The sequence below is a fragment of the Thunnus maccoyii genome, chromosome 2, assembly GCF_910596095.1.
Source record: "Thunnus maccoyii chromosome 2, fThuMac1.1, whole genome shotgun sequence".
NCBI classification, from domain to species: Eukaryota; Metazoa; Chordata; class Actinopteri; order Scombriformes; family Scombridae; genus Thunnus; species Thunnus maccoyii.
The window spans coordinates 5214933-5269918 of record NC_056534.1 but is presented as its reverse complement, the minus strand read 5'-3'; the positions used below and the strand labels follow the sequence as shown (position 1 = coordinate 5269918).

The following is a 54986-nucleotide window of genomic DNA, read 5'->3' as shown; positions in this document are numbered from 1 at the left end:
TTGAAACCTACCTTTAGTGACAAAAAACAAGCTTTTTTAAAATTAGCTAGTTCTGTCACATTTGCTGACATTTTGGAAGTGATGTCATGGGTACACAGATTCACACATTGTCACATGACTGCACCAGGATGTTCAGTAGATGTCACTTAGGGACTTCATGAGTTAAAATCAAGGATAAAAGTTGTATAAGGAATTTTCCAGAACATTGAAAGGGTTGGTGGGTTCTTATGGGTTAAGAAGAGAAGATATTATATGGGAACCTCGAATCATCTGCGCTAAATTTTGTGCCAATCCATGAAGTTGATGTTGGGATTTTTCACAAGATAAGTGAAAAATTGGCCCGCTGGGGGCACTGGAGGAAAAGTCACAGGATAACCAAAGTTATAATGATTCATCCTCTGGGGAACATGAAGGTCTGCACAAAATTTCATGGGAATCCATCTGATAGTTGCTGAGATATTTCAGTCTGGACCAAAGTGGTGAACCTCTGCCATCCCTCGCGTCATGCTTTTATTATTGCTACAATAAAAGTTAAATCTTTAATTTCTATCGGTTAACACAGTGAAAACATCTCTGTACTGTCCAACACATGTTTCTGTTCTTTGAAGTTATTTTCACTCACGGTGAAGAAAGTCTTTTCAGCGGGAGTTCACTTTGAGGACAAGCCGAAGCTGTTTTTACTATAAATCAGCTAACGTCAGCTCAAAGCTGCAAGAAAATAAAGGAAACTTTCTGCCAGACGTTAGTTCAGACGTACAGTATGACATTCCTTCCGAAATGAAACAGCTACTGTTTGACAAGAGTGTCATGTTCCTCCTCGACTCACACTGACATGCTCTCCGCTCATTTTCCACTCAACTGCTGCGCGCGTTCAAGTCACTCAAGTTTTTAGAGAAGAGTTTCCAGCTATTTTATATACACGCTGTAGGTAAAACTGTTGCCAGTGTGTGTGTGTTATGTGATATTATACTCAGGCAGGCACTCTTTTCAACTCAGTCACAGAGGCTGCTCCTAGAGGGAGGGGTTTAACCTATGACCTCATTGTCTAGTTTGACTGACAGCAGCGAAGACAGAGAGGAGATGATGTCACTCTTCCCACGAGGCTTTGTGGAAGGAGAGGTAAACTGAGCCGTGTGCACGTACCTGTATGTGTGTATATGTGTGTGTGTGTGTGTGTGTGTGTGTGTGTGTGTGTGTGTGTGTGTGTGTGTGTGTGGGGGGAGGGGGTGTCATGTTCCTGTACTACTGTAAAGGGTGGAGCAGAGTGTGACCTTGTCCTGTCCTGTCCTGTATAAAAGGAAAAGAGAGAGTGGAGGTTGTGGTTTGGGTGTGTGAACCAAATCTACACTTCACTTGTGCAAATTTGGCCACAGATACTTTCAAGAGGAGTTATTTGTTCCGATAACAGATTCCCTCGTTTCAGGAATTTTCTAGTATTCAGTGTCCATATCTTGAAAGAAAATTGAAAATGCTGGTTTCGACCCAAATGCACAAGTTTGCGTAGTGAGTTATTCGTCTTATTTTGCACAATATACAGTAAACATAACCAAACATGGTGACCTTTGATGAGGCTACTACATTGTTCATGTTAAAATGACGACAGAAAAAGTGGCAACCCTTGTTTTTTTTTAAGCTTTCTACCATAAAATGTTTGTTCAGAGCCTGCTGCAGATGTGTAGCATCAAGGTCTCTGCGTGGTACCCACACTACATCTCTTCTGCAGGTGTGTGTGCACGATCCCGGGAGTTGCGGGAGTCGCTATCGCTTCCCAACATTGTTGTGGACACTGTGGACAAAACATTGTAGAAGAAAAAAAGCAGGAAATACCGCATGTGGCAGTTCAGTTCTTTGTTAAAACTGTCGGTGGCTTTATGTCTCTGTTGCACAGTTTGCTCGTCTCTACCTCTTCTTTATAACCACGTTGGTTATCTGGTGTTGTCTGATTGCCGGTATGTTTTGGAGGGATGCCGCAGAGGAAGTGATTGCGCCACAGGTACCACACGAGCCAATCGTCGACAAGGAGGCATGTTCGGTGGTCGCAGTCTAACGTAATAGTGAAAGTTTGCGAATGCGCACACGTTTGTCGCATGCCCCACACAAGAAGCATGCGACTGATGTAGCATATACTATAAGCACCAAGGATGGGTTCTGATAACTGGTTCTGTTTTGGATCCAGTTCGTGGTTGGCAAAATCAATCAGCACTAGAAAACACAGGTTGTAGGTAACAGCTTCTCTTTTGTATTGTAGCTAAGTGTCGCTGTCACAACTTCAATTTAATTCAATTTACTTTAATGAACACAGAGCTAAGATGGTGGAAATGTTGAAAGGTAAATCTAAGAAGATACAATAAGAATTTTGAAAGGATTCGATTTGATAAGAGGATTTGAATTTGATAAAATGCTATCAAACCTCCATCCCTAATAAGCACCGTACGATACTACAGACTACACTGGAATTTAAACTCTTACAATATCAGTTTTCTAACATCGTATCTCATCCTCTCTGAAGTCCCGGTAGACTCGGAGGGTAGAATTACATAACACTGGTTATTCAGACATGCACATAAGTAACTTCTCCTTTCTTCTCTACAGTGAAATTGGCAAAGTCATAATTTTGACCTCCTGTTACTGCTGAAATTCCACTGGACACGTGCAGCGGAGGTCGGTGTATTCGGTTGACACCAACACACACTGAACACTAGCCTTAAAACCTTGTGGATGATGAAAATAACTCCCTTGTTCTGCACAATGTTACACAAGAAGGCAGATTGCTGCACTAGAGTCAAGAAAATTACACTTAGGTGTGTAAAACATTCTCATAATCTCATACGATTGCACAAAAGTAAAATTTTTGGAGGTCTTGCTGTCTGAAGATGGAGGAGGTGGTGGTTCTACGGGATTGAAGGAAAAGCAGAGGCAGGGGATTGGCTGGGACTAAGGGAGGGAAGGATGGATGGAGACGGATCATGGCGGGGGGTCCAGGATCACTCCCTGGATGTGTGTGAAATTACCCTGACAGTTAGACCGCACAGGCAAAAAACGAGCATCAGGAAGGAGGCAGACGTGGAGCGAGCAATGACCTGCGCGTTACCACACACGACAAGCATGTACGAGGTGTAAAAAAAAAAGAGTCTTAAAATACCAGCTGCAAAGTGGTAAACGCTCATAAGATTTGTTATTGGGTAATGAGCAAGAGAGGGAAAGACACACAGGGGGGAAGAGATGAGCACGGAGACACAAACACAGCCCTGATGAGGCGTGGTTAATTGAGTTTTGTGCAGCATGGCGGGGTCAAGGGTCAGCTGAGCGACAGACTCCCCTCGAGTGGCGACTCTTCCAAACAATAGCTCATTAAAGCAGAACGCGTCTCACTCACACACACACACACACACACACACACACACAGCCTCAGTGGGCAGTGAGGCAGTTGATCCGCTCAGCTCCTTCTCCACCGTTAGATCTGACATGGAAGGGAGGGAGGGGGGGGCAGCTCAGTAAGATGATGAGATGATTGTGTGGTTAGAGAGAAAGAAACGTATAAGCCATACAGTAAATAGTCAAATCCCCTCTGGGTTGGTACAGAAAAGGACTGACGATGTTTGAATGTGTCAGTATTATCAGATCCAGGTAAATCCAGGTATTAGTCACAAACAGGACTGGGTAATTAATCGAAAAGTAACTGAAAGTGACATTATGACTGGATAACCAACCTCATATCAATGTGTTTGATAAATTAAGGCTGTGTACCTGCAGTTTAAAGTGATTAATCAGACGTGTCCAGTTAAGACAAAATGACTCAAGTGTTGGAGAAAGAGGTGATGAGAACAAGCCGGTACAGAAAAAAAGAAATGTTTTTGTCGGTCATATGGGCACACCTTGGCTTCATTCAACGTGATACAGGACAGAGTAAAGCTAAACGAAAATAAAGTGGGAAAATAGCGAAGTAGCAGAGCTTCTTGGGAGTGTGCAGTGTGCAGAAGAGAGAGAGAAAGACGTGGTGAGACTGAGCTCAAGATAGTCTGTTGCACAAGCTTTTGTTAAAATAATGTCACTGCAAGAGATCCGGTTAATAAGATAATGAGATAACAAGTCAGAAAAGTTTTATTCAAATCTGTAAAATGACTTATTTTGACATTCGCATTGTACGTTAAAGTTTACGTGCACAGTAGTTTTCCAGTTATGAGCCTTTTCCTGTCTATATGTTCCTGTTTATATGTTTTATTGTTCACATCCCTCTGTTATGATTGAATAACATGAGTCAGTTCTTAATCAAAACAAGCTCCAGATTTATAAAAAATAATCAAATATGATACAAAGCATGGACAGAATTGTAACATATAATAAAATATAACAGAAAATATGATACATAATATGTATCATAATATGCCTTCAATGGCTTCCATCCATATCTGGTTTTAAAAAGCCTCTGAAAAGCTGAAACACAAACACACACAGAGAGTGCAGCAGGATACAATTGAGCACACATGTGGCCAATCAATGCAAATGGCTATTGTTAATCTGCTGATCAATTCAGCATCTGTGCTGGATGCAGAGACCAGTGAGGTATGAAGACACACAGGAATAATAAAAAAAGACACGCACATCCCAGTACCAAGTAGAATGGGTGCTGGATCAAAAAAATACCTCCCAGAGGTTAAAAAGACAAAGATACGCAAACCAAATAGCTTTACAGGACATTTCTGCTGCATGACGTTTCGAGCACGAGGCGCTTCCTCAGACTGATTCTGATACATACAGAGCTGCCATCTTAAATACCCATATTTAACAAAACACACCAGGTGTAGAGTGCCATCAATAATGTAGCAACCTTACAATATTTTACATATACATGAAATTTTACAGATTTTTGTAAATACAATACAAAAGATACAAAAAAGAACTATACATGTACCCCCAATGGTTTGTACTCCAATAAAGGACTAAATAGACTAAAATTTGGTGTGCGGCTTTTTCTCTTTTTCAACTGTGCGAGGTATGAAGACACGCACACATGCTAAACATGAACAAAATCCTTCTTTCCACACAACCACAGACAGAGAGAGAGAGAGACAGGCAGAGCAGTAATATACAGTTTCAGATGGTCTCAATAAACAAGAATGAAACACTTTTCTGCTCCATCACCTGTTTACTAAACAGAATTGCAATCCAATCCCATCTGTAACCTTCATCAAATCAGGTTTCTCTGATCTGAACTACGGTAGATTTGTTTTGTCAAGGTCCAAACTGCCTGATTAAAACAGAGCCAGCTCTAATGAATAAATGCGCCAAGAACCAGCTTGTTTTAACAAACAGAGTTTAGAGACTGAAATCAAATCAGAGTCCAGTTCTTGTAAGTTTAACTCAACATGATAGATCTTTACACCAGTCAAAAACAAATGAAGAAATGTAAAAATAAGAGCTTCAGTTTAGACTTTAGTTTGCTCGCAGTTTGTTTTTATTATTTATGGTGTTTCTGAGTGCTAACCGCTGTCTACCACATGTCAACAACACCATGTCACTGATGCAAACCACTTAAAGCCAGACTCAACCAGTTGCAGCTTCAGAAATTTCACACCAGCACTTCCAGTCCAACTTGCGTCAACCTGCTGGTGCAATTTAACCAGCCTGGTCACCAGAATAAAACGTTGGCATTGTACGTTTCTGCAAACCACAGAAATGTTGAATATCTACGTTTCAACACGTGTAATACGTAGCATATTAACATTTCAACAAAAAGTATCATATCAACATTTCTAAACTGATGTAGTTCACATGCAATCTATATGAAATGACTGTCCTATTAGGAGGAGGAGGAGGGTTGGTGGATGGTTTGTAAGTTTCTTGGCAACAAGTTGGAAATCAGCAGAGAGCACGGTTCAAGACCACCTAGAAACCACTGCCCGCTTCCCGTTTCAACTGACAAAAGCGGGTGTTTTTAGCGAGACGTCAGGACATTTGCAGCCGTTTTTAATTTAATTTTAACCCAAACCATGATCTTTTCCTAACCCTAACCAAGTGGTCTTTGTGCCTAAACCTAACCAGACCTTAACCACAGCGTTATCACACCATAAAACATCATTATTCAACAGATAGAAATGTAAATATGCTACGTTTGTAGAAATGTTGATATGATACGTATTACACGTGTTGAAACGTATATATTCAACGTTTCTGTGGTTTGCGGGTCCGCTGCATGTTGCACCTCCCTCCCTCTCCCCATCCTTCCAGTCCCTACAGTGTCTTTCAATTATAGGCAAAACTCCCAAAAAATACTCTTAAAAAAAAGTGCCACAAATATTTTAATGTTACGACAAGGTCAGATCTTTCTAACCTCTGACATTTTGTTGTTTTACAGCATGAAACTAAACTGTAACAGTATACAGCAATGCTAGCTGCTCTGTGAGGCTGCACTTAGGCAAAGGGTTGCTTTGAGCTAAATGCTAACATAAGCATGCTAACATCACAGTGATAATGTTGATACGCTAATGTTTAGCATGTTCACCATCTCAGTTAAGCGTGTTAGCATTCTAACATTTATTTGTTGGCGGTAAACTCAGTACCTCAGTACAGCTGAGGCTGAAGAATTGATCAGATTCCTCATATATGTTATCAGTCGATCTATAATATTGTCATCCTGTTTTTCATACTGTAATTGTGCTGTCTGGTCTATTGTGTAAACACATATCGCACGTCTGTCCATCCTGAAAGAGGGATCTCTCCTCTGTTTCTTACTTTTTTCCCCCGTGAAATGATTTATTTGGGGAGTTTTGCCCTATTTGAATCGAGGGTCTAAGGATAGAGAATGTTGTATGCTGTACAGATTGTAAAGCCCCCTGAGGCAAATTTGTGATTTATGATATTGGGCTGTACAAATAACATTTACTTGACTTGATAGGAATGTCTACGGTTTTTAACCAAATTCCTGCACAAATACCTGGAAAAATTACAATTTTAATCTGATAATGCTAGACTTTATGGCGGTGATAGATGAAAATTCCTGATAATTCCTGAAGAGGACACGAATGTCTGTACCAAATTTCATGGCAATCCATTCAATAGTTGTTGAGACATTTCAGTCAAAACCACAAATGTCAACCTCATGATGGTGCTAAAGTCAAAGTCTGTGGGCGTCATCCTTTGGGAACATGAATGCTGTTTTAAGAAAAGAAAGAAACACAGCTGTAAAACTCATTACCTGTAGGTAACGACATTGACATGTCTATGTCTGCAGGTCAAAACTGCTGCTTTGGTTACCTCGGTATAGGAGGCGCAGGTTTCAACTACACATTGTACTTCTCTTGGAAAATGACTTATCCATGATCCTGAACACATTTTCAGGACCTTGGTTTCATTATTTTCGCACCAACCTGCATTAAAATAATCGTGTTTGCACCTCTTCAAACAACCCAAAGGAGGGAAATCAGTGCATCGACATTTAAGTGAACTCTAAACATCTCAAATCGAAAGCAAAAGAATCACATTGTTTATAGCTTTTTAGAGCAGTTTTGTCCAAAACGTCTTTCTTTGTTTGGTCATATGAGAATAGAGCAATCAGTACAAGATGTTTGATGAGCGTGAGGTTTCTTGAGACCTTTCCAACCAGCCCTGGAGTGCTTTACTTGGACCAAGATTTGACCATGACCAATATCCCACCCAGATATTTGGTATATGGACCTAACAGCGGCAGCAAATGTTGCTCAGTAAAAAGTCATTTCCTGACCAGGCAAGAAAATTACTGTTTTCAAGCAGTTTTTATTGATAAATGACAGCTTACCTAAATTCTACTCTGGCGTGAAATATTACCAAGTTCCAACTAGACTCCACTGCAGATGTAAAAGCAGTCTTAGTTTTCACATGTCTCCTCCATTTCCCTCTCTCTTTCTCCTGTCTACAACACCACTTTCATGTTATTATTCTTTACTTTTTCACCTCCATCCTCACCCTTTCTGTTCCTTCAAGTCTACCTGCCCAGTTCTTCCTCTGAACAATCTTCCTCCCTTCTTTGCCATCTCCTCCTTTCTCCTATTCATTCTCCTCACTCCCTCGTTCTCCCCAGATGCAGCACAGTGGATGTGAGTAATATTAGAGACCACACACACACACACACACACACCCACTCAGGTCTAATGACACTTCATTAGCGGCATCTTTCCCGCTGAGGGACTGCGGGGGAAATGGTAAGATGATTATAAGAGATGGACAGAGAGAAAGAAAGACAAAGGGAGAAGCTGAGGTGACAGTCATTGGTAGTGAAACTGAGAAACGAGGTGTGTGTGTGTGTGTGTGTGTAGGACAGAGACAGTGAGGGAAGGACTGGGAAGTGATCACGAAATGAAAGAAAATAATCCAGTTACTAAGGGTCAGTTTATTTGAATCACAGAAATATATATTCCCAATTACATCTATTGGTTTCTAGATAGATGAATAGTTTTGGTTTTAAGATTTAAAGATACTTATGGGATTAATTTTGGTGGAATTGCAAACCATCCAACAATAATGCCCACCTGAAATAATCAGTCCGCCAATACAACAAACAGTTACGATGTGATATGCAACTACATCATTTGCATCATAAATCACAGCTTTAGCATGACTGTATTTCCTGTTTTTTTGGAGTACATTTCTTATTTTTGGTTTACGATTATTCTTATTTTTCTCAGATTTTCTTTTCACTTCTGAGCTCCATCTTTACAGTAATTGGAGTAATGTTCAAATGGCGGGGATTATGTGTGGTGTAGCTCTGCTGCTCATCTATGGTTCCCATAAACTTCCCGTCATATCCTGCCAGAAACTTTGGGAAGTGACCACAGAACCCTGATGCTATTAGCATTCAGGCAGTAGCCTTCCCTATTAGTAGAAATTAAAATTATTTCCTCTGTCAGTTCTCATCACTCACCTATATCTAATCTCATCTATATATCTAAGTTAATACATCTATAGTACTCCAAGTTACTGACATTTATTGTGAGCAAACGCTAGCGAGCTTGTTAGCTTACTTGCTATCCTGTTAGCTGCAGTGCATCCATGCAGTGGTCTTAACTTAATTGCCTAGAAGGTTATATGTCATCTGTAGTAAAGTTTCATAAATGTGTGATTAAAACCAACATGGGAAATTTTTATTTCAACATTTAGGGAGTGTTACTCTGGGAATGCCAGCAGCATCAGGGTTCTGTGGTCACTTCTCAAAGTGCCTGGCAGAATATGAGCAGTGGAGCCACACCACATTGAATCAACAACCCATTTGAGAAAATCTGAGATATACCATAAAAAAACTGAGAATTGCAAAAACTAAAATAAGAAACACAAACCAAAAGACAGGCAACACAGTCATACTGAAGCCTTCTTTACATTGAAACTGTCATTTTTTGTAATGAATTTTGGGTTCCAGTTATTGTTGGTTATTGGAAGGTTTGTGTTCCACATTTGTTTGCTTTTTTTTTATTAAACAGACAAAATTAATCCCATAGATACAGCCACCTCTTCAATATAATGGATGGAATTTAATTTGTGGTGCTTTACAACACTGACAAACTAAATTTGAAAAACTCAACAGCAGCATGTCTTTGAAGAAACCATGTCCAGGTTCCTCAGGATAATCCATAGACCTCGCTTTGGATAATTTCCAAGTTCCTGATGAAAAATGCTCACAGTGAAGTCTGTGGATTATCCTCCGTAACCTGGAGACTGTTTCGGGATGATATGTTACTGCTGAGTTTTTCTAAAGGGTGAAGTCTTTGCCACTTTGTGTACAGTGTTGTCATTGTACAGACTGGCAAAACTTCTTCTGCATTTACAGTTCTTGACAGTCATATTCTGAATTAAACATAGTAGGTTATATTTAGGCAATTCAAAGGAAAATATACCTGCATTTCTGTTAATCACACTGTGGAGTCTTGCAGGTCCCCACAAGGCAAAAACAAAAATTTTAGGGTTAAGGAGGTTTTGGTTAAGGTTAGGTTTAGTCTCCAGGGAATTACTGTATGTCAACGCAATGTCCTCATTAGTGAAAGTAACAAAAACATGTTTAAATATGTGTTTAGCATCCAAGTGTATATGTGGCACATTACCTAGTTTCCTACTTTCTACCCACCGTGTCAAGCGCTAATACTAATCCTCCTCACAGTCATTTAGTCGCGTCATTGGCAGCTACACACACACACAAAGACGCAAAAAACCCCCTCCCATATACAGTATATAAATGCAGACACACATGTGTAGGATATACACACACAAAACACATGAAAGCATGAAAATACTCTCCAAGACAAGAGCACACAAGTAAATTGATGTGTTTTTCTCAGTAATTCATGCCCAATTTCTATAATGATGCATTCAGGATCAGAATGAACACGCATACAGTGTGAGTGTGTGTTTTTGCACTCTGCAGTGTACGACTGCTGTAGGTACGTAGCTCTGGGTCTAATGGGTTGAGTCATTTGTGTTCAATCTGTCTCCCTCTCCTACTCTCTCCCTTCAGAAAGACACAGATAAAACATCTGGGTGTGAAACAGACCTCGACCTGCTCTTTCTCACACTTACTCCTGAACGTGCAAACACATGCTGACATTCGGGTTTGTTTAAAGATTCCCACTTACTGATTTTATGTTGGGTTCGTTCAGGGTCAGGTTAAACACGTCAGTGACAAACTTTCAAGCTGCCAAGGTGGGAAAAAAGTGACACCTGTAGCAAAGTTTGGCCTCTTATAAGCACAGTGAACATTACCATATTGGTATGTATGCTGGGTGCTCTAAAATAATGCTGTAAATTAAAAAAAAAAAAAAAAGTGACATCCAGATGAGATAAGCACTAGTTCAGACTTCACGCTATCTGCAAAAAGACAGGTCCCATACTTAGTTTACATTTACCATATTGCAATGGTTCCCAACCTGGGGATGGGACCCCTAAGTGTTCACAAGATAAACCAGAGGGGTCACGAGACGAACAGACAGAGAAAAAGAAAATCATTTTCTGCTACGCAAAACTGCATTTGTTTTTACCATGATTTTCACAATAAGATACTGCTTCTTTTCAAGGTATTACATGTTAAAAGCTTTGGGGACCTCCGCTATAATGTATTTTATTAACATTTTATTTAATGTTTAAGGTACCCGAATTATAAAATATAAAAATGATGATGAAAATCTGATGTTTTTTGACCAATTTCTTGTTTGATCAGTCATTACGTAAGAGAAATTTGAGGCCTTAAAAATATTACGTGCAAACAATGAAGAAGTAGTAGTTTAACTTAGTTTGAAGGACTATTGTGCACTATCCACAATCAATCTGCATTTTCTCTGCAGTTTTTCTTCATATTTTATTACTGAGCTTTCCATGTCACAAGAGAACCTTCTTTAATGTAAACCGCAGTAAAGAGTTTATTGTTAGAGCAATAAACAATACGACTTTTGGATGAGTGGGGATATAAAATCTGAGTGAAAATGAAAATAAGGTCTGGATCAAAAGACAGGAGCTATAGATTACAGTACTAGAGGAGGGTTCTCCAGTACCTGTGCATACACATCTTTCCATTTCACCAACTTTCTCTGTCTCTCTTTCGTTCACCCTCTTTCACACATACATTTTTCCTCTTTTCTCTGCTCAAATAACCATGCTCATCAGGGCCCAATGGGGCATCCATTTTTCAGTGTTGCCATGACGATCCAACAAGGAGGGGGGTGTTTAGCTTGACTGGTGCAGTCACCTTGATAAATGACCCTCTTATTGCCGGCTGTCTCCCAGGGAATACTGTACACACACTTTGTCTTTCTTTATCTTTCACACTCACACTCACACACACACTCCTCTCACCCCCAGTGGCTAGCTGTCCAGCTGACATACGCACACACACTCAGATCACTTTACATGTTAATTGGGCGACAAGCCCTTTAACAAATAGCTATTTAATGAGTCACTCCTCCTCACTGCAGGGCAGGGCCTGAGTCCGTGTCTACAAGACGGTAGACTGTTAGAGCTCTGGGAACAGGAAACCATTCAAAGGTGAAAAGGTCACACTTGCTATGTTTACATGCACGGAGTGACCGGTCAATGGTCATACTCTGGTGTAGGGCTTATTGTTTTTAAAGGGTCAGTTCACACCAATTACAAAAAGACATTTTTACCCATTTGACCCCTGGCGGTATCTAGCCATGCATATTGAGATCTGGAGAACTGTCTCTTAATATTTCTGTCATCATCCCGATACAATGTAGTTAAGTGGAATTTCAACTACAGCTGTCGAAGCTCTGAAAAACAAAGCAGCAAGGAGTTTTTCCAAACCCAGTGTTACTCTTGATTATTGATAGACCTGACTATAAACAGTTTACACTGGAACTACTTTCCATAGAAGGAATAGTCCCTATGAAGACTTTTGACAGCATGTTCTGAAGATTATCCTAAACACCATGGATATTGTGGAAAGATTTGTTGCCCTTTAGATTTTTTAAATGTATTTTTTAATGCTTTGAGGAAACAGTATTCCATCCCCCCCCATTGTATTGAGACGGAGGCAAAAAATCTCTGGACAGAAACAACCGGCATGACTAGATACCACAGGTGGTCCATGTCTTAATCTGCCTTTCTGAACCAGAACCTGCAACTTTTATGCTCACACCATACGAATCAGTTGACCGGCCATGACTCACACACTGAATGTAAGCACATAACCCTCTGGACTTGTTTTGTGCAGTGATAATTCCAATAAAGTCTTCGACAATGTTGACAAAAAGAAAGAAAGGCAGCTTTACTTTACGCAGTTCTACTATGAATGGAAAGTAAGATGGAAAATAAAGAACATGGAGCCACAGATGTCTAGAAGATGCATATAAAATGATCTGTCCGTCCTGCTATAAAGTTCAGATTTATATCACAGAAGTCTCAAGTCAAGCTACAGTTTTAGCCACAACGTGTAAAATACTACTTAAATAATATTATACAAGCCCACTAAAGTTTAAAACGAATATTTTGACAGCATAATGTGGGAAATCGGACCATGGAACAGCACACGCTGCAGGCAGTTGCCCAATATTTCTGCCATGCTGGAAATCCAACCAATCATCAGACAACCATCTGACAGAAATTCATCCCAATTCTAAAATTAAGCCCAGTTAACCCAAATTGTTTAATCCTTACAGTCTCTACCCGGCTTAAGACTTCTGACACCAGTATTATGTTCAGTTTCTCCACCCTGTCAATTATTGTTACTGTGTCGACCAAAGGGAACCTTCAGCTGAGGAACAGTTACCATCTCAGCGATGTAAAAAGACGAATGGGCAAGTGGTTCTGCAGGCTCAGAATTTTTTCCAGGCCATTTCTCTTTGACTGGGAGCCCAAGCTCTCATCCCCGATCATAAAGCTATCAGCCTCAGAGGGGGAAAACATCCTCCACGCTACAGTAAACCGGAGAGGAGGACGGATAATGTATCTCTGCTGGCACCCCTGACAATCATCAATTATTCACACACAGGCACTCTAGAACCTGAAATAAACACACACACACTCGCAATGTACAAACACATACATGTTCATCCTGCACTGGGAGCTCCATACCGTCTATACAGTGCGGTACATTCACTTAGAGAGGTGCAGAAACAAGTAAAGTGCTTCCTTACTTATATATATACTCAGTGCAAACGATGCATTTCATATTCTTCTTTATATTTTTAGATTAGACTACTGTAATTAATCTCCAGTACAAGGTTTTAAGATATCTGTGATGTGGCTTGCATATCTGTGCCCATTTTTTTTTTTTTTGATTGCATCTTCCTTCACTTTGTGAATAATTGGCAAAAAAGTAGATATAGTCATAGGAAACCCCGCTGGCTTCTTTCTAGAGCTGCACCAACCATCACATATGGAGAAATCCAGCATAGAACAGGCAGGGAGAGTAATTTATACACCAATAGAGGCATCAAAAGTGCCCTGAGATAACTTTTTTTATGATTTGGCGCTATATAAATAAAACTGAATTTCAGCAGACCACAATTCAGTGCAGCAACATTACATTAGATTAATGAGTGTTACTTCGGTTATCATCAAAAAGTATTTTCGGACACGTAGGAAACCATGTAGATGAGGTGGGTTGGAAATAAAAAATTAGTTGCAATATGTAGATTATGCAAAGTAATTTTCCTTTAACTGCTGTTACATGTGTTAATACGATCCAAGTGCTAGTTCTGTTATAGGAGTTGGTTAGCGGTTGGTTGTGATTCCTCAAAGTTTAATCAAAAATAGATCAGTAGGGCAGCAAGTATAACCTTTCAAAGTTTGAAATATTGACTTAATTACAGCAGCATCGGCCAGTTCTCCAAGTCACATGACTACTGGATCTGCAGAATGTCTTAGAATACAGAATATATTAGTTGGTTTCACATTCAGACAACTTTTTTAAATGCTGGACAAATCAGCCATCTGAATTCTCTCAAATAAACTGTGGTGGAAAATGTTTGAATGATGATTTGGGACCCAATTTCATGAGTTGGCACAGTCGGTCATATCAGCAGCTTCAATATGAATTAAACAAATTGTATTCAGTTGTCGTGTATACTGCAGCAGGAATGCAATTTGTTGCATTCTGCACTGTGATGTTTTACTTTCAATAAACTTGGCTTAAAGGAAGAGAAGCAGCTACAGAGGAACCGCATTCTCCCTTGTAAGTTGAAACAAGATACAACAGAAAACAAGAATGGAATAAGAATAGAGCAAGGGGAAGAGAAGAAGAGGATATGCTTGTTTTTTTTCTCTCTCTAGCTGTTAATGAGGGATTTGTACAGAACATGAGATAATGTGAATTATTAAAAGACGAAGACTCAAGAAACTTACAGACGTGATTGCGATTGGGAGAAATCACGGCAATGAGCATCGATGCCGCAGAGCAGCACTGGGAGTCAAGTGGAGAGTCAAAGTGTGTATGTGCATGCTTGTGTGTGTGTGTGTGTGTGTGTGTTATGAAGTTAAACAGTCTACTTGCAAAGAGAGCAGGAACGAGCACGAGAGGAGAGACACACCAACGAGAGTGTGACAAGCACACAGACACAGTACTGTGAAATAACTGCTCACAGGTTGAGTCGCACTGACAATTAGATCCACCACTACACGCCGATTTGCACCTCAACACGTAGAAACTCCCTCCTTCCACTGTTTTACACACATTCATCTCACTGTTTACAGACAAATATAAGTATATGCATGTTTTGATTATACTTCTGAGGACCTTCATACTCTAATCTATAAACCTAAACTGATATCCGCGTCTTAACCGTAAACCCGGATTCACATCGCTCCCAGAAAGAAGCAGCAATACGCTGTCACTTTGAAGGATTCCCCTCGTCTTACTGTCTGACGGTGATCATTTGATCCTTGTAAGTATAGAAAACACATGAAGACACACACACGTGGTCAGTGTATGATTACTCACAGCCTCTCAGTCCCTCTGGGGATGTTTTTGGGTACGGAGTGGATCCCCAGGCCATGGCAGTCCACTGTGTTCCCCAGGCAGCTGCAGGAAGCCGGGCACGCCTCCGCACCTCCTCCCCGTCCAGCCAGCAGCACCAGGACGCCCCACACCAGAATCGTCTGCAGCCAAAACCGGGGAGCCCGACCCGGGGCCGCCACCGCCGCCATCCTGCCACAGCCTCCCGGCCCTTCTCTGTTCCTACTTTTCCCAGCAGGCATCCTGCTCTCCTGCGGCGCTCCACGACACTGCAGAAACCGGCCGACAGATCCTATCCCTCCCTTTCACTTCCTTCTCCCTGGTATGACTGACCACCACTACCACCAACTACCACCAACACCACCGGCACGACCTCCTCCAGAAGTGGACTAAAATGCTTGAAGAGGCTGAGAGAAGAAGAGAAGAACAGCCAGGTGAAGTTCAGCTCGGACTGAACGGCTGCCACTTGATCCCAGAGTGGCCTTTCAAAGAGAGAAAGAGAGAGAGGGGGGGAAAAAGACAAGTATATCCTCTTCTTCTTCTTCTTGTCCCTGGCTTTAGTGCTCCCTCCTAGTGGCTTTCCTTCTTCTACTCTCCTGTGTGTTCTCTGCTCTCTCTCTCTCTCTCTCTCTGCTCTCTCTCTCTCTCTCTCGTGCAGCCGTACAGTGTGCTTGCCTCTCCCCTCCACTTTTCATTGAGTCATTGTGCACTGAACAGTGAGCCACTAGAAAAAAAAAAAAAAAAAAAAGAAAGGGGGGGACTCCCTCACTCCCTCTATCTCACACACACACAGAGCAATCATCCATCAAAAGCTTTTACAAATAACAGCAGCGAGACTCCTCCCACGCCACCCCCCCCCCCACCCAGTCACACACATACATGTACACACACACACACACACACACACACACACAGCAGCAGCACCCGGAGTGAACTCACATCTATTCAGTGACAGCAGTAGTGGGAGCCGCCACCTCCAGTGACGGCAGCCTTTTTCCTCTCCCTCTCTCTGTCTATCTCTCTCGCCCACATGCGCTCTCCTCCCCTGGGGAAGAAAAGAGCCCGAGGCTGCATGGACATGATGAGAAGAGAGAGAGAGAGAGAGAGAGAGAGAGAGAGAGAGAGGAGAGAGAGAGAGGAGAGGAAATCGTGATTACTCTGAAGCATCCGACCGGGAAGCTCTAGAGAAAATGTGAAGACAGAAAAGGGAGAAAACAGTTTGTCAAAGAAAAAAAAAAAATTGAAATAAAAAAAGGAGAAGGGAGATCTGATGCGAGTTCAATGTGATACTAATATGTGTTGCAACGGCTGTGCCAAGCCAGCACACCAGGCTGCAGAAACTTGATTTGAGGGGAGGGAGGGAGGGAGGGAGGGAGGGAGGGAGGTTGGGGTTCTTATGAGACTGGCATAACTGGAATGCCATAAGCTGCCACAGAGCTTACTCAGGAGTCTATTATGAATTCACTGGCAAGGCTTTGAAATTCAAATGGAGCCTGGCGGAGTTTCTTTTTTTTTTTTTTTTTATCTCCACAGAAACGCTGGCTATAGCTTTTGAGATTGCCATATTACCAACGAAAAGAGAAGAGGGGGGAAAATTGTGAATCATCAGGGAGGGATGTGGTGGAGGAAAGCCGCTGAAACTGAAATCTTGTGATGAATGTTTTGTTTTTCAATTAATCAATTAAATCTTTTAAATTGTCAGAAAACGGTGGAAAATAACCGTCCAAAATTCCCAAAGACACAGGGTGACGTATGTGAATCGCTTATTTTATCCAACTAATGGTCCAAAATCAAGAGATATCCAATTTATGATTTAAAACAGAAAAAAACTGCACATTTTTTGGCATTTTTGCTTGATAAACAATTTAAATGATTATTAATATTGTTGTTAACCAATAGTAACCAACTGATCAGCACTAAAAACACTGTTGTATACATCAAGTAGTGTCTCAAGTAGATCTCAATTAAAGTGATGCTTTAAAAGGAAGAAAAAAGCTAAATTAAACAGTTTTTGGTTGATATAATAAATAAATAAATAAATAATAATACTTTTGTTTGAAGCAGTTGTTTATATGCTTGTTTGCTTTAAAGGATAGGATCACATCCCGGATCTTAAAACTGACCAACTTTCACGTTTATCACTACATCATCAGTGATTTGTATAATCTGTCTTTACATGGTGATATGTGAAGTATAATTACGTTTTCTTTACATAAACAGATAAGAGATTTGATTTAACGGTTGTTTGCTTTTCAGCCATCAGCAACTGGAGGGCACAGTTTATCCAGCTTTTTATTTACAACCTTACATGAGTGATTATTGCTCGTGGCCTCACTTTGTCTTCTCCCCGCAGACTCAGTATGACAGGTTAATTTAACCAGGCGCTCTTCAAAGGTGATGGAAAACAAATTGGCCACAGGCAGAGCCCGGCTGCTTCCTTTGTGCAGCTGAATTGAATGACTCATTCGGTGATAATCTGCAACAAAGGGAGGGACGAGATGTTGACATCTCCAGGGGGGTGGACCCCCTTATTTCTGGGGCCATAATAGCTTTCTGAGGCAGGGGTAGGTGGGGAGGTGGAGGGGGGGCTTTTACTGCAGACGCGTCTGAATTGATTTCTTTAAGGACAGAGCAGATGCTTTTGTCTCAAACGCATCAATTCACAAAACCTTCTGATTTGGCAAAAAGTCCCAGCATCTATTATCATTTGGCACCAAAACTTTTTAATCCCACTAACAAGAGAAGACTAAATAAAATGACTAATGATGATAAACATACCGTTTTGTCATTGTGATAAATTATGTGCATTAAGTTACCAAATTATAGGAAACAAGGATGTTATTTTCAGCCGACAAAGAGAGAGTCACGCATCCATCCGTTTAGAGTGCAGGTGCAAGAGAAAACAGTAATGTCACATTATAATGTAAGATACGGCTCGATGTTCTTGCATAGTAAAATAATTTATTCAGCCAACAAACGTTCAAAAACATGCCATCAAAGAGACGGCTTTGAAAATTAAGCTCTGGTGATTTTGTGCTTCATGTGTCCTCTCTCTGCTTGATACCAAAAAAACTACAAAATCGGATTTTGGCTCATTTAGGCTGAGACGGTGAGCTCCACACTTAAATCAAGTAGGATTTTTTTCATGTAAATTTGATCTTTATGTTGCACTACCTCTGCTTATAACATAAAGTTTTGCTTTAACACATGAAATGAGAGTCTACCATTAAATTAAAAGGGCATAATTTCACTTTACCTGCTAGAAAAGACAAATCAAAAGTGAAAGATCCAAAATCACATCATCCAAAACATACTCTTGGTATTGAAAATCACATGTTGTTGAGAAGTTACATATGTTCATCTCAGTCAAAAGGTTTTATAAGTTTTTACCTACATCGATATATACAGCATCTTCTCAAACATGGCTGGGCATTATAATGGGATACAAGCAAATTTTGATTCTGATACTGTTTTTATACCATCTTCAATCATATAGAGATGGGTTTCTTCAGGTAAATTATTGTATGAGGCTATAATAAAGAAACAACGGTGATAACAGAGGCTAGACCTGAATAAAAGCCTTTAAACTATTCACATTGCAAGAACACAACCAGCACTAATTATCAGACCTATCACACCAGTATAGATTAATACTTCATCATACTAATCAGATACTTTGCTGCAGTGATCCTGTAATTATTCTACGCTCTCCAGAGATATGTTGTCTTTTAGCATATTTCCTAAGGTTTATTTACAAGGTTATAATAGTATGTTTGGAGGTTTTTTGAAGAAAACTGAATTTGATTAGAGCTGATTACAGCAAACGTTTTGTTATAACCAACCTGTTTTTTTGCTGTTGCTCCAAATTAGGAAGTGATATAAAGTATCTCGAACTCTGAGGAACCACACCGCCTGTACAGCTGAATTCTTTACTAACTTCAGAGACACTTCACTGGCTGAACCTGACCTCTGACCTTCCTGAAGGGGGGTGAGAGAGTTTCTTTATGGCATCAATTAAGTCTGACAGCATTATCATTATTATAATCAATATGATAAATAGAAGCTAGAACAGATTAAATGTTACTTAAAGCTGCAACGCAATCAGAAAAAAAACATTTCTATCTCTGAATATGTTCTTATTCCAAGCCATAAAGATTTAAATAAATGGAAAATGATGTGTTCATGGATTGTAAAAACCATAGAGATGCTTATGAACTTGGTGTTTGTTTGAGATGCTTATCATCAGTCAGATCGTACCAGCTGCACACACACCTCTCATTAATCATATACCGCCCTCTAGTGAACAAACACAAGCACTACATTGATGTGTCAGTTACAGTATACGGCTGCTGATTGGCAATTAATTCCTCTTACTGACTACATACTGTACTGTAAACAATGGGGGGAAAAAAAGTAAACATTCATTAAAACACGACAACAGGCTTTCTGTAAGAAACATAAGAAAGTTTTAATCCAAAGCGGACAGTTCGCCAAGGAATCCAATGTACAGGGTTAACTTATTTTACACTAAAATACAAAAAAAAAAAAACACAAAACGAACAAGTTACCACAGTTTAAACCAGATGATACAACAGATGAGTTCACCGTCACACTGGGAAAGCGTGTTCTGAGAAGGAGTTAAGACGTTTTAATACATCATCTTAAAACAATAAAAATTCAGTGTAAAAGCATTTCTCATTGACCTTCAGTAACAAAGAGATAAGGTGCAACCAACCATTTTCAGATAAGTTTAAAAGGGACTGAAATTCATCAATTGGTCATATTTAACTTTATGTTTCTGTCATTCTCACAGTGTACAGAAGAACTCATCAGTGACCATGCATAGAGAAAATAGAGATCAGTAACAAAATGTTTCACATGTAACATGAGAATACAAATGAAAGAAAACAGAAGTGCAACAATTAAAACAATAAGGGTCTTTTAACAGGCTTTTTTGTGTTTCAAATATTCAGACGTACTTTCATTTGAATCACAAAAGTAAACCTCAAAAAAATAAATAAATAAATGTACCTTAAATTTAGCTCAGTTTGACATTTTTGTAACCAATTTTTGCAGCCGCTAACCAGCAATAAATAAAACAGAATCCAATTTAGCTCCCCCTTAAAAACAATTAAAAAAAAAAGTCCCATGTGGTCCATTGTACAAAATGACCTTTAAAATATGAGTATACATCAAAAGGAGGTAAGGTCATTTACTGTCCATGTCAGTCATGTTCAACATATCACGTCCCACAAACCCGTCAACAACATCCACAATACTTTCAAAACACGATACACCGAGAGCAGATTCCCAACAACAGGCTGAAGCAAGAGGAGAAACATAGAAGGTCTCCCAAAACCAAATGCTGTGCATCATAAATAAAAGTATCTAGTAGAGAGCTAGTTTGAGTTAAAGCCCTTATTGGTGAGTGAGGCGGTGGATCCACCCAGCAGGGGGATTAATCAAGTATATCGCTGCCCATGTCTTAGATTTGTTCAGTGATTTAAACAAATTAATGAATCAAGTGAAACAAAAACGGCAATTCAGACCGATTATCAGGCTAAGTCAACAGTCAACACTGTTCGAGATGAGCCTAGACACTTGGTATCTGAAAATAATAATTTAGTTGTCAGTACTGAACATTGGGAAACTGGTACTGGTGCATCTCTTCTTTCTACACAAGTTGAGCAGACGTCAGTTCAGTCAGGCCGTAAAGAACTGTGTGAGAAAAAGGAACAAATCCACAGTAATTCACAGTCCAAGTCTTTAAGCTAGCTTGTGGAATTTACATGTCAAACAAAATATTGTTTTGAAAAGGTATGATATTGGTGAAGCATTTGATGTGTAACCTCTTCATTAGATGTTCTGATTGGTGCTCTATCAGAAACCGGTTGATATTTACTGGTTCCTTTAATTTACACTCATCTTTCATCGTATCTGTATGGCTAGTTTGGAATGACGCACATTAAATCCAATTTACATAACAGATTTATGTCATTGAACCGACAGCTGAAAGCAGAACAGGTTACATTGTCTGAGTTGTGACCATGTTAAGTTCCTTTCTTACTTCAACTCAGACACGTCTTACCAAGAGGACGTCCGTACGTACACACCGTTATGAGAAGAGAGGACCTGACTGTAAGACAAAACTGCTCATCGCCACCTGACAAAACATACATAAATACGCTCCTTCAACTTTCATTTAAACCATCAACATAAAGTCTCTCAACCACTTTAAAAAAAAACAACAAAAACAAATGACCCTTCTCTTGTCCAGTTGAAGAAAAAAAAAAAAAAAAATCAAATCCCATTGAGCATCTGGGACTGTCATTTCACATTTGACAGATTCACAAATATGGATCCAACTAGTTGATGGTTTCATTATGACAAAGACTATGAGAATAGTAAAGGCGGTTTAAAATTAAAATCATATTTTTCACATCAGGATGAGAAATGTTCACCCAGCTATCATCCAGTACACAAAGTCACCAACGTAACGTACCAAAAATCACACATCACCGTTCCCAATAAGACCAAAACACACAAACACACACATACATACTGTACAACATGTATACTGTAAGCTCGTCTAGCTAGTGGTCATAGATTCTGATACAGTAGCTAACAAAACATGTTTCAAGTGATAACTGGCACACAAGCGGGTCAGAGTCAGCGCAACCGAACCAAAGCAAAGACCCTGATCAACTGTTCTGATTATCATTAGAGGTAGAGCTAAGTGATAAGTTTAGACAGTGTTTATTCAAAACAGAGCACCATGCAACATGATGAGTATTAATGCTTACGCGTGAATAGTTTAGCATGTTTTAAAACATGATCTTTAAGCAGATCGTGTCATGCAGACTTGTAGTTGTGCCAGATGTGGGAGTTTTTCCTCACTTTTATTCAAATATCTCAACCTTAAACTTTATCAAGGTAAACGCATGAAATTCTTATGATTTTGGTCATTTCTGAATACCGAAACAAAACAAACATAAATAAATTTAAAAAAAATATAGTCCCACCTGACCTGAATCAGTCAGATTCAATCCCAAAGTACTGTTGCACCAATCTGTTGGCCATTAGTGGTGCATTGTGTGGTCTAAAAATAAAATTTAATAGATTTCAAAGAGTTTTAAAGAGTTAAAAGAGTAAAAATGGAATGCAGACTTCATTTGGTCCCAAAGATTTCCATACTTGTACAAACCCAATGTCTGTGGGGCCCGTTGAAGTCAAGTGTGGCTGATCAATAATGCAATATTTTTCATATTTTGCAGCATAAGCGAATCATGCTACGCTTCATACATAGTTTCATCATCTAAATGTTAAAATGTGTAAAATCACTAATGAAGACAACTGAAAGAAATTAGGGAATTTTTTTAAACTGTTAATGAAATTATAACATTTTTTTTGTGTGTTTTATCAGATATATATATTGAATTAAAAATGCATTTTGTATGATTTTAATTAGATTTATTTTATCACCGTCACGCAAAGCTACAGCGGAGCATTTTATTTAATTGTCAGTCCAGCAGTGGACAGAAGACAGAGGTCCTGGCTTTGGTTTGGCTGGTCTGGCTGAGGCTAAAGCAGCTGTATATTAGTCACAGTTAAAATAACGGTAGACTTACTACGATGATAACACAATGATAAAAAAAAACGAGGAATAATAATATTAATACTGCCTCAAGTCCTGTCCGAGACGAGGAGGAGGAGGTGTCAGGTTCTACACCGAGACGTCCTGAGCAGGAGAGAAACACATCCTGGAGATGGAGGGAGTGTCCTGCTGAGAGACGGATGGAGGGATAGATGGAGGGATGGAGAGAGGTATTCATAAATTACAACACTGACAGCACGGATATTTGTCCAGAATATCATGCAATTTAAAAAAAAATTATAAAAATCATTCAAAAATACAAATAAATGATATAAATGACTAAACACGTCAACCCAAAATTTCCCATTTGACTTGATTTGCATGTTTATGTAATTTAATAAACTATGGAGTACATGCAATGTGAGCTTATGTCCTATGCAAGAAAAATTGTGGTCTACAGGTTTCCAAAACTCTCTTCAATTAACAAAAAGAAAAAAAAGCAACTTGTGAGTCACTGTGGATTCTGTTTTTAAGTCTCGATTTGCTTGCAAAGAGTCAATTTACAGAACTGCAATGCAAAAAATATGTTTTTTCACATTGGTTGGAACTGTTGTGTTAAAATGTACTGTTGTGTGTGTGTGTGTGTGCCTCTAAATGTATGAATAGCTTTGGACAGTGATTTTTCTGGTGTGTCATACCTTGGACACCTTCAGAGCTTTGTTCTCATTAAAAGAGAAATCTGGGTTTTTTACTACCAGCCCCGCTTTCCCCATCACAGGACCATTCAATGGGCTATTCACCTGTGTACACACACACACACACACACACACACACACCAACATTATATTATTTTTGACATCAAGCTCAAACAGAAATTGTCAGTCATCAGGTAATTTTGTGAAATAGAAATTACACAAAGCCAACAAAAGTATGCAGTCACTCAGTCGCAAAACAAAATATATGAAGTACATTAGATATTATTTGTCTAAAAATCAGTGATAAAAACAGCTCACCTGCTGCAGGATGATGTTCTCTTTGCCAGGTTTTCTTCCTGTCCTGGTGACGGTATCCGGTGAGACGTGCCTAAGTCGCCTCTCTGCTGTCAGCTGCTCGCCACGAGCCTTGCGCTGGTACCAGAGCATTAAGTGGACAAACAAGTTGAGAAAGGCCAGTTTAGCTCAGATTATGTAGGATTGGGTGAAAATATTCATCAAAATATCAATGTGAAATCTTGATCTTGATGAAACTTCCTGTTTAAACAAACCCTAACTAACAAAATTAGGGCCACTAGGGACGTCCTGGTGGCCTTAGTCCAGTTGGGGACCTTTGCTACATATCATCTTTAATCTCACTTCCCTCATTTCTTGTCAGACAATATGTGTGTATATCGTTTCTGTACCTTGATGAGTCCACCAAAGGAGCGTGAACGGAGATGTTTCTTGCTAGGACCTGGGGGGACTTGGCAGCGCTCATTGGTAGGCGTGCCTGAGGTGGTCTGTTTGACTAACTGCATGTAGGAAACAGAGGACAACCCTTACATTGTATATTTAAGATATTTAACACACCAAGTGATTTGCACTCAGGATGTTCAACAGAAGAAATGAGCTCAGCTCCTAGAGTTATGTGTTCAAAACGAACCTGTCGGACAAGTTTCTTCTTCTTGGCGGAGTCCGGCATGTTGTGGTGGACGTGTCTGAAGAGCTCCTTCAGGGCCTCCTCTGTGTATTGTTGAGCTGGTGACTGGCACTGGTCCTGAGAGCTGGGGCCCAGAACAGCCGTCCTCTTCTGGGGCAACACCGTCCGCTGAGCAGGAGAGCCGTTTACTGGCAGCAGCTCAAGATCATCCTGTCAGAGTAAAGGACGAGTTAGGCTGCCTGTTTACTTTAAAGAGGTCATATTACGCCCCTTTCCAGTCGTGGTCTGTTTACAAAAATTTTTTTTTTTTATGGTCAAAAAGGACCGAGTTACAGCTATACAAGCCACAGATGCCCTGAAACGAGCTGCATCTTTTCACTGCCCCTCTCTTCTGATTGGCTGACTGTTTCCTGAGAGACGCATACCCAGGCCAACCACAGGTAAAGGATTGTGAAACACAGAGAGCAGAGCAGAGGAGATAAACTAGCGCTGCCATAAATGACAGCAAAACACACTAGAAACTCTCACACTGAGTTGAAACGAGTGCATATAAATTAGGTAAATAGCATTAATAATCATATTTTGTTTCTTTCAAGAAAGGACAGGCTGCCGCTCCAAGGCAATGGTTGGGGAAACGCTCAGTGTATAGTTGTGACATCACAACCTTGTGTGCGTTTCTCCATGGACTGAGCGTTTTGATACTTTCACAGTATTTATATAGCACCTAGATCTGCTTTATAATGAAAAAGAAATGGAAATGTCCCTTTCTGCAATATGTCCCCTTTAAATGGCAACAATTTCACAAATGACAGTTTATGCTAGCACCACATTTGGGTTTGATCTTCACATTATTTGCTGTTGTTTAATTTATTGATTTATTTATTTCATTTAGATCTCTAAAGCAGGAAAAAATGGGTAATCTAATGTGAACTCCCTCCACTAACCTTGGTCTGCAGAGCTTTGGACCCAGTGAAGTGCACTCTGGCATATTCCCGCAGGTAGACTGGAGCCTGAATAACACACAACACACACAAAACCTTTTGCATATTACGTTGGTAGAGCTCACTTTGTTTATGTGCTTGAATCTTACTGGATTATCAACCAAGGTTCAATTTATAATTGTTTGATTGTTCCTTTGCGTACCCTGAAGAGTTTCTGTGAGTGTTTGATGAGGAAGGCCATGCTGTTGTTCAGTTTCTTCAGATTGTCTTTCAGGTCACAGGCTGTCATCTGGAGCAAGACACAACACAAGTCACTTAATTAACTCTAACACCTGAAGCTGAATATATTCATATTACACTTCTACACATAGTGTAATGTGTGAGCAGTTTCTGGCAATTTAAAAATTTCAACTGCAATTAAACTATTATTTCCTCAAAAGGTGGATGACTATTTGCGGTAATTTGCTCCCAAATTAAACAAAATTATCTTAATTCATGATTTTAGCTGTACTCATGCAGCCTCTGGTCCTTGAATCTCTGTTATACGGTACAAATCTTACGTGTCTAGGCCAGAGAACATGCGGGGCAAACATGAGGGCCAGGTTAAAGGCAGACATCTTGTTCTTGTCCTGCTGTTTAGCGGTGTGGTAGAGCAGGTCCAGCAACAGTTTGAGCAGTGAGCGGTTGGCTTGAGGTAACAGCAGGAAGAGAAGCTGCAAGGCTTCGATTTGACGCTCCTTGTTGGGTATCGCAGTTTTGTTGCCATGTTCATCAAACAGAGTCATGTCTGGGAAAAGGACGAGGGTGAAGGGATGAAATCCAGATATATTTATTCTGTATAGCCTGGAAATTCAGCATTTTTTTTTTACAGACACTCATTTCATGAATGAATATGAGGCGTTGTAGCCGCCTGTCTTCAAGTAGAAATATGACAGAATAATCAAGTGTCAGAAAAAGTTTGTATTGTCCAATATTTATGTCCTAAAATGAGAAGATAAGTGTAGTATTTAAAAGTATAAGTGCGTGTGTCCCTACCAGCTATCTTCAGGTGTGCGTGGAAGTGTTTATGTGTGAGCAAGGGCTCGGGCAGCTCTCCCAGGAAAGTCTTGAGCAGCGTGGCAACGTCGTTGGGGTGGAAGTCTCCAGAGTCCAGGTCAACATCCACTCCACTGTTGAGGAGCTCCTTAAGGGCCTGCTGCCGTATACTATTCCCCGGCACCCGAAACAGACCCTCCACATGCAGATCTGAGCAGAGCATAGCAGGCGGGGATGAGATGGTGAAAACTCTTGTTTGTGTGAGCGCTCACTAATTCTTGACATTTATCTTACAAATAGTAAAAAAATCTGCAAATAATTTAAATTTTGCAAATTTACTTGCATTCCCAGAGAACATGCCATCGATATTATTCTAATTTAAAAGAGCAAGAAGCTGTTAGCTTCTAAAAGGCAGAGCGGTGAGGATGTCAAATCAACTGTGAAGGAGGGATCTGTTCATTTTATTTAGATGACTTACTTTTGCTGAGGTACTCAATGAGCTGGTAGATCTGTGCAATGCTGCTCTCGGTCAGCGGAGTCCCAAACACAACACCTTTATCTGTGAAAGTAATGGGAATGATGACTGTGTGTGACAATCTCAAGACAAACGAGCAGGTAAACATGGGTTGGCAGCTGAATTAACACTAAAGGCCAAAACATACTCTCTCAGACATCCCATTCAACACATCAAAGAACACATTAGCACATGAGATGAATAAACAGGCGACAGGAAATTAAAATGCATTAACGGGTAGTTATCGGAGTGTGTTTAATGCCAGCTGTTAAATTCCATTGTGATTTAAAAATGTGAAGTGGAGGAATAGATGGAGCCCCTCTATCAGCAGAACTTAGCAGATCTGTCTGAGCCGTTGTTCCCAATGTTATTCGCACTTGTCCTGTTTCTATTCTCTGACAGCACAATGCATCCCTCGCTTACAAAAGTGATCTCTGTGGTTCATCAGAGCACACTGACAATGAAGAAATTAGGAATGTGGTGAAACAGGATCTTGGAAAGGGCTCGAAAGCTCACACAAAGACCTGAAGATTCTTTTACTCACTTACCACAGCGACTGTTGGACTGCAAAATTAGCGACTAGCCATGTATTTACTTTTATGACACGCTGATTTTACAATAAAACTAATCCTACAAACAATTATTAGTTTACAGCCGCATATCTGGAGGGAATTTTTTTGTAAAACACTATCTCATACATTAACTCACACACACATATGGTCAACTGTTCACAGGGATGATTGCTGCCCAATGTTCAGTCTAAATCATGAATGACGGACAGTACTGCTGCTCTGCCAAATGTTTTTAATGTCAATGTAGAGAATCACATTCACTGTAGCTATTGCTGAGGGTAATTTCTAAATGATGTCACTAAGTTGACCTCTCACCTTTGCGTTTGAGGAAGTTGAAAGAGCGAAAGAAGCCTCCGTTTCCACCTGTTGGGGTCTTAGGACCCTCCTCACCCAGGAGCTGGGAAAACTCTGTCCCAGGAAGATCAATAAGGCGAGTGATGTTACTTAGCACCAGCTCCAGAAAAACGTCAGGGTTCTCATGGCGGAGTTTCTCCACAAAAAAGTCCGGGTTGAAGATGACGGGTGGTCGGCCGGCACGTGAGCCCCCCGGAGATTCGTCACGATTGGTCACCATACTGCTCACTGTACCTCTGAGGGGGGAGAGACAGGAATATAGTAAACCAGCTCTATCTTTGTATGCGAGAGGGCATCAAACTCAGGTTATGATTAGGAAAAAAAACACAAGTTGATAAGTGCTGCTTAATGGATATACATATGCTTTAAACACTAGAAAAACTACTGTGTTTGTTTGGGTACTGTGGCTGCTCAGTGCTCCTATATAGTTAACATTAGCCAAAGAGGGAAATATTGTACTTTCTACTCCACTACATTTATTTGACAGCTTAAGCTAAGTTAAGCCCGACCCCTAGGTTAGGGACCACTGGACTAAACTAGCTAATTGTATATAAAGTAGATAAAACTAGCTCCACCTCCAGCAGCTACAACAGTAACATGCTGCTCTAACACTGATGCTTCACTATTAATAATCTAATGATGTCATATATAATAATATATCAGTGAGAAGCACCACACCACTACTTTTACTGCAATACTCCAAGTACATCAAGCTGATAATACTTATGTACTTTTAGTACATGGTGGGATTTTTCATGCAGGACTTTTACTTGCAACGGAGTATTTATACATTGTTGTGCTGGTACTTTTACTTAATACTTCTTCCACCACTGAACTTGCTTAATGGGCAGTTAGCCCAAACAAATAGCAACACAAGACCCCTCAGCTAGCAATTCTAACATTAGCAAATGCAAGCTAAGGATTCCCACTATTACCTCCGAAATAAACATTTAAATTGTTTCCAACAATGTCAATTCATTAAATTATAACCGGTAAGTTAACTACAGTTACGGAAACGTTATTGTTAAACAGCTAACGCTAACGTAACTACGTCGTTGTCACTCAGTTTTATCGTACCTCGTGATTTTAACCAGTTTAAAGTCTCACAAGTTTAGCTTTAGCCGTAAGTATTACTAACTCTACGTCTGTGTAAATACCAATGAAAACATATCGATGTTAGACTCAAGTCATTCTTACCTTTTATTTTGTGTGTTTTCATCGACATCTTTACCCGCAGCCATGTTCAGTTTGAATCCTCCGCTGTTCTCCTCCAAGCCCCGCCTACCTCGTCAACCATTGGTGGTTTGTCAAAGGTGGGTGTGACATAGTGGCGCTGATTTGCATGTCCCTCACTGTGATTGGTCGGTTTGAATTCCCCAGCTTTGTCAAGAGGAAAACAACCTCTATGCGGAGTTGTAGGTAGATTGCATACATTTCTACAGTATATACTACAAATACAGTATTTCAGTTTGGTTGTATTGACATGATATACAGTGTATGCAACTGATTAGCTTGTAAGGATCATTTTTATTGATCAGTAAGCCACAACAGGCTGTGTTGTATTGAAAGTGAATTTCAGGTCTACTTTTCATATAGATTGTTTTGTATACATAGTGTAGCTTGCTCTCTGTTAACCTACCTAGTGCCTCTGGTCAGGCATTTCTTACATACCACCTATGAGTTCAACAGCCATAACAAAACAAGGAAGTAAAACAGAGGCTATTTGCATTTAAGGAACAGAAAAAACCAACTCCTCTTTCTTCTATCAGTATAACTGAAAGAAGAAAGAGGAGTAGATGAACTGACTATATGGTAACAGCATATAGAGCATATTTCTGTGTAATAATCAAATGGACCCAGATATCAGTGTCCATCCACAAAAGTTGTTGATGTGAATTTCACCAGAGAGATGACTTTACCATACTGTCAACTCAGCAAATTCAATCCTCTCTTTAAAAGTGTCTGCATCTAATCTAATCTAATTTTTTCAGTGTTAAAACTATAACTTGGTATGTTTTGTAACATTGTTAGCACATAGCTTTATTAAATTGGAAACAGAAAAACCCACCAGCCCACTTAACTTTGCTGAAAGATGTGATGAAGCAGTTATAGTTAGAAAAAAGTTAATTTTCTCTGAGAGGGAATGTTAATAGGTTCTATTTGATTTTGGTAACCTGTCGTAGACTATTTTAATAAGACAAACCCATCATTGGTATCTGAGAGAGAGACCTTGTTGACAAAACTTACCCTTTAATACGGTTATGATTTTTTTAGCTTATAAATTCACAAGAACACATTTTATTATCAACATGAAATCATAAAGTGAATTTAAATGTAAAGAACAACTTGCTGAGTAGAAGTCAGTAATGTTTTAGGCCTTAAAGGTCATCACAGAATTTAGTCTGAAGCATTATTATTAAAAATATTTTAAAAATGTCTAACTCTATGTAAATTGCATGAATGAGGTTCATTGAGTCTTATATTGTCATCTCTCTCCATCAGTTGGACTCTTCTGTGTATGAGAACGTCTCAGACTTGCAGGTCGTCGCTGCAGCACAAACAGAAGACACAGAGGAGCAGGAAGACATGGAGTAAAGTCCAGTCAGGTTGGAGCATCATGAAAGGAAAAAAACAGGCCAACATCAGTTTCATAGTTACAGTTATGAGAAGTAACTCACCGAAATGTCATGTGATTTTGTTGTGATGCAGTTGAAGCAGAGGCTGGACTCACCTGATGGAAGCAGAAAGTGAAATATGACAGTGGAGAGAGAGGCTGTAGAGGATGATGTGGACGTTTTCATGTTCAGTTTTCACCAGCAGCAGCAGGTAGAAGTGAGCAGCACAGACAGTCAGTAACAGCATGTAGCAGAAGGTTTGAGAGGAATGTGCTGATGGCAGCTTGAACTGAATCATGTCGAAGTTAGAGCTGTTATTTGAAATGTTATTTTAAATGTAAAAATGCTGTAATTAATCCTGATTATCTTCTTGTGCAGTATACTGTATATTTGCACACATGAAACATGATCTCAGTTCTATCACACTTTGCTGAATGTCACATTATACAGATATTGCAGTGGCTGATTCACAATAAACAGACAGCTTCCACAACAACTCTGTAGTTGGAAACATGATTCCAGTTCCCTCTCACGGCTGCAGAGGGCGACAGCGTGCAGAAAGTTTCAGCTTAAAACAAAAAACAAATCGTTTATGTTTATTTTTCAGAATATGAATGTATTTACCAGCAATGAAGACAAATAAAAATCAAATCTCTTATTTTAGGCTCACTAATTTCTAACTTTCTCTCTATTTTAGGATGAAATTTATCACAGTGTAATCCTTTATTATGATTAAGGATGTTGCTAAAATGAAGATGCACAAACACAGTTTGTATTGAAGGAGACCTTAATTGTCATGTGAGCTGTTTATATCTGAAACTGAACCTCTAACTGTAATGTTTAATGAATTTAATGTCAAGCGTAAACAGATTAAGATGCAACTCAATCATAAAAAGTGAAAAGTACTAAAAGTACATTTAAATGTGTGTAAACAATCAGTGATTGATGGTAAAATGTTTTTTCAGGGTTGTGATTCAGTATCTCTGATGTTTCACTGTCCTCTAGTGGTGAAGCTTCAGTGTTGCAGATTCAGGCTTCATCACTGATGATGTGCTCTGTGTTACAGTCAGAATGATGGTGAATGAGTGAGTTTCCAACTGCAGATGTAAAACATTTTGTCATCTGATTTACACATAGATTTCTGTATCATGTTTTGATGTACTTTGCTTTTTACTTGTTTCTTAATACTTACAATAAACATTGTGCTCAGCATGTGACCTCTTACATCCCATACTGATGCAGTACATCTCTTTGAACTCATGGTGGCGTATTCAGTGTCTTAACATGCACTAGAAGTGTGAAGAGATGCATCAAACCAAATGTCACACATCTGTCACGTGTCATGTTTTTTCTTTAGACACTGAACTGTGCCCACACTTAATAAGAGTAAGTAAAAAATAACTGCACTGACACTGAACTGTGCTGCATTTTACCTCTTGCACTTGACTTCAATGAGGAAAGAGACAAATCTCAATATAGTATTGTTACACTTTCTTTAATGCTCAGAGCATGACACACTCACACTCGATACAGACATACGAGCTGCTGTAGAGGAGTGAGACCTGAAGAGTGAGGTGAATACTTCTTAATCTGTATCACACCAACCTGTAGGAGTTGTTGTGATAACTCTATGCATGATTAAACCCAAACAGACATGGCAGGATGTGTTTCAAAATAAGTGGATGTTCTTTGTTTTTCTTTCACACAGGAACAAACTGTTTTCATGCACAAACATGATTTCTATGACTGTCACTAAGCATTCTAACCTTTCACAAGTTCATACAAACATTTATACATATTCATACAATAATTTCCAGGCAGTGCTCAAACATAAAAAGAGTAAGTAAAAAATAAAAACGTCCCACTATTTCTCTCCTCTATTACTAATATGCCAGAACACTGTTCTGTTATTCTCTCTAACATAGATTATATTAAGTCTTTAGAAAACAGTAAAACTTGTATTTATCTTATGTGTTTACTGTCATTTGGCTCCTCATGCATATTCATAAAATAACAAAGAGGAAGTAAAACAAGTCTTTTAACATCCTGATATCTGACATCTGCTCACAGATCACAGAGGACGAGCATCTTAACAGACAACGTCCTTCTCTGTTGTAAGTAGAATAGTTTACTGATATGATTATTACATGTTTTGTACATTATTTGATGTATTTTATTGTCTCTGAAGCCTCACAGAGAGATGAGAGGAGCAGCTATGACTTTAACAGCAGCAGCGAGTGGATTTGTTGTCTTCCTTCTCTCTGTGTCAGGTACTGTATATCTACATTTACATTGTAGGACATTTAGCTCACTTATTCAGAGCAGCATGAAGTCATTTTAAGAAAGTAAATATAAAATATCCCAGATCAGCACTTTTCTAGGTTTGATGTATGTGTGATACAGTATGATGAATGACTTTTAAACTCTACAACACCAAACATTCACTTCTGTTTATTTCTGTGTAAACTATAGCTGTTGAATGAAGGCAAAATGGTAAAAAATAATAACATCAATATTTACTGCTGAACACTTTAATGAAATGATATTAAGATGTTCAGCTGTGTCTGCATCATGGGTGGTGGGGGTGGGGGTGTCTAGCTAATAAGGTTTGTCCACCCTCCCTCCATGGATTGTAAGAATCATATATTTTGATACATGCATATGCATATATACATAGTTCTATGATGGTACAGCAATGCACTGAGAATTTCATCTCATCATGATTTTTTAAATCTGCTTGGTAATTTTTGCACTCTCTACTGCAGAACTGGACAACTGTTTTAGCTGTTACAGTTATAACAGTTGCCCCTTCCTGTGAAAACTTATTGTCAGCTATTTTATTTTAGCTGCTTTCAATAGTTTCCCTCACTTCATGTTCTGCATTTCTTTGTGGTTTTCATACTTACCTCAGCTGCAACTTGACCAAAGAACTAACAGAGAGGAAACTAACCAAGACAACCACAGACTCTCTAATGTTTCATTTCCTTCTTCTCATCCTGTTCAGTAAAACTGCATTAATGTTCACATGTTCAATACATTCTTGTTTCTTCACTGCACCTTCAGACTGTACGATGTTCTGTCTCAGTGCACAGAGAGATTAACTGTAAACTGCATCTAAAACTGTTTCTTTATACTGTCAATTCAAAGTATGTATAAATATCTTAGGACTTTTAGACTTTTCTATACCTGTGTTCACCCAGGCATAATTCAGAAATAACATAATGAAAGCTGGTTCTACTTGAGGTTTCTTCCCGTTAAAGGGGAGTTTTTCCTTGCTGTTATCGCCAAGTGCTGAGTTTAATGAAATGAAAACAACATTCATGTACCACTGATCTGCTGCTCAACTCAAAAAACATTAGTTAAATGTCTTTTTACTCATTTCATGTTTGAAGGACTTGTTTGATAACACATTAGAGACACATTTCAGGTGTTCAGCATTAACTTTTTTAAAACTATGACAAACAAGCAGAACAACAGTACAAACTTTCAATATGCATGGACTAAAGCTGAAACACTCAGCAGTAACAAATGATAAAATATGATAAACTGATAAAATACTGTATTCCAGTTCAGTTCTAGTTAGATTGATGCACGATGAGGAGCTTTGAATGACAATGACTGCAGATAAAATCATATTGGTACCATGATCCACTTTGTATTATTCACTGATACTGAACTTGTTATGAATCTGATTGTGGTTTCTGATGTGCTCTGTGTTACAGTGGTACAGGGTCAGAATGACTGGGGAGTGACTTACACTTCTACTCAGATCTGTGTCTTAAAAGGATCAACAGTGGACATAAACTGCACCTACAGATACCCATCCAGAATAAATGACCATGATACTGAAGTTGAGGGAACATTCTGGTTCACTAAATTGAGTAATAATGAACCTGTGGATCTGGGAACAGACTCAGAGTATGCAGGTCGTGTGCAGTATCACTGTGATAAGAACAACTGCACTCTGAGAATCACAGACCTGAGAGAGAGCGACTCAGCTGAGTACAAGTTCAGGTTCATAACAAACCAACCGGGAGGGAGATTTACTGGTTCACCTGGAGTCACTTTGACTGTCACAGGTAACATTTTCATCTGAAGACTTATGTGAATTTCAAATGATTAATATCTTGGAATTGTCAATGTTTGTGTGTGTATGAGCATAAATAATATTTCTGTTCTTTCTTCACATATACAGATTTCCAGGTGCAGGTGAGCGGATCAGTATTCTATCCTACCTGGAGAGAGCTGACGTGTCACAGCAGTTGTCATCTACTTGATGGTTCTTCCTACATCTGGTACACGAATGGACAGGAAATTCAGAATGCAACATCTTCTACTTATAAAAAGTACTTTTCTCCTGAAGACAGCTATTCCTGTGCATTAAAAGGATTTGAGCATCATCCCGCTCCTTCAGTGTGTGAGTTTACAACACAGTCTCTGTTCAACCACGTCTAGTGGAGCCTTTAACCTCTTGTACTATAACTTGTATGTACATGTTTGTGTACCCACCTAGAGCCCGGTTCTACTTGAGGTTTCTTCCCATTAAAGAGGAGTTTTTCCTTGCCGTTGTCGCCAAGTGCTTGCTCATGGGGGAATTGTTGGGTCTCTGTAAATTAACAGAGTATGGTCTTGACCTGCTCTATGTGGAAAGTGCCCCGAGATAACTTTTGCTGTGATTTGGTGCTATATAAATAAAATTGAATTGAATGTGGGGCAGCATGTCATACAAACATTGCATAGACGTGGATCAAAACCAAACTACAGCCCCATGAGATTTTAGACATGTTGTTGTCATGAAAATAGCAGAAGGTGGACCCAAATGCAGAATGCTGGAGGCAGCAGTTACTCGAGAAAACTCTTTATTCCAAACACTATAGCTGGCAAAACACAACTGAAACTGAACAGACCGGAATAAAACAGAGAAAAACTGAAAAATGAATCCACATATATCTTCATGTATAGACACCACAAATAAGAGAGAAAATTGGTTTTTTTTGGGTGAACCAACATTATGCATGTGAAAAACAAGATTTCCTGTTGAGCCTTGTATAGGATTATTACTAAAACAATAGGTACAATAGTACTTTAATCATAGTACTGTTTTGAACTAATTTTTATCTTTCAGGTATCTTTCCCGAGTCCTGCCACAGAGTGACTTATACTGAAAGAAGCATCTGTGCCTTCAGAGGCTCATCAGTGGACATTTCCTGCACATACAGCAGTTATGAATCTATCACATCAACATTCTGGTTCAGTCCTGAACGTAGTCATCAGTGGCAGAATTACTCACAGCCTGAGGACCTTAGTGAAGACTCCCAGTATGCAGGTCGTGTTCAGTTCCTTGAAACAGAGGGAGGACGCTCCACTCTGAGAATCTCTGACCTGAGAGAGAGCGATTCAGCCCAGTATCACTTCACATTCAAAACACAAAGCTTTGAATGGAGGAGTAGTTTACCTGGAACAACTCTGACTGTCACAGGTACTGATGAAAACAAACTGATGACTAGTGACAGTGGTGAATAGTTATTGTTGAAGAGTTTCACATAAAATTTATTGGATTATATTGAGTACTTTCCCCCATTTACACTTTTGATTGGATGATCTTAAATTATTTTACCCACCAGAACTATAGAGGTTATTTTGACTGTATGTGAGTATTTTACTGGTAACAAATGCCATTTTTGATCCTTCCTCAAAGATCCAGCTCTCCAGGTGCAGGTGATCACAATAACAGTCCATCAGTCTTATACCGAGGCAAAGCTGAAATGTCTCAGCAGCTGCAGTCCAGCAGGTCGTATTTCTTACGTCTGGTTCAAGAACGGACAGAAAGTTATGAAGGAGGAAACTTCTCTTTATTCAGGGCAGTTTAATCCTGGTGACAACGTCTCTTGTTCTTTGAAAGGACATGAGGATTACAGCTCTCCTTCAGTGTGTGAGTTTACCTAAATATGTCATGAACACAATGTCAAAATGTAACCGACAGTTGATTTTAATATGAGCAGCAACAAGGGAATCAACTTTCACTCCTCACTTTGTGTCTAACATTTGCTTCTTACATTGTGTCAGTTATTCAACTGTTGAATAACTATGTTTTCTCCTCCAGATGCTCCAATGCCTCCCTCTGTGTCAGTGAGTCCCTCTGGTGAAATCATTGAGGGCAGTTCAGTGACTCTGAACTGTAGCAGTGATGCTAACATAGCAGCTAAACACACCTGGTACAAGAAGAACGTAAATCCAGACCTTCAACCTGTCAGTAAAGAACCACAGCTTGTCTTCAGCTCCATCCAGTCCTCTGACTCTGGAAAGTATTACTGTACAGCTGAGAACCAGCTGGGGAAGAGGACATCTGAATACATTGTTATTGATGTGAAATGTGAGTGAAACAGCATATTTAAAGGATTATACCAGTGGTTTATATATAATTTGTAGTAAATTGACTAAAACTGCAATATTATTGCACAGCACTTTGCAAGCCATGCTGCATTTTTTTCTTTTTTGTTTTAATATGTTTTATTACCATCTAGGCAGCCATTGTTGTTCTATTCATTTCATGGCAGAAAGAAAATCAGCTTCTGTCCATTACACTATTAAAATAACTCTGATTTGTGGAAAAATGAATCAGTGGACCTGCTTCCACAGCATTTCTTCTGCAGCTCATGAAGCCACATACGAGGAAATGTAGAGACTTCATTTGTTTCTGTGTAATGCACAGTAGCATATATATTGGAGAATTAAATACTTAACAGGAGAATCCATAAATATCCAACAAAGTGTTTTGATTTCAATGAAGTATTGCAGGTTAAATCCAGTGAATCCTACTTTCTCTTCAAAAGGTTGAGTTGCTTCTACCAGTAATTTGGTATTGTAATCTGAGTCTTTCCCTTTTCCAGACATTCATGCTGAAGAACCTGTAATGAATTGTTTTGTTAAATGTAAACATTTGGGTTTTGGAATGTAACTGTCAGACATCCAGTTTGACATGCTGCGCCATTTAACTACTTACAACTAAATATTTACCTACAATATGTGTTACTGTTGTAATACACCCCAATTTGTTCTGTGTAAATACATCTCCAGATGCTCCAAAGCTTCCCTCTGTGTCAGTGAGTCCCTCCGGTGAGATAGTGGAAGGCAGTTCAGTGAATCTGACCTGTAGCAGTGATGCTAACCCACCAACTAATTATACCTGGTACAAGGAGAACCAAACAGTGCTTCAGGGGCAACAAGGAAGTTTTCATTTCACCTCCATCAGCTCTGAGGACAGAGGGATCTACTACTGCAAGTCTGAGAATCAATATGGGCAGATCAACTCTTCATTTCTATTTATTGATGTCCAGTGTAAGTACAAAACATCGACACATCTTTTAAGCAAAGGGTGGATTTACAAGTTGCTAGGAGTAGGATGATTTGAGCTAAAGGGGACATTCAACCAACTACTGTATGGTTTCTAGGAAAGCAAAGACAAGATTGGTCATGTGACCATAAATAGCAACAACAGGCAGGTTTACTAACACTACGATGGCAAGAAAATTATAGTTTAGAAAGCTACAGGTTCAACATACAGTAGACTGACTTTAGCTGTAAATTGATTTGTGATGCAAGTTGTTGGAAATGATAAGACATAGTTGAGTTGAACCTCTCACCACAGCTGTGGTTTGTTTGCAACAATGGAGCGAGCATCAGTAATAACAATAGTTAAACCTTAATATTTTACAGAGGGTAATGAATGAAAGCCACTTCATTTTCTAAAAAGCCTCAATGTGCAACATGTGGATTTTTTCTTTCTTTCTTACTGTGTATGTTAAATGTTGAACCCACACTGCAAAGCATTTTCCATCTGGGATAATAATGATAAAGTTGGTTTGTTATATGACTTTTGCACCTCCTGCTGGTAGTTCAAAAGAATGTGGCAGACATCAATTTGTCAACAATTTCAACAAAAACGTGTGTCACCAGAGTTATTTGAAAGATGCTATGATCACATTAAAAGCATCTTCACATACACAACACAGTTTTCTACGTAGTTTTCTTCATTATTCCTCCAACATTATGCATAATAATATTAATGAGATCCATCTCCATACATATTGTCCTCCAGATGGTCCAAAGCTTCCCTCTGTGTCAGTGAGTCCCTCTGGTGAGATACTGGAGGGCAGTTCAGTGAATCTGACCTGTAGCAGTGATGCTAACCCAGCATCTAATTACACCTGGTACAAGAAGAATGTAAATCCAGACCTTCAATCTCTCAGTAAAGAACTACAGCTTGTCTTCAGCTCCATCCAGTCCTCTGACTCTGGAGAGTATTACTGTACAGCTGAGAACCAGCTGGGGAAGAGGACATCTGAATACATCTTTATTGATGTGAAATGTGAGTGAAACCGCTTACTTAAAGGATCATACAAGTGGTTTATATATAATTTGTAGTAAAATGACTAAAACTTACATATTGTTGCACAGCACTTTCCAAATCATGCTGCATACTTTCTTTTTTGTTTGAATATGTTTTATTACCACCCAGGCAGCCATTCTTTTTCTATTCATTTCATTACAGAAAAAAATCAGCCTCTGTCCATTAAACTATTAAAAAAACTGATTTGTGGAAAAACAAACCAGTGGACTTCCTTCCACAGCATTTCTTCTGCAGCTCATGAAGCCACATACGAGGAAATGTGGAAACTTCATTTGTTTCCGTGTAATGCATCGTAATATATATACTGATGAATTGAATAGTTAACTGTAGAATCCATAAATATACATCAAAGTGTCTTGATTTCAAAATGGAGTATTGCAGGTCAAATCCAGTGAATCCTACTTTCTCTTCAAAAGGTTCATTGGCTTCTACCAGTAATTTGGGATTGAAATCTGAGTCTTTCCCTTTTCCAAACATTTATGCTGAAGAACCTGTAATGAATTGTTTTGTTAAATGTTAACATTTGGGTTTTGGAATGTAACTGTCAGACATCCAGTTTGACATGCTGCCCCATTTAACTACTAACAACTAAATATTTACCTACAATATGTGTTACTGTTGTAATACACCCCAATTTGTTCTGTGTAAATACATCTCCAGATGCTCCAAAGCTTCCCTCTGTGTCAGTGAGTCCCTGTGGTGAGATAGTGGAGGGCAGTTCAGTGAATCTGACCTGTAGCAGTGATGCTAACCCACCAGCTAATTATACCTGGTACGATGAGGACCAAACAGTGCTTCAAGGGCAAGGAGGACGTTCTCATTTCACCTCCATCAGCTCTGAGGACAGAGGGGACTACTACTGCACATCTGAGAATCAATATGGACAGATCAGCTCTTCATTTCTATTCATTAATGTCCAGTGTAAGTACAAAACATCGACACATCTTTTAGGTAAAGGGCGGATTTACAAGTTGCTTAGAGTAGGATGATTTGAGCCAAATGGGACATTCAACCAATTACTGTATTGTTTCTGAGAAAGCAAAGACAAAATTGGTCATGTGACCATAAATAGCAACAACAGGCAGGTTTACTAACACTACGATGGCAAGAAAATTATAGTTTAGAAGGCTACAGGTTCAACATACAGTAGACTGACTTTAGCTCTAAATTGGTTTGTGATGCAAGTTGTTGGAAATGATAAGACATAGTTGAGTTGAACCTCTCACCACAGCTGTGGTTTGTTTGCAACAATGGAGCAAGCATCAGTTAACAATAGTTAAAATTTATATTTTACAGAGGATAATGAATGAAAGTCACACCATTTTCTAAAAAGCCTCAATGTGCAACATGTGTCTTTTTTCTTTCTTTCTTACTGTGTATGCTAAATGTTGAACCCACACTGCAAAGCATTTTCCTTCTGGGATAATAGTGATAAAGTTGGTTTGTTATACATGGGTTTGGCACCTCCTGCTGGTAGTTCAAAAGAATGTGGCAGACATCAATTTGTCAACAATTTCAACAAAAACGTGTGCCACCAGAGTTATTTGAAAGATGCTATGATCACATTAAAAGCATCTACACATAGACAACACAGTTTTCTTCATTATTCCTCCAACAATATTCATAAAATATAATAAAAAGATCCATCTCTATACATATTGTCCTCCAGATGCTCCAAAGCTTCCCTCTGTGTCAGTGATTCCCACTGGTGAGATAGTGGAGGGCAGTTCAGTGACTCTGACCTGTAGCAGTGATGCTAACCCAGTAGCTAAATACACCTGGTACAAGGAGAATGAAGACTCACCAAAAGCATCAGGACAGATCTTCACCATCCATGATGTCAGACCTGAACACAGTGGGAATTATTACTGTGAAGCCCAGAACAGAAGAGGACGTCATAACTCCACCTTAAATCTGACTGTTGTAGCAGGTAAGTTATGTTCATTGACCTTCACACACACACACACACACACACACACACACACACACACACACACACACACACACACACACACATACCTGTATACTACATTTATTGATAAGCCATATCTTATTACTGTCAGTCTCAATTTTTAGGGAAATCAGTAATTACAATTAATATCATCGTGGTGATTCTGGTGGTCCTGATGCTGATTCCTCTGCTTCTCTTGAGTCTGTGTATAAGGTAAAACAATAAAGGAAACATCCCTTCTTTTATTTTCTAATTAAAACATTTTCATGATTTTTAAGTCAGGAATTCTATTTAGTTAAGTATTTCTTGATTTTGTTGTATTCAATCCAGGAAGAAGAAAACTCTGAGCTCCACCACTGAACTGAATGAACCTGTAGAGACTATAGAGGTGAGAGAGAGACCTTATTGACAGAACTTACCCTAAAATACAGTTATGATGATTTGGCTTATAAATGCACGAGAACACATTTTATTATTAACATGAAGCTGTAAAGTGAATTTAAATGTAAATGTAAATGTTTCAGGCCTTAAAGGTCAGCTTAACATTGAGTCTAAAGCAATAATTTTAAATATATCAATAATTCAACAATTATTGATTAATAATTATTGTAAAAAAAAAGGCTGATATCAGGGGAGCCTCACACGGGGCACCAATCTGTTGGGACTGAGGAATGAGGCCCAACAGTCTGAAGCATTATTATTAAAAATATTTTGAAATTTCTAACAGTATGCAAATTGCATGAATGAGGCTCATTGAGTCTTATATTGTCATCTCTATCCATCAGCTGGACTCTCCTCTTGTGTGTGAGAACGTCTCAGACTTGCGGGTCGTCGCTGTTGCAGATGGAAGACACAGAGGAGCATGAAGACGTGGAGTAAAGTCCAGTCAGGTTGGAGCCTCCTGAAACGGGAAAAAACAGGCAGACATCAGATTCATAGTTACAGTTATGAGAAGTAACTCATCTAAATTTCATGTGATTTTGTTGTGATGCAGTAGAACCAGAGGCTGGACTCACCTGATGGATGCAGAAAGTAGTACAACAGTGAAATATGACAGTGGAGAGAGAGGCTGTAGAGGATGATGTGGACGTTTTCATGTTCAGTTTTCAGTAGCAGCAGGTGTGTGTGACTCATAACTGTGTTTATGTATATTGAGTGTTCTGTCTGAGGTAATGCAGGCTATATTATTGTACTTTACACCTTTATCCTTTCCCATATTACTGATATTTAGGATTAGAGCTGTTATGTTAAATGTTATTTTAATTGTATACATAATAAATCACTTTTGAAGAATCCTGATTGGCTTCCTGGTTTGCACCTGTCCTGGTTCACAAAGCTCATTAAGTCTGTTCAGAACAGAGGCATCAAACTAGAAGCATCACATTCACACCATGTGCAGTATACTGTATATTTTCACACATCAAATTCAAACATAATCTCGGTTCGATTACATTTTGCTGAATGTCACATTATCCAGGTATCGCTGTGGCTGAATAAACAGCCAGTTTCCACAAAAACTGTAATTTGAAACTTAATTTCAGTTCCCTTTCACTGCTGCAGAGGGTGACAGTGTGAACAAAGTTTCAGCTTTAAAGGGCAGGTTCACATTTTTTCAAGTCTGTCTTAAAACAACAGTCAGATGCCTATATGAACATTGAAACAGGTGTTGCTCACTGTAATCATTATTCCTGTTCATACTGACCATTAGAAGATCTCGTCCTAATGCTCTTACAATGTAAGTGATGGGGGACAAAATCCAGTCTTCATTTTGACCAAAAAATATTTAAAAGTTTATATGAAGATAATATGAGGCTTCAAACATCTGAGTCAGTCCAAAAAAAGTGGATATATTCAACAATTACAGCCTTTTTAGTGAGAAATGTCATCTTTGTGTCTCAATGGACAATGTTTTCCTGTTCAGCTGCAGTGGAGGTATTGTAAGAAAAAGAGGAAACTTGGCACTAAAACACAATAACAAAGATATTGACTCAATATGACTAGTTTGGATGGCTGAAGCTTCATAATGGCTTCAAATAAACTTTTAAATACATTTTTTCACAGAAAGAGGACTGGATTTTATCCTCTATCAGTTACAGTGAACGTGCATTATGAAGGGATCTTTACGGTTGATATGAACAGGATGAATGATTACAGCAAGAAAATGATGATTTGGGATGTTGCTAAAAAATTCAAACATAATCTCGGTTCTATCACACTTTGCTGAATGTCACATTATCCAGGTATCGCTGTGGCTGAATAAACAGCCAGTTTCCACAAAAAATGTAATTAGAAACTTAATTTCAGTTCTCTTTCACTGCTGCAGAGGGCGACAGTATGCAGAAAGTTTCAGCTTTATAGGACAACTTCACATTTTTTCAAGTCTGTCTTAAAACAGCAGTCAGGTGCCCATATGAACAGTGAAACAGGTGTTGCTCGCTGTAATCATTCTTCCCGTTCATACTGACCATTAGAAGATCTTGTCCTAATGCTCTTACAATGTAAGTGATGGGGGACAAAATCCACAGTCCTCGTTTTGACAAAAAATATATTTAAAAGTTTATCTGAAGATAATATGAGGCTTCAGACATCTGAGTTAGTCCAAAAAAAGTGGATATATTCTACACTTACAGTTTTTTTTTAGTGAGAAATGTCATCTTTGTGTCTAGATGGACAGTGTTTCCCTGTTCAGCTGCAGTGGAGGGATCGTAAGAAAAAGAGGAAATTTTACACTAAAACACAATAACAAAAGATATTGACTCAATATGACTAGTTTGGATGGCTGAAGCTTCATAATGGCTTCAAATAAACTTATAAATACATTTTTTCACAGAAGGAGGACTGTGGATTTTGTCCCTCATCACTTACATTGTGAGTGCATTATGAAGGAATCTTTATGGTTAATATGAACAGGATGAATGATTACAGCAAGAAAATGATGATCTGGGATGTTGCTAAAATGAAGATGCACAGACACAGTTTGTATTGAAGAAGACCTTAATTGTCATGTGAGCTGTTTATCTCCTTTTCAGTCCATTTAAACTCTTTGGGGTCACTCAGGGAAGCAGAATGTGTGGCAGTTTACTAAGTATGAAGCCTTTTCAGTCTAACAGTCCATATTTGTTAGTGACAACTGTAGATCACTGAATCATTTTCATACTTAGACACCTCAACTGTGAGTGTTTGTTCAACTACTGAACAACAAAGTCACCAATGTGAACAAATAAACACTTCTGAAACTGAACCTCTAACTGTAATGTTTAATGAATTCAATTGCAAGAGTAAACAGATTAAGATGCAACTCAATCATAAAAAGTGAAAAGTACTAAAAGTACATTTAAATGTGTGTAAACAATCAGTGATTGATGGTAAAATGTTGTTTCAGGGTTGTGATTCAGTATCTCTGATGTTTCACTGTCCTCTAGTGGTGAAGATTCAGTGTTGCAGATTCAGGCTTCATCACTGATGATGTGCTCTGTGTTACAGTCAGAATGATGGTGAATGAGTGAGTTTCCAACTGCAGATGTAAAACATTTTGTCATCTGATTTACACATACATTTCTGTATCATGTTTTGATGTACTTTGCTTTTTACTTGTTTCTTAATACTTACAATAAACATTGTGCTCAGCATGTGACCTCTTACATCCCATACTGATGCAGTACATCTCTTTGAACTCATGGTGGTGTATTCAGTGTCTTAACATGCACTAGAAGTGTGAAGAGATGCATCAAACCAAATGTCACACATCCATCACCTGTCATCTTTTTTTTCTTTAGACACTGAACTGTGTCCACACTTAATAAGAGTAAGATAATGACAATGTCTCATTATTTCTTTTTTCTGTTTAAATTACTAACAGGTCAGAACACTGGTCTATTATTCTCTCTAACATAGATTATATTAAGTCTTTAGAAAATAGTAAAACTTGTATTTATCTTATGTGTTCACTGTCATTTGGCTCCTCATGCATATTCATAATACTAAGAAAGAGGAAGTTAATCAAGTTATTTAACATCCTGATATCTGACTTCTGCTCACAGATCACAGAGGACGAGCACCTTAACAGACGTCCTTCTCTGTTGTAAGTAGAATAGTTTACCGATATGACTATTACATGTTGTTTACATTATTTGATGTATTTTATTGTCTCTGAAGCCTCACAGAGAGATGAGAGGAGCAGCTATGAGTTTAACAGCAGCAGCGAGTGGATTTGTTGTCTTCCTTCTCTCTGTGTCAGGTACTGTATATCTACATTTACATTGTAGGACATTTAGCTCACTTATTCATAGCAGCATGAAGTCATTTTAAGAAAGTAAATATAAAATATCCCAGATCAGCACTTTTCTAGGTTTGATGTATGTGTGATGCAGTATGATGAATAACTTTTAAACTCTACAACACCAAACATTCACTTCTGTTTATTTCTGTGTAAACTATAGCTGTTGAATGAAGGCAAAATGGTAAAAATAATAACATCAATATTTACTGCTGAACACTTTAATGATATGATATTAAGATGTTCAGCTGTGTCTGTGTCATGGGTGGTGGGGGTGGGGGTGTCTAGCTAATAAGGTTTGTCCACCCTCCCTCCATGGATTGTAAGAATCATATATTTTGATACATGCATATGCATATATACATAGTTCTATGATGGTACAGCAATGCACTGAGAATTTCATCTCAACATGATGTTTTAAATCTATTTGGTAATTTTTGCACTCTGTACTGCAGAGCTGAACAACTGTTTTAGCTGTTACAGTTATAACAGTTGCCCCTCCCTGTGAAAACTTATTGTCAGCTATTTTATTTTAGCTGCTTTCAATAGTTTCCCTCACTTCATGTTCTGCATTTCTCTCTGGTTTTCACACTTACCTCAGCTGCAACTTAACCAAAGAACTAACAGAGATGAAACTAACCTAGAAAAGCACAGACTCTCTAATGTTTCATTTCCTTCTTCTCATCCTGTTCAGTAAAACTGCATTAATGTTCACAGGTTCAATACATTCTTGTTCCTTCACTGCACCTTCAGACTGTACGATGTTCTGTCTCAGTGCACAGAGAGATTAACTGTGAACAGCATCTAAAACTGTTTCTTTGTACCATGAATTCAAAGTATGTATAAATATCTTAGGACTTTTAGACTTTTCTATACCTGTGTTCACCCAGGCATAATTTAGAAATAACATAATGAAAGCCGGTTCTACTTGAGTTTTCTTCCCGTTAAAGGGGAGTTTTTCCTTGCTGTTGTCGCCAAGTGCTGAGTTTTAATGAAGTGAAAACAACATTGATGTACCACTGATCTGCTGATCCACTCAAAAAAGTTAGTTAAATGTCTTTTTACTCATTTCATGTTTGAAGGACTTGTTTGATAACACATAAGAGACACATTTCAGGTATTCAGCTTTAACTTTTTAAAAACTACAACAAACAAGGGGAACAAAAGTAAAAACTTGCAGAATGAATGGACTAAAGCTGAAACACTCAGCAGTAACAAATGATAGAATATGATAAACTGATAAATTACTGTATTCCAGTTCAGTTCTGGTTAGATTGATGCAAGATGAGGAGCTTTGAATAACAATGACTACACATAAAATCATATTGGTGCCATGATCCACTTTGTCTTATTAATTGATTCTTAACTTGTTATGAATCTGATTGTGGTTTCTGATGTGCTCTGTGTTACAGTGGTACAGGGTCAGAATGACTGGAGAGTGATTTACACTTCTACTCAGATATGTACCTTAAAAGGATCAACAGTGGACATAAACTGCACCTACAGATACCCATCCAGAATAAATGACAATAATACTGAAGTTGAGGGAACATTCTGGTTCACTAAATTGAGTAATAATGAACCTGTGGATCTGGGAACAGACTCAGAGTATGCAGATCGTGTGCAGTATCACTGTGATAAGAACGACTGCACTCTGAGAATCACAGACCTGAGAGAGAGCGACTCAGCTGAGTACAAGTTCAGGTTCATAACAAACCAACCAGGAGGGAGATTTACTGGTTCACCTGGAGTCACTTTGACTGTCACAGGTAACAATTTCATTGGAAGACTTAAGTGAATTTCAAATGGTTAATATCTTGGAAATGTCAATGTTTGTGTGTGTATGAGCATAAATAACATTTCTACTCTTTCTTCACATATACAGATTTCCAGGTGCAGGTGAGCGGATCAGTATTCTATCCTACCTGGAGAGAACTGACGTGTCACAGCAGTTGTCATCTACTCGATGGTTCTTCCTACATCTGGTACACGAATGGACAGGAAATTCAGAATGCAACATCGTCTACTTATAAAAAGTACTTTTCTCCTGAAGACAGCTATTCCTGTGCATTAAAAGGATTTGAGCATCATCCCGCTCCTTCAGTGTGTGAGTTTACAACACAGTCTCTGTTCAACCACGTCTAGTGGAGCCTTTAACCTCTTGTACTATAGCTTGTATGTACATGTTTGTGTACCCACCTAGAGCCCGGTTCTACTTGAGGTTTCTTCCTGTTAAAGGGGAGTTTTTCCTTGCCGTTGTCGTCAAGTGCTTGCTCATGGGGGAATTGTTGGGTCTCTGTAAATTAACAGAGTACAGTCTTGAACTGCTCTATGTAGAAAGTGCCCCGAAATAACTTTTGCTGTGATTTGGTGCTATATAAATAAAATTGAATTGAATGTGGGGCAGCATGTCATACAAACACTGCATAGACGTGGATCAAAACCAAACCACAGTCCCATGAGATTTTAGACATGTTGTCATGAAAGGAGCAGAAGGTGGACCCAAATGCAGAACGCTGGAGGCAGCAGGTACTCGAGAAAACTCTTTATTCCAGACACTATAGCTGGCAAAACACAACTGGAACTGAACAGACCGGAATAAAATAGAGAAAAACTGAAAAATGAATCCACATATATCTTCATGTATAGACACCACAAATAAGAGAGAAAATTGGGTTTTTTTGGGTGAACCAACATTATGCATGTGAAAAACAAGATTTCCTGTTGAGCCTTGTATAGGATTATTACTAAAACAATAGGTACAATAGTACTTTAATCATAGTACTGTTTTGAACTAATTTTTATCTTTCAGGTATCTTTCCTGAGTCCTGCCACAGAGTGACTTATACTGAAAGAAGCATCTGTGCCTTCAGAGGCTCATCAGTGGACATTTCCTGCACATACAGCAGTTATGAATCTATCACATCAACATTCTGGTTCAGTCCTGAACGTAGTCATCAGTGGCAGAATTACTCACAGCCTGAGGACCTTAGTGAAGACTCCCAGTATGCAGGTCGTGTTCAGTTCCTTGAAACAGAGAGAGGACGCTCCACTCTGAGAATCTCTGACCTGAGAGACAGCGATTCAGCCCAGTATCACTTCACATTCAAAACACAAAGCTTTGAATGGAGGAGTAGTTTACCTGGAACAACTCTGACTGTCACAGGTACTGATGAAAACAAACTGATGACTAGTGAAAGTGGTGAATAGTTATTGTTGAAGAGTTTCACATAAAATTTATTGGATTATATTGAGTACTTTCCCCCATTTACACTTTTGATTGGATGATCTTAAATTATTTTACCCACCAGAACTATAGAGGTTATTTTGACTGTATGTGAGTATTTTACTGGTAACAAATGCCATTTTTGATCCTTCCTCAAAGATCCAGCTCTCCAGGTGCAGGTGATCACAATAACAGTCCATCAGTCTTATACCGAGGCAAAGCTGAAATGTCTCAGCAGCTGCAGTCCAGCAGGTCGTATTTCTTACGTCTGGTTCAAGAACGGACAGAAAGTTATGAAGGAGGAAACTTCTCTTTATTCAGGGCAGTTTAATCCTGGTGACAACGTCTCCTGTGCTTTGAAAGGACACGAGGACAGCTCTCCTTCAGTGTGTGAGTTTACCTAACTATGTCACTAACACAATGTCAAAATGTATCCAAGGTAACAGATAGTTGATTTTAATATGAGCAGCAACAAGGGAATCAACTTTCACTCCTCACTTTGTGTCTAACATATGCTTCTTACATTGTGTCAGTTATTCAACTGTTGAATAACTATGTTTTCTCCTCCAGATGCTCCAATGCCTCCCTCTGTGTCAATGAGTCCATCTGGTGAAATCACTGAGGGCAGTTCAGTGACTCTGAACTGTAGCAGTGATGCTAACATAGCAGCTAAACACACCTGGTACAAGAAGAATGTAAATCCAGACCTTCAACCTGTCAGTAAAGAACCACAGCTTGTCTTCAGCTCCATCCAGTCCTCTGACTCTGGAGAGTATTACTGTACAGCTGAGAACCAGCTGGGAATGAGGACATCTGAATACATCTCTATTGATGTGAAATGTGAGTGAAACAGCTTATTTAAAGGTTCATACCGGTGGTTTATATATAATTTATAGTAAATTGACTAAAACTGCAATATTATTGTACAGCACTTTGCAAGCCATGCTGCATTTTTTCTTTTTTGTTTACTACCATCCAGGCAGCCATTGTTTTTTCTATTCATTTCAGTTTTGTTAAATGTTAACATTTGGGTTTTAGAATGGAACTGTCAGACATCCAGTTTGACATACTGCCCCATTTAACTATTTAGAACTAAATATTTACCTACAATATATGTTACTGTTGTAATACACGCCAATTTGTTCTGTGTAAATACATCTCCAGATGCTCCAAAGCTTCCCTCTGTGTCAGTGAGTCCCTCTGGTGAAATAGTGGAGGGCACTTCAGTGACTCTGACCTGTGGCAGTAATGCTAAACCAGCAGCTAATTATACCTGGTACAAAGAGGACCAAACAGTGCTTCAAGGGCAACGAGGAAGTTTTCATTTCACCTCCATCAGCTCTGAGGACAGAGGGATCTACTACTGCAAGTCTGAGAATCAATATGGACAGATCAACTCTTCATTTCTATTCATTGACGTCCAGTGTAAGTACAAAACATCGACTCATCTTTTAAGCAAAGGGTGGATTTTCAAGGTGCTTAGAGTAGGATGGTTTGAGCCAAATGGGACATTCAACCAATTACCGTATTGTTTCTGGGAAAGCAAAGACAAGATTGGTCATGTGACCATAAATAGCAACAACAGGCAGGTTTACTAACACTATGATGGCAAGAAAATTATAGTTTAGAAGGCTACAGGTTCAACATACAGTAGACTGACTTTAGCTCTAAACTGGTTTATAATGCAAATTGTTGGAAATGATAAGACATAGTTGAGTTGAACCTCTCACCACAGCTGTGGTTTGTTTGCAACAATGGAGCGAGCATCAGTAATAACAATAGTTAAACCTTAATATCTTACAGTTGGTAATGAATGAAAGTCACACCGTTTTCTAAAAAGCCTCAATGTGCAACATGTGGATTTTTGATTTCTTTCTTACTGTGTATGTTAAATGTTGAACCCACACTACAAAGCATTTTCCCTCTGGGATAATAATGATAAAGTTGGTTTGTTATATGACTTTTGCACCTCCTGCTGGTAGTTCAAAAGAATGTGGCAGACATCAATTTGTCAACAATTTAGACAAAAACATGTGTCACCAGAGTTATTTGAAAGATGCTATGATCACCTTAAAAGCATCTACACATACACAACACAGTTTTCTACGTAGTTTTCTTCATTATTCCTCCAACATTATGCATAAAAATATTAATGAGATGCATCTCCATACATATTGTCCTCCAGATGGTCCAAAGCTTCCCTCTGTGTCAGTGAGTCCCTCTGGTGAGATACTGGAGGGCAGTTCAGTGACTCTGACCTGTAGCAGTGATGCTAACCCAGCAGCTAATTATACCTGGTACAAGAAGAATGTAAATCCAGACCTTCAACCTCTCAGTAAAGAATCACAGTTTGTCTTCAGCTCCATCCAGTCCTCTGACTCTGGAGAGTATTACTGTACAGCTGAGAACCAGCTGGGAATGAGGACATCTGAATACATCTCTATTGATGTGAAATGTGAGTGAAACAGCTTATTTAAAGGTTCATACCGGTGGTTTATATATAATTTGTAGTAAAATGACTAAAACTTACATATTGTTGCACAGCACTTTCCAAATCATGCTGCATACTTTCTTTTTTGTTTGAATATGTTTTATTACCATCTAGGCAGCCATTGTTTTTCTATTCATTTCATAACAGAAAGAAAATCAGCTTCTGTCCATTAAACTATTAAAATAACTCTGATTTGTGGAAAAACGAACCAGTGGACTTCCTTCCACAGTGTTTCTTCTGCAGCTCCTAAAGCCACATATGAGGAAATGTGGAACCTTCTTTTGTTTCTGTGTAATGCACAGAAATATATATATTGATGAATTAAATAGTTAACTTAGAATCAATAAATATACATCAAAGTGTCTTGATTTCAAAATGGAGTATTGCAGGTCAAATCCAGTGAATCCTACTTTCTCTTCAAAAGGTTGAGTTGCCACTACCAGTAATTTGGTATTGTAATCTGAGTCTTTCCCTTTTCCAGACATTCATGCTGAAGAACCTGCAATGAATTGTTTTGTTAAATGTTAACATTTGGGTTTTGGAATGTAACTGTCAGACATCCAGTTTGACATGCTGCCCCATTTAACTACTTAGAACTAAATATTTACCTGCAATATGTGTTACTGTTGTAATACACGCCAATATATTCTGTGTAAATACATCTCCAGATGCTCCAAAGCTTCCCTCTGTGTCAGTGAGTCCCTCTGGTGAAATAGTTGAGGGCAGTTCAGTGACTCTGACCTGTGGCAGTGATGCTAAACCAGCAGCTACTTATACCTGGTACAAGGAGAACCAAACAGTGCTTCAGGGGCAACGGGGAAGTTTTCATTTCACCTCCATCAGCTCTGAGGACAGAGGGATCTACTACTGCAAGTCTGAGAATCAATATGGGCAGATCAACTCTTCATTTCTATTCATTGATGTCCAGTGTAAGTACAAAACATCAACACATCTTTTAGGCAAAGGGTGGATTTACAAGTTGCTTAGAGTAGGATGATTTGACCTAAAGGGGACATTCAACCAACTACTGTATGGTTTCTAGGAAAGCAAAGACAAAATTGGTTATGTGACCATAAATAGCAACAACAGGCAGGTTTACTAACACTACGATGGCAAGAAAATTATAGTTTAGAAAGCTACAGGTTCAACATACAGTGGACTGACTTTAGCTCTAAATTGGTTTATGCTGCAAGTTGTTGGAAATGATAAGACTTAGTTGAGTTGAACCTCCCACCACAGCTGTGGTTTGTTTGCAACAATGGAGCGAGCATCAGTAATAACAATAGTTAAACCTTAATAATTTACAGTTGGTAATGAATGAAAGCCACTTCATTTTCTAAAAAGCCTCAATGTGCAACATGTGTCTTTTTTCTTTCTTTCTTACTGTGTATGTTAAATGTTGAACCCACACTGCAAAGCATTTTCCTTCTGGGATAATAATGATAAAGTTGGTTTGTTATATGACTTTTGCACCTCCTGCTGGTAGTTCGAAAGAATGTGGCAGACATCAATTTGTCAACAATTTCAACAAAAACGTGTGCCACCAGAGTTATTTGAAAGATGCTATGATCACATTAAAAGCATCTACACATAGACAACACCATTTTTTTCATTATTCCACCAACATCATTCATAAAATATAATAAAAAGATCCATCTCTATACATATTGTCCTCCAGATGATCCAAAGCTTCCCTCTGTGTCAATGATTCCCACTGGTGAGATAGTGGAGGGCAGTTCAGTGACTCTGACCTGTAGCAGTGATGCTAACCCAGCAGCTAATTATACCTGGTACAAGGAGAATGAAGACTCACCAAATGCATCAGGACAGATCTTCACCATCACTGATGTCAGACCTGAACACAGTGGGAATTATTACTGTGAAGCCCAGAACAGAAGAGGACGTCATAACTCCACCTTATATCTGACTGTTGTGGCAGGTAAGTTATGTTCATTGACCTTCACACACACACACACACACACACACACACACACACACACACACACACACACATACACACACACACACACACACACATACCTGTATACTACAGTTATTGATAAGCCATATCTTATTACTGTCGGTCTCAATTTTTAGGGAAATCAGTAATTACAATTAATATCATCGTGGTGATTCTGGTGGTCCTGATGCTGATTCCTCTGCTTCTCTTGTGTCTGTGTATAAGGTAAAACAATAAAGGAAACATCCCTTCTTTTATTTTCTAATTAAAACATTTTCATGATTTTTAAGTCAGGAATTCTATTTAGTTAAGTATTTCTTGATTTTGTTGTATTCAATCCAGGAAGAAGAAAACTCTGAGCTCCACCACTGAACTGAATGAACCTGTAGAGACTATAGAGGTGAGAGAGAGACCTTATTGACAGAACTTACCCTAAAATACAGTTATGATGATTTGGCTTATAAATGCACGAGAACACATTTTATTATTAACATGAAGCTGTAAAGTGAATTTAAATGTAAATGTAAATGTAAATGTTTCAGGCCTTAAAGGTCAGCATAGCATTGAGTCTAAAGCAATAATTTTAAATATATCAATAATTCAACAATTATTGATTAATAATTATTGTAAAAAAGGCTGATATCAAGGGAGCCTCACACGAGGCACCAATCTGTTGGGACTGAGGAATGAAGCCCAACAGTCTGAAGCATTATTATTAAAAATATTTTGAAATTTCTAACAGTATGCAAATTGCATGAATGAGGCTCATTGAGTCTTATATTGTCATCTCTATCCATCAGCTGGACTCTCCTCTTGTGTGTGAGAACGTCTCAGACTTGCAGGTCGTCGCTGTTGCAGATGGAAGACACAGAGGAGCATGAAGACGTGGAGTAAAGTCCAGTCAGGTTGGAGCCTCCTGAAACGGGAAAAAACAGGCAGACATCAAATTCATAGTTACAGTTATGAGAAGTAACTCATCTAAATTTCATGTGATTTTGTTGTGATGCAGTAGAACCAGAGGCTGGACTCACCTGATGGATGCAGAAAGTAGTACAACAGTGAAATATGACAGTGGAGAGAGAGGCTGTAGAGGATGATGTGGACGTTTTCATGTTCAGTTTTCAGTAGCAGCAGGTGTGTGTAACTCATAACTGTGTTTATGTATATTGAGTGGTCTGTCTGAGGTAATGCAGGCTATATTATTGTACTTTACGCCTTTGTCCTTTTCCATATTACTGATACTTAGGATTAGAGCTATTATGTTAAATGTTATTTTAAATGTATACATAATAAATCACTTTTGAAGAATCCTGATTGGCTTCCTGGTTTGCACCTGTCCTGGCTCACAAAGCTCATTAAGACTGTTCAGAACAGAGACATCAAACTGGATGCATCACATTCACACCATGTGCAGTAAACTGTATATTTTCACACATCAAAATCAAATATAATCTCAATTCTATCACATTTTGCTGAATGTCACATTATCCAGGTATCGCTGTGGCTGAATAAACAGCCAGTTTCCAAAAAAAATGTAAATGGAAACTTAATTTCAGTTCCCTTTCACTGCTGCAGAGTGTGACCGTGTGAAGAAAGTTTAAAGGGCAGGTTCACATTTTTTCAAGTCTGTCTTAAAACAATAGTCAGGTGCCCATATGAACATTGAAACAGGTGTTGCTCATTATTCATGTTCATACTGACCATTAGAAGATCACATCCTAATGCTCTTACAATGTAAGTAATGGGGGACAAAATCCAGTCTTCATTTTGACCAAAAATATATTGAAAGTTTATATAAACATAATATGAGGCTTCAGACATCTGAGTCAGTCCAAAAAAGTGGATATATTCTACAATTACAGTCTTTTTAGTAAGAAATGTCGTCTTTGTGTCTCGATGGACAGTGTTTTCCTGTTCCTGTGCAGTGGAGGTGTCATAAGAAAAAGAGGAAATTTGATACTAAAACACAATAAAAAAAGATATTG

General features: G+C 38.8%; 3 protein-coding genes and 2 long non-coding RNA genes across 6 annotated transcripts; 4 read left to right on the top strand and 1 right to left on the bottom strand.

Moving 5' to 3' along the window:
- Positions 1-21763: 21763 nt before the first annotated feature.
- Positions 21764-29341, bottom strand: arhgap19 (Rho GTPase activating protein 19). Of its 2 annotated transcripts, none has more exons than XM_042435386.1 (12): positions 29270-29341; positions 28034-28308; positions 27111-27191; positions 26633-26842; positions 26158-26384; positions 25800-25886; positions 25601-25666; positions 24660-24866; positions 24421-24528; positions 24035-24148; positions 23720-23821; positions 21764-23210 (listed from the first exon to the last, which is right to left on the bottom strand). In XM_042435386.1, the coding sequence occupies exons 1-12, from the start codon at positions 29311-29313 to the stop codon at positions 23151-23153; spliced, it is 1581 nt and encodes a 526-aa protein (XP_042291320.1). In that variant the 5' UTR covers positions 29314-29341; the 3' UTR covers positions 21764-23150. The 2 variants fall into 2 exon arrangements, with proteins under 2 accessions (XP_042291320.1, XP_042291329.1); XM_042435395.1 differs by having other exon boundaries at positions 21764-23207.
- Positions 29342-30983: 1642 nt separating this feature from the next.
- LOC121882234 lies at positions 30984-35149 on the top strand. Its single transcript, XM_042390313.1, has 4 exons — positions 30984-30991; positions 32917-32957; positions 34410-34766; positions 34883-35149. The coding sequence occupies exons 1-4, from the start codon at positions 30984-30986 to the stop codon at positions 35140-35142; spliced, it is 666 nt and encodes a 221-aa protein (XP_042246247.1). The 3' UTR covers positions 35143-35149.
- Positions 35150-35480: 331 nt separating this feature from the next.
- LOC121882142 lies at positions 35481-49398 on the top strand. The gene is made up of 5 exons (XM_042390180.1): positions 35481-35496; positions 35813-36166; positions 36386-36619; positions 49121-49282; positions 49337-49398. Exons 1-5 carry the CDS (start codon positions 35481-35483, stop codon positions 49396-49398), a joined length of 828 nt encoding a protein of 275 aa, XP_042246114.1.
- LOC121913207 lies at positions 40835-41262 on the top strand. Its single transcript, XR_006100239.1, has 2 exons — positions 40835-41027; positions 41174-41262. It is a non-coding gene; the product is annotated as an uncharacterized LOC121913207 (long non-coding RNA).
- A 424-nt stretch (positions 49399-49822) lies between the features above and the next one.
- LOC121913213 lies at positions 49823-52754 on the top strand. The gene is made up of 3 exons (XR_006100240.1): positions 49823-49975; positions 51710-51970; positions 52720-52754. It is a non-coding gene; the product is annotated as an uncharacterized LOC121913213 (long non-coding RNA).
- Positions 52755-54986: the final 2232 nt, after the last annotated feature.

Coding starts and splice junctions, on each gene's coding strand:
- arhgap19 (XM_042435386.1), bottom strand. CDS start 29,313: ATGGCTGCGGGTAAAGATGTCGATGAAAACACACAAAATAAAAG. Junction 26,385..26,632: donor CGCACACCTGAAGATAGCTG/GTAGGGACACAC, acceptor TCCTTTTCCCAG/ACATGACTCTGTTTGATGAA. Junction 23,211..23,719: donor AAGCTCTGAAGGTGTCCAAG/GTATGACACACC, acceptor TCCGTCTCTCAG/CAGGACACTCCCTCCATCTC.
- LOC121882234 (XM_042390313.1), top strand. Junction 32,958..34,409: donor CTTCCTTCTCTCTGTGTCAG/GTACTGTATATC, acceptor TCTGTGTTACAG/TGGTACAGGGTCAGAATGAC. Junction 34,767..34,882: donor AGTCACTTTGACTGTCACAG/GTAACATTTTCA, acceptor TCACATATACAG/ATTTCCAGGTGCAGGTGAGC.
- LOC121882142 (XM_042390180.1), top strand. Junction 36,620..49,120: donor TTACAGCTCTCCTTCAGTGT/GTGAGTTTACCT, acceptor TTTCTCCTCCAG/ATGCTCCAATGCCTCCCTCT. Junction 49,283..49,336: donor ACCTGTCAGTAAAGAACCAC/AGCTTGTCTTCA, acceptor ATTACTGTACAG/CTGAGAACCAGCTGGGAATG.